This window comes from Carya illinoinensis, chromosome 13, assembly GCF_018687715.1.
Source record: "Carya illinoinensis cultivar Pawnee chromosome 13, C.illinoinensisPawnee_v1, whole genome shotgun sequence".
NCBI classification, from domain to species: Eukaryota; Viridiplantae; Streptophyta; class Magnoliopsida; order Fagales; family Juglandaceae; genus Carya; species Carya illinoinensis.
In genome coordinates this window covers 17,242,094-17,314,182 of record NC_056764.1, presented here as the reverse complement: position 1 = coordinate 17,314,182, position 72,089 = coordinate 17,242,094, and the positions used below count along the sequence as shown (strand labels likewise).

The 72,089-nt window shown below is 37.2% G+C and overlaps 2 protein-coding genes and 1 non-coding gene across 3 annotated transcripts; 2 read left to right on the top strand and 1 right to left on the bottom strand.

Annotated features, from left to right (window-relative positions):
- The first annotated feature begins 23,397 nt into the window (after positions 1 to 23,397).
- Positions 23,398 to 26,196, top strand: LOC122292365 (heavy metal-associated isoprenylated plant protein 3). The gene is made up of 5 exons (XM_043100686.1): positions 23,398 to 23,558; positions 23,674 to 23,863; positions 24,593 to 24,798; positions 25,194 to 25,281; positions 25,377 to 26,196. Exons 1-5 carry the CDS (start codon positions 23,550 to 23,552, stop codon positions 25,874 to 25,876), a joined length of 993 nt encoding a protein of 330 aa, XP_042956620.1. The 5' UTR covers positions 23,398 to 23,549; the 3' UTR covers positions 25,877 to 26,196.
- An 8,248-nt stretch (positions 26,197 to 34,444) lies between these two features.
- Positions 34,445 to 35,611, bottom strand: LOC122290999. Its single transcript, XM_043098654.1, has 2 exons — positions 35,131 to 35,611; positions 34,445 to 34,803 (listed from the first exon to the last, which is right to left on the bottom strand). Exons 1-2 carry the CDS (start codon positions 35,609 to 35,611, stop codon positions 34,445 to 34,447), a joined length of 840 nt encoding a protein of 279 aa, XP_042954588.1.
- A 23,690-nt stretch (positions 35,612 to 59,301) lies between these two features.
- Positions 59,302 to 59,409, top strand: LOC122293131. The gene has a single exon (XR_006237184.1). It is a non-coding gene; the product is annotated as a small nucleolar RNA R71 (small nucleolar RNA).
- Positions 59,410 to 72,089: the final 12,680 nt, after the last annotated feature.

Below are 72,089 nucleotides of genomic sequence, written 5' to 3'. Positions count from 1 at the left end.
AATCAATGCTCTCATCTGCTCCATTGTATACAGAGCCATTGCTATAAATACTAAAATCAAATCCAGCCTCCGCTCAGAGTCGAGCTCATCCTCAACCATCTGAATTCAATGGTTCATCCTGTTCATTGTATGTCAATTCTGACACAATTTCTACCATTCTGGAGGAAATAGTATTGGAACTACCACTGTGAGATTTCTCAATAAGTTAAACAACCAAATTGCACAGATATAAGGTATGCATGATTAATGATAAACATGAGATGCATGTAGAAAAAATCCTTATTTATCTCCTATCCAGATTACTCAACATTTTTCAAAAACTTTTGATGCACATTTTCTTTCAAAATACATTTTTTTCACTTCATCTTTTCAAAAACATAACATTTCAAGATTATTAAAGCCATCTTTAACCCAACATATGGTATCGTCATAGCTTCCCTATATGCATTGCAAGTTCCTGTCAGTGACCTTAGTACAACATATGGATTCTTTGAAACTACATCTTTGTCTACAGACCTCGTAACCCAATGCATTGGTATCATAACATTTCATTATAACATATCATCATAACATAACATAACATCATAATGTATCATCATAACGTATGCACCCACCAGCTTTAGGTGTCATAAATGACTTCATTTCGGCATTTTTTTAAAAGAATCCATTCAAATGCCGTTCACTGCTCTTTGTTAATCCAGGGGTTACCACTCTATTTTTAGTCACTTCAGAATAGACAAAGAAGTTCCATGAGGATAATTCCCTAGCCTAGCATTTGGAGTCATGAAAAAATTTATTTTCATACTATACTTGAAAGATGTATTTCATGACATGTGCATATGCAGTAAACTTCATATGAAAATGACATTTATATGCAATATCCTAAAATGGTGAGAATTTTGCATGTCATGTAAGTAACTAATCAAATACTCAATGATATATCATATCATGTTTCATACTCAAAAAGACATTTATAATATGAATATGGCATTTATACAAGAATCATAAATAAATTATCTAAAAGTTAGAAGCTAATTTACAAACTCTCCGAGTATTTCAGGAATTTGGTGTGGTTGTAATAAAATGCATTCTAAGTTAGAAATTGTAAACTAAGGAAGATGTTCATAATCAAAAAAGTTCAAACATGATATTTACAAAATTGCCCCTATATTTTCCAAAATTGCCACTTAGGCCCTAAACTTCACTATTTACATTTGCCCCCAAATTTCACCAAATTTCACAAACCTCGTATTTACCATGTTCTAAGTCCATATATGACCTTAGAATTGCAAGAATCAATCAACTACTATGCCAAATCCTTCCAACCCGTGGCATGCATTTGTGGGCCTTTTTGTGATTTCAAGCCTATAACCTCTTATGGATCATTGTGTGATCAAGTTTCATCAAGTAGAAAACCATAAATATGATCTTGGGAATATTTTTATCATTTAGATTCAAGTCACACAAGTTTATCCCAACAATTATGCATTGGTTAACACCAAATCATCATAAAACCTTCAAACTGTGTGTATGCATGATGTTTCTAGCTTCTCTTTGTCAATGTGAGATTTAAAACCTAAATGAATTATGCATTCTAAATCTCATCTTGATAATAAAAAATAAAAAATAAAAAATAAAAGAATTTCTAGATATTAAACACTCATGATTTTGAAACCTAGCCAAGATTTCTCAAGCTTTAACCAAGTGTAACCAATAACATGCTGATGGTCAACACAAAATATTGATTTATAAACCTATTATGACATGCTGTTTTCCTCGAATTTAAACCTCCAATCACTCATTCAAGAAATTATTAAAACTTTTAAGATTATATCAAGATATGTCATGGCTAAAATTTCATCCCAAAACAATTTATTCAAGAACAACTCCAAATCTTAACCAAATTGCATGTCTCCAAGTTAAACCTCATATAAACTCCATCAAATCCTCATTATCATACCATAATTCAAAGTCTAACATGTAATTATAACACCCAAAAAAAAAACATATGGTAGTATTACTCACCAAATTGTCGCTTTGATGCTTCAAAAATTAACTCACTCCAAGAACTCACTCTCCACCCACTCAGTTTCACACTTCTATCACATTAGGAGTATTTTGCTATCAAGAATACTAAGAGAATGTTTGAGGGAGGTGTGTGATGAATTGAGGGGTGAAGGGGGGTATTTATAGGACTCAATAGAGGGGTGAGAGGCAAGGAGGGGCATGGCTTGGCTAAAGGATGAGGGTTGTGAGTGGTGGATGTGGGCTGTGGAGTATTAAGTACAAAATTTCAGTTGTGTCATGGCTTGGTCATTTGAATAGTGGCCTAAAGTTTCATAATTACCACATGTAAAAGTGTTAGAAGATGTCCATAGGTGTAGGGGCTGAGTAGTTCCAGAAATTTGAAACAAAATTCACAAAGAAGGCTAGTGATGCCGACGGTTTTTTATTCTTCAAAGCTATCCCGTTTTGATCCCTCTCTTGTCCCATCCTCTTGGTTTGATTTGAAGGCATAATCACCACCATTGAGCAAATTTCTCAGGTGGATAAAGAGGTGTGAGTGGTGGTCACTTGATTGGGTTTGAGCAGAAAATGAAGGAAGGTGGTTTGGATGCACATGGGTTTCAGTCAAGGTGATCATCACCATCCCATTTGCCAATCAGTTTTGATGCTCGTGCAAGGGGACTGGTCAAACATAAAATTGAGGTTTTTAAGCACTTCCTAAGGGTGAAATGTATAGGTGGTGGCATGAGGGGTTGGCCGATTTTTGTGCAGAAAATCCCTGAAGAAGCAAGGGTACTCAGTAGGGACAAAACTTCAATTCCTAGGTGAAATAGTTGTGATTTTGGCTTGGCTTATGAATTTTGTTTGGCCAAATGTTAGGTTTGGTTATAGGTAAAATCATGAGGTTTGAATGGCACATAAATCTACTTGAAAAACTGGTGGAAGGGGCGTTTGTTTTGGTGGCTTGTCATGTGGGTTACTTGGTTTTGCACCATAGTGGGTTGTGGTGGCTTTGACATGCCTTAGCCTCCAGTGACATAAGTTGGGTTAGTTCTAACCTTCAAGTGTTGTCTATGAGTGATGCAAAACAAGTATAAAAGACAAAAGTTCAGATATAAAATTATGAAGGAAATAGTCTCAAGAAAACTATGCAAGTTATTCAAAAGGTCTGTGGTCCGTGACGACTTAAGCCTCTTAGGGTCCGTGAATACTTTGCAAGTCTCACCATATAAGTAATGCCTCCAGATCTTTAGGGAAAAAATTATGGCAACTAACTCTAAGTCGTGGGTGGGACAATTCTACTCATGGTTCTTTAATTGTCGGGAAGCATAGGTGACAACATGTTCATCTTGCATAAGCACGCACCCAAGTCTTGATTTTAGATGCGTCTTAGTATACCACATAAGGCATATGTGATTTCAACAGTATTAAAACTAGTGAGGATGTTAGCCTTTTCTTGAGCTCCAAAAAACTTTGCTCACATCTCTCCGTCTAGACATACTTGGCATTCATCTTAGTTAGGGCAGTGAGCGGTCCTGATAGTCTAGAGAAAGCCTCTACAAACCTTCGGTAGTAACCAGCTAGTCCTAGAAACTCTGGACCTCATCTACATTGGTAGGATGTTGCCAATTCACTACCGCTTTGATCACTGCTTTACTTGAAATCACCTGCCCTAAAAATTTCACTTCCTTAAGCCAAAATACACACTTGCTGAACTTGGCATATAACCTATGTTCCTTCAATCTTTTTAGCACTAAGTTGAGATGTTGCTTATGCTTCTCATCACTTCTAGAGGAGATCAATATGTTGTCAATGAAAATAACAACAAACCTATCTAGATAGGGTCTAGATACTCTGTTCATCATATCCATGAATGCAATAGGAGCATTGATCAGTCTAAATGGCATTACTAAGAACTCGTAGTACCTGTATCTCATTTGAAATGTCGTATTAGGGATATCTTGCTCCCTAATCTTAAGCTGATGGTATCATGTTCTTAAGTTTATTTTTGAAAATACCGATACTCCCTACAGTGATCTAATTAAGTCATCGATACATGGTAATGGATATTTATTCTTTATTGTTACTTTGTTCAATTCTCTAAAATCAATACACATCCTCATTGACAGGTCCTTGCTCTTTACGAACAATACTGGTGTACCCCATGGTGATGAATTAGGATGAATAAACCCTTTGTCCAAAAGCTCCTCTATCTAAACCTTCGACTCCTTTAATTCTAATGGAGCCATATAGTATGGCATGGTAGGTTCCAACTCTATAATTGTTTCCCTAATGGGGGTAATCCTAGTAAGTCGTCTGTGAAAACCTCAGGAAAATCCACAACTACAGATATCCCCTAAATCTTTTTATCACTACTGGAGTCTTCAACTATCAAAGCTAGATAGGCCAAAGCACCATTAGCAATGTAGTTTCTAGCTTGCAAAGCTGAGATTAAATAGGAAGCAGCCTTTACAGCTACTCCTATATATCGGATCCAACCAACTTCAAGTGAGTTGAACACAACCTCTCCTCCGGCACTCTATCTTGGCATAGTGTTTGGATAACTAGTTCATTCCTAATATCATATCAAACCTAGAGAGATTGAAGATAGCAAGTCCTGCTTTCATAATTCTTCCTTCTAGACTTAGAGGGAAATTCCTAATGACTTAGGTACACATGACTATACTTCCATCAGGAATTGTAACTACTATTGTTTAAGGTATTGATTCTATCAATAGGTTACACATTCGTGCAAATGCCATTGACACGAAAGCCTCATTGCACTAAAGTCAAATAAGGCACATGTCGTATATTCATATACCTTGCCCCTTCAGGCCAGCTGATTTTGCCCACCACCTTTGCTTTACACTAACTAGTTGGTTTTTTATGAAAACTTCACATAATAGTTGTCCTAGAGTCAAATACTCAAACCTCCTACCACATAAACAAGGCGCACTATGCCTTCACCTCAGCAATGCAATCAATCACTTCTCTTGCCACAACAGCGTGGTTGAGAAAATATATTGTCCACTTACAAAGCCGAGTGTTAGCAACACGCATGTGATTGAGCTAACACTCACACCACATCAACGCAGTTGAGAAAACCTCCTGCCCACATAGAAAGACGAGTGTTAGCAACGTGCATGCCAATAGGGCTAACACTCGCACCATAATAAGGCAGTTGAGAAAGCCTCTTGCCAATTTACAAAGCCAAGTGTTAGAAATGTGCATATGATTGGGGGTAACATTCACACCACAACAACGTGGTTGAGAAAACTGCCCACATACTTACAAAGCCATGTTAGCAATGTACATGTGATCGAGGCTAACACTCTAGCCAAAACCATTGCTCTATGTTACCTTCAGAAATGAGCACTTGAGCTCCATAATCACCTTGCGTAAGTTGCATTCAGGAATGAGTTGATGAGCTCGGCAACTGCCTAAGAAGCATCCAAAGGGTCGATGAGTACCCTGAACACTTAAGTGCAGGTTACAACAAACAAGCCCTAACACTAACACCAATGCAAAATCGCCTCAAAAAGGTAAGAAATCCATTAGCGCAAACGAAAACAAAAATGATTGTCAAGTACAAAATATGCGCTCTTTGCTAATAATAAACAATTACACACGATTATTAGTACACTCAATTATCAGGCAAAAACTCACACAAACAAACTTCTTATGGGCCCATCCTCAAAGGCCCTTACTATGAATTTTGCAACTTCTCCTCGAGCTCCACCCTCAGTGATCTTCATTGTATTTCGCAACAACAAAAAACTAGGGACAAATTCCCAGAACTTATTTTTCTATACTTTTTATAGACTTTATCTCTCACGGTTGACTTGAAGATTCCCAAGGCATTCTTGTTAAACAAATTGAACTTAAAAATTGCAGGTATCTATTGGATATAAAATGAACTGGGTCTAGCCCATTGTGAGTCTATCACCATGAAGAGAGAAGGTAAGTTGACTCAGACAAGTAAAAGGTGAAAACAACGTAAGGTAAGTAGGGGTGGTATTCCATGTTCTTGTCGTGTTAAGTTATTGATATTCAACTATATGGGTCAACTCAAACTCACCCGTTAAGTTAAATGGGTCAAACCTTCAAACCCTAACATAACTCATTTAGATAACAAGTCATGTTATATTACCCGTTTTGACCCGTTTAATAATTAATTAGAAATTGATCAATACAATACGACTTATTTCAATCTGTTTCATATAAATGGATCGAACTAATCCGTATAACTCATTATACCTAATTAACATAATTTCACATAAAAGTTAAAATCTATATTTATTAGTAGCCACAATATTTAAAAAATTAATAATAAAACTACCTACTAACAAAAAAAATATCAATATTTTTTAAACTTTAACATATAATAACACTAATATTACAAATCCAACAATAACAAATATGAGCACAGGTCCAAAATTACAATTCCAATAATAAAAATATAGACATATTGAGAAATACCAGTATTACAACCCAACAATACTAAAATTTTAATTTTGAAATAAAATTTAAATGGGTTATTGTGGATTGATTTCAAGTTAAGCGGGGTGATCAGTGTATTAGTCGTGTCTTAACGAGTTAATCCATTTTGAATCAAACTTATTCATAGCAAACTCAAACCCCATAATTTCATGTCGTGTTTATATTGGATTCACAGGCCGTGTCACATATTTCCAACCTTAAAGATAATTATGACTCAAATACTCCAAAAAAAGAAAAGGCCTCTATAAGAGGAGGGAATCTCCATAGACTTTCGATAGACTTCTCTACAAACAAAGACCCTTTAGATTTTCTCTGTCTAGGAGGAATGTGTCTTCTTCAACCTCCGTAAACCCTAATTTCCTTTATTGTATTAAGAGATATGTGAATCCATGAGAGATTGTACAATCATCAAGCATAGTGGATTTCACCCCAAACAACCTTTGGATGTAGGCATTTATGTTGAATTATGTAAATTTCTGTGTCTTTCTCTTTATTTATAATTCATAAGCTTTATTTGTTATTTATTTCATGGATGGGCATCGAACACCATATGAACACCCAAACAATCATTGTAGAGTATTCAACCATATTGTTGGGCTTTAGTCATACCGGAAAATTGCATCAACGTTGTAAAAGTTTATATGGCAAACAATAAGTCCAAAAAAAGACTATAAAATTTTCATCATGAAAAAAATAAATAAAGAACATTTAAAAAGTTTAGTAAAAGACACATAAAAAAGACCCTACAATAAGCTCAAGTTATGGCAAGGTAAACCTAATCCCGAATATTTGATTACAACGTGAATAGTCCAAGAATTCTGGTTTCTATCTCCACATTTAAGTGAAGAATCCTGGACTGATCAATATTAAAGTTACAAAATAATTGTGATTGATAAGTATACTAGTTTGGATGTGACTCACAGATTGGCACACATGATTATCTGCAACCAAAGAGGAATAAGGCTTGGGGGTTTGAGAGAATGCCTTGGATGCCTAAGTCAATAAAGATAATGGAGATCTCTCTTGCATTTCATTTAAATGGGCCTCATGGTCATACTTGGATGATATAAATAGAGCTCACGATGCTTCACGTTGTTATGTGATAACTATCTCACCCATTATTTGAAATTCAAGCCTTTAGGACATTGGGACTTAGCCTATCTTGAATAAGCAGATAGCTCTTTTCCTAAAGTTCTCGGGTGGTTGTTCCTTCAGTGCTAGCTAGTTTATGCTTAGAGTGGACTAAGCCTAGAATTAATTAGGTTATCAGGCTGTGCTACAGCCCAAGCCCATGATACAACCCAAGTACATCCTTGGAAGAGGATTAAATCCCTTCCAATTACCACTCGCAGCATGACGAGACTTGTAATAAGTTCCTTCGATGCTAGCTATTATATCTGAGTGGACTAGGTGATGTGAACCCCAATCGACTTTCTTTGAGATCCAACAATAATACTAGAAAAACAAGCCCAAGAAAGCCAAATTTAAGTATATGGATGGAGAATCTAGACCCGATGAGAACTCGTTCAAAGAACCTAGATTATATTTAAATTTAGACCCGTTAAAGAACCCGTCTCTAGAACCTAGATTACAAAGGAGGAACGCCACAAAAGTTTTGATTTACCTTTGATAAGTTCAAAAGTTCAAGAAGAACAAGAGGAGATAACTCAACTCTCAATGACAATTCCATATAGTCTGCCTCTCAAATGAGGCTACAAATGGTTTAAGTAGACAATCCCCAAAAACCCTAAGTAAACAATGCCTCGAGTACTGTAGTGTGAACAGTGCCACGCGCCGCGCTACAGTAACTTCTAAAACCCTAGTGAAACGTAAAATTATAACTTTTCAAATAAAACCCTTGGCCAAAATAGAAGGCCTTGCCAAAAAAAAACTCTAGTCCATTAGAAATAAGACATATGCGGGCCAAGCATTCTCAAGCCCACTTCTTCTAAACTAATAATAAAATACCTTTAAACAAATTGAAAGCCTTAACAACAATAGGCCCAATCTTTAAGTCATGTCTTCCATAGCTTGTATCAAGTGGAACAAAACTGGTTCTTCTTCCTTCAAGCCCATCTTGAGCGTTGGGCTCTTCCTAACTTCATCCCAAGTGGATTGCACCAATCCTTGCATTACTTCCTTGATCTTCTTGGCTCTTGATCTTGTAATTAGCCCATCTAGAACTTGCAAAGGATCTTTAAGGATAGCTCCACCTTGGTTTCCATCACTAGGTCTTAGATTAACTAGGTTATCGGGTTGTGCTGTGGCCCAAGCCCATGATACAACCCAACAGGCCCTCAGAAGAGGATTAAACCCCTTCCAGTTACCCCACAAAAGCTCATCACACACAGTATGATGGGACTTGTAATCAAGGCATTGCTTTGTTGTTTGGGTTTTTCATCATTTTAGGCCCCACTGTCAGGACGCTGCTTCACCTTCACGCCCTTACGTATATCCCACTTAACTATTACGATTATTTATCATTTTCAAGCATCCCCTTTTTCCATTTATTTGTCATTGGTACTCTCATCTCCTTTTTCTCCCTATACTATCTCTCAATCTCCCTTCCAAATCCATGGCTTTCTCTAAAGGTAACCCTTTGTCCTCTTCCCATGGAACCAGTTCTTCATGACCTCGCAACCCTCCTCGCTCAAAAGAGGCAACTGTTAACCCTACTGCTGGAGGTGGGGTCTGCTCTTCACTCAATTGTTTAGGGTCATCGATGGCCCTCCACCGTCTAGTTTCACGTATTGGACTCCACAAGGTATAGCTTCAACATCCTAAAATCGATGGTTTTGGGTTTGCATAACCAGCGTCGTGGGGCTGTCAACATGAGAGGTATGGTAGTTTTTGTTACCTTGTACTTGGCTATGTTCGTGATAGGGCTTTGTTTGCCCTTTGTACTACACGTTTGTGATGTGTTAGATGTCATGGGTCTTGCTCTAGCTCAACTTGCGCCTAATGCATGGCAAATTCTAATGGCCTGCTGTGTTCTCTGGCAGGACGTGTTGTAGCCCTCGGGTGATTACTAACCTCACCTCATGGCTCGTGATTTTCTTTCTCTGCACGATTTCAAAAGCTTGGAAGGGCTCACAAGAAATTGGTTCAATTCGCATGCAAATATTCCCATGCCAAGGATTGGCAAAGGAAATTTTTCTTCATATCTGAGGATGGTTAGGAGTTTCCTACTTATAAGCTTGCGAATCATGAGTTCCCAATTAGGGCTTCATGGTCCCCAGTTCCTAATGAGCATGGTTTTGAGATCATTCTTTCTACTCAAGAGGAGGCTTGCATCAAGTTGGTACAATCTTGGGTAGACCAAAACAATAATTCCACCTGGTCATACCATTTTAAACCCGTCTAATATCGATAGATTTTTTATGGTGCCTAGCAGGGCACATGTTTTGGGTCGTGAATTCTTGGGAGCCCCATCGCCTACGGGTGTATAGGAACTAATCAACCGGCCGACACCAATGGGAACTGAATACAAGAGTTAGGAACCAATTGAAACCTGGTGGAGAACCGGTAGGCAGGCGGTGGGAATTTGGTGAAACCAACATCGGTCGATTCAGTCCCAGTTTGAGCCAAGTTCAAACCACTGAACCGACCGATATAATATATATATTATATCATATTTTTTGTAGAATGACACCATTTCACTTACCATTTAGAAAAATAAAAATAAAATGAAACCAAATGGTGTCATTCGGAATTAGGGTTTGAATACCCTTGGCCTCTCCCCTCCCTCTTCTTCTCCCGATCTCATTTCTCTCTTCACTTTCTTACTCCTCACTTTCTCATTCCTCTCTCTCTCTCACGCAACAGGGCCAGCTCCCATCTCTCTCTCTTACACACATTGCACTTCCCATCTCTCTCTCTCTCACATCATGACTTGGACACAACAATGCGGCACCATTTTCTCTCTCAATGCACCACCGATAGGACACCAACAAACTGACCATATTTATTCCAAGACCGATATCACCAATTTGCTCCCCCTTCATTGGCTGGTCTTAGACATGTTTAAACATTATCGATTTGATTTCGATTTTGGACTAAAGCTGAACTGTAGTTATGGGATTTTACCCCTACCATCACCGCCAAAGGCAGGGGGCAAGAAAAAGGAGAAAGCTCATTTGGGAGTAAAGCCTTTGGATGAATCCAATTCTACCATAGGTAGGCCCTCACCACCACCTTTGGCAAGTGGTGGAGAGGACCCGAGTCACCCTTAAGTACCCTCAACCAACTCCTTTAACGAGCTCATGGCCCAAGTTGAGGTTGGTCTGGTGTTGGTGATAGAGGCTAAGTCTGCCTGGTCGCATAATGTCCCTTCTAAGGTAGCTGCACAGAATTCCCCGCACCTAGTAGTCCCAGAGGATGAACTTAAATTGTATGAGGGTGACGCCATTGCGATCTAAAACCCAGACTTCCTAAATGTGTCCCGTACCCTATCAAGCAGTTTTCCTCCTTCTTTAGATGGCTTTGGGGAGTCTTTTCAAGTTGAAGATGTTGAGGGCCCGTTGGCTTTGGCCACTATAGTTGTATCTAGCTCGCCTATCACCTCAACTGTCTTAGGCAAGATCACCTTGAGATTTCTTTTGTCTTTCCTATCCTATCCTCCATCAATGGAAGTAGGGTGTCGATACCTTCCTTGCCCTTTAGTGTCTCTCCCACAGAGCGTGGTGAACCCTCTCCAATCTTTCTGATGGACAACCCTCTTACCAGTTCTTCTTAGGAATCACCTACTTAGGAGGATGACGCAGTGATCCCTCCTGGTCAAAAATCAGGAACATGTACTCAAGTGAATACACGTACTCCACCTTATGTCTTCTCTATTCGACTATCCTTGTCTAGGACACTACTACCCCAAAGGCTTTGTTGGTGTGTCTTTTAGAGTCCCTGATTTTCATAACTTACTAGGCTCTCACCCAGGTGGTTCTTCTCGGCCTTCATGTTCACACTAAAAAAAGGCTTTTCATTCCACTATTCATAACCTTTGGAGCATCCTTTGTCTTAAAGTTCTTATTTTTCTTACCCTGTTGCCCTTGACTTGTTGGGTACTTAGGGAGTTGATTTACTGGTAGCTGCATTGTTTGAGGACCGCTTGGAGTTGGAGGAGGAGAACCAATCCATGCAATCTTTTATCAACAATGCTCACAGTGTTGTCATCACCAGACAAGCTGAAAAGTAAGGAATGGTTGAAGAATTATCTCGAGCTAAATCATGCTCTCGTAAACTTGAGGATGAGATTGCCTCCTTACGTAGTCAGGTTGATTCACTTAGATCAAAGGTGGTGAGCTCCTTAGAAGAAGCCAACTAGTACTGACGTGAAGAAGAGGCTAGTCGAGCTGAATGGGACAATTTGGTCACTCACCTCAATCAAATGGAGAGAGAGGTTGAGGAACTTAAGAAGGCGAAAGATGATTTTGCTGCTCTCCTACTAAACTCAGAAGAATGATGCTGGGAAGCAAATACCCGACTAAGTATGGCTCAAGGTGAGAAAGCCAAGGCGGAACAAGATCTAGCAGCAATGAAAAAAGAACTTAAGGAATATGATCACCATTACTTATAGTTGAACCAAATCTTGGAGTCCCACAAAAAACAGTTGTCCGGGTTAGAATCAAAGGTGACCAAGCTGAACATCGAGTTAGCTCGTTCTCAAAGTGAGACTGCTCTCATTCTTCCTCAACTGACCGTCGCCTACACCATTTAAGGCCGAGCTTGGAGTCTTGGGTTCAAGCTCGGAATCAAACAATTGAAAGAATTCCTACTTAATCATCCTAAGGCAAATCTAGCCAATTCCTCTACTTATCATGTTTTCGATTCCTTTGGGAAAGATACCACGTCAAATGCCTTTCCTTATCCTCGTTGTTCCTAAAAAAACTTTTTCTTTTTGTGTTTGGATGAGATACTAGTGAAAAATGTGTATATGTTGGATTAAAAATGTATATGTTCTGAAGAACTATCTTGATCTTAACAATGTATTTGTTGTTTTGATTGATGTTGTGCTGTGCTTTTGGTTCTGTAGTGTTTGGCTTCTCTTGATTTTTTTTTTTAATGCTTTTAGATTGGGTGTTTTTCCCTCGGGTGTTTTTGTAAGGTACTTGTTGCAATGAAGCGGGAAAGTGCCTCTTGTAATCTTAGCAATTGGTGTAGCTGTGCCCCCTAGGGGAGAATTGTCTCAACCGCGTAACCTTTGTGAAAAGAGTGTAGCGGGAAAGTGCCTCGACCACATAATTCTAGCGAGTGGTGTAGCAGGAGGGTGCATTGACCGTGTAACCTTGGCAAAAAGAGTGTAACGAGAGGATGCCTCTACTACATAACTCTGGCAATTGGTATAGCAAGAGGATGCATCGACCGTGTAAACTTGGCGAAGAGAGTGTAGTGGAAGGAAACATTGACCATGTAACTTTGGCAAGTGGTGTAATGGAAGAGTGTCTCGACCGCATAACTTTAGCGAAAAGAGTGTAGTGGGAGAGTACCTCGACTACATAACTCTAGTGAGTGGTATAGCGGCAAGGGTGCCTCAATTGGCGAAAAGAGTGTAGTGGGAGAGTACCTCGACCACGTAACTCTAGCAAGTGGTATAGTCAAAAGGGTGCCTCAATTACATAACCTTGGAGAAAAGAGTGTAGCGGGAGAGTGCGCAAAAAGAGTGTAGCAGGAGAGTGCCTCGATCACGTAACTCTGATTAGGGGTGTAGCGGGAGGGTGCCTTGGCTAGGTAACTCTAGCAACTGGTGCAGCGGAAGGGTTCCTCAGCCACGTAACTCTGGCGATTGGTAGCCAGGTGGCTACTAAGGCAATGAGAGAAAATAGGGTTCTATGCAATCAAAGTAATTTATTTATTGTACCGAAATTAATACACCTTAAGTTAAACGTAGTATCTTCTTAAGTACTCAATATTCTAGGGGCGGGGCAGCTAATGTCTTGCGGTGTCTTTGAGGCGATAAGCTCTAGGTGATGATTGGCTAACTTGATGTATGGCCCTTCCCATAGTGGCCCAAGCTTCCCTTCTTTTGCTATAGTTACACCTATTTCCTTTAGGATTAGGCCGCCCACCTTGAAGGACCTCGGTCTCACCCTTTTATTGAAATATTGTTCCATTTGCCTTTTGTGGGCTACCACTCTGACCTCTGCATTTGCTCTCTTCTCCAGCAAGTCAAGATTTTTTTCTAGCTTTATGTCATTTCTCTCGATGTCGAAACCTTTCCTCATGTGGTTAGGTAACCCCACTTCCACTGGTATCACTGCTTCACTTCCGTAGGCCAAGGCGAAAGGTGTTTTGCTGATTGATGTTTTCGCCGTCGTTCTCTTTGCCCACAAGATTCCAGAAAGTTCAAATGCCCAAGTCCTTTTCTTCTCACCTACCTTCTTCTTTAATATTCCTATAATGGTCCTGTTGGTTGCTTCAACTTGCCCGTTCGCTTGAGAGTGGCCTAGGGATAAGTATTTGACCTTGAACCTAAACTCAAAACACCACTTTCGGTAATGGTAGGAGTCAAACTATTTTTCGTTCTTGGAGATAATGCTTTGTAGTGTCTCCAATCTACATATTATTGTTTTCCACATGAAACTAGTGACTCTTTGGGTAGTCACCGTTGCCATTGCTTCAGCTTCGGCCCACTTGGTAAAGTAATCTACAGTCACTATGATGACTTTAGTGCCCCCCCTTGCTTGGGGGCATAGGATCAACCAGGTATATGACCCATTAAGCAAACAACGAAGGGGAGGTTATCGCCTTCAATTCTTCAAGAGGGCTATTTGGGACCGGTGTGTGTAGTTGGCATTGGGCACATCTTTTTACATATTCTCTTGCATTGTTTAGGGTGTTTAGCTAGTAGTATCCTACTCTCAAGATTTTCACGACGAGGGATCTCCCTCCCGAGTGATTTCCACATACTTCTTCGTGCACCTCTTTCATGACGTAGTCAACTTCTTCTTTCAATATGCATCCTAGTAATAATGGCGCTGAGAATCCTCGCTTGTGTAACGTTCCATCTATTATAGTGAATTAGGCGCCCTATTCCTGACCTTCCTTTCTTCCTCATGGGAGGTAAGGAGGTTTCTAGTCGCCAAATATCTGATTATGCCATCCGCCCATGCCAGGGTGTGCCTTCCTACCTCAATGATCTCGGCTCCTATAGCCGGTGTGTTGATTGCCAAGATGCTTACTTTCCAAGGCAAAGTTTCTTCCTTCTTTGCCGAGGCCGCTCACACTAAATGATTAGCTTTCTAGTTGTCAACCCGAGGGATTTGACCGGTGCAAAACTGCAAGTGCACAGTATCGTAGTTTTATAGTAAAGTAATAAGTAGAGTATCGTCCTTAGGGATTGGTACCTTACTCTTGCCAAATACCAAAATTATACTAATCTCAATTTTATCTAGAGGAATCGCTAAGGTTTTTGTACTTGCAAATAAATTTAGATCAACTCAAAGAGAAATAAGCAAAGAAAATAAAACTGACTTTCAAAGATCAAATTCAATGGGGAAGAAAACTTCTAGGAAATCAATTTCACCTAATTCTTCACTATGCTTTTCTCATCCAGCTAATTTAACTTAAACCTCTTTTGTCTATTAGCAAATCTCTAATTCGTCCAAAAGCCTCTTTCGATAGTCAATTGGAATTGACTCTTGGTTATCAATTCACACAAGAATATGCAAATTCAATAATCAAGAACGCAATAAGATCAATGATTTAATGACTACATAGGTTCATACAAGTCTTTCGATCTCTATACTTACCTATGCTGAAATATCCAAGATCTACCCTATGATTCCCTCTTTCGATAGCAAATCACAAGATTACTTATCATCTAATCAATGGCCAGTTAATTAGAAGCAATAAATTCAGAATAAATCAGATAAACAAAGAGAGAATTGCATTAAATTAGCATAGACAATCAAGCATAGTTCGGAAATAGGTTACATCATTTTCCTAGAATGAAGAAAATTTAGCTCATGCTAGAAATGGAATTCAACATAAACGAATTCACCATAATTGTTCTGAGAAGATGGGAAGAAGAAAATAAACACTGAAAAATCCTCCTTGCAGCCTCAACTCGTCGTCAAAAGCTCAGGGGAACGATTCAACGCTTTTCTCTCGTCCGTGCTCGTGTATGATTCCAACGTACGTGCAATAATTGGAATCCCGTCTCCAAACAAATGAATTGAATCCTTCTAGCTGTGTTTTTCTGTCCCAAAGAGTGTTCTCCAGTCAAAACTCGCGGCTCTAGAGTGAAAAATGGCTTTTATATGGTCCCACGGCGGAAAACCTAAAATCTGTCAAAATACGATGTTCGCTCGAGCGGGGTGTCGAGCGCGCGTCGAGCGTTCGACTCTGCCTGATTTCGCTCGAGCGGCCAAAAGCCTCCGCTCGAGCGAACTTGTAAAATCTGCAATATGAAATTTTGCAAGTCATCAGGATTCGCTTGATCTGGAAATATTGAAGGCGACTACACCCTTCCTACACCTGATGGAGGTATTTTATTAACTTTTCTACTTTTGCTAGATACTCCCCCATGAATTGGCCAACCACCACTTGTGAGTTTACCTTCATTTTGACTTCTTTCCCACCCAAGGTTTCTGCTATGGCCAACTTGGCGAGCATCGCTTCGTACTCAACTTCATTATTTATCACCTTGAAATTCTGTTGTATCATATGGTTTGTCTCAACCCCGTCACCCATTACCATGTACACTCCTACATTGCCCCCTGTTCGACCAGATGATCCATCCACTTACACTAGCCATGGCTTCCTAGTTGGAGCCTTTAGCATTTCTTCTTGGAAGTTTGTGAATTCTGCTACGAAGTCAGCCAGAACTTGTCCCTTAATAGCAATTATAGGAACATAACTGATGTCCTACTCCCTTAATTCTATGGACCACTTAACTAGTAGCCTTCCCGAGGTGTCAAGCCTTTGTAATACCTTCTGTAAGGGTGCCGAGGTAATAACTTTTATGGGTGGGCCTGAAAATAGGGCTACAGACACTGTGCAGCCATCACAATGATGAAAGCAATCAGTTCTATCTTCAGGTAGCTTGTTTATGCTCCCATTAGAGCTCTACTTATGTAATACATAGGCATTTGTTCCTTTCCTTCCTCCTTTACCAATACAGCGGATACAGCTTCTAGGGTCGCAACTAGATATAATGATAAGGGGTTCCCCTTGCTTGGTCTAGCTGAGTAATGGCGGTTGTGCCAAGTACTTCTTCAATCATAGAAAAGTTTCTTCACACTTAGAGTCCCAATCTTGGGCATTTTTCAAAACCTCGAAGAAAGGGAGGCACTTATCTATTGACTGGGACATGAATCTATTGAGACCCGCTATTTTTCCCACCAACTTCTATACCTCGTTTAGATTCGTGGGAGACTTTATTTTAATGATAATCCTTAGCTTCTCAGGATTGGCCCCAATGCCCTCTCTCCAACACCATGAATCCCAAAAACTTGCCCGATTGCACTCCAAATGACTTTTTTGGATTGAGCTTCATCCTGTACTGGAGTATTACTCTAAAGGCTTCCCTCAAATCCTCCATATGCTTCTCAAATTTTATGATTTTCACCTATAGATCGTCCACATAAACTTCCATATTTCAGCCTATTTGATGCTTGAACATCATTTTCACCAACCTCTGGTATGTAGCCCCGGCATTTTTCAGGCCAAAAGGCATGACTTTGTAGCAATATAATCCTTGATCAGTTATAAAGGTCGTCTTCTCTTGGTTGGCTTGCTCCATTTGATATGATTGTATCCTAAATAAGCGTCCATGAAGCTTAAAATTTTGTGTTCTACAGTTGCATCGACAATCAGGTCTATTCGTGGGGTAAGAAAACCATCCACACACATCAGCCACTTCCCATTGGACTTTATCACCAATACCATGTTCGACAACCAGTCAGGATATTATGTTTCTCTGATGATCCCACTGCCAACAGTTGGTCTACTTCTTCCACAATCTCCTTGTACTTCTCGGAGCTAAAATTCCTTCTCTTCTGCCTGACTAGCCTTATGCCTGAGTAAATGTTCAATCTGTGCTCTATAACCTCCTCACCAATTCTAGGAATGTCTTTATGACTACATGCAAGACTTCTTTGTGCTTGGTAAGGAGTTGTTTCAGTTTTTGCCTTTCATTACTTGCTATTCAAGTTCAAATCTTCATAGTGTTTTTTCTGGTTTGGTTTGATCGAGGGCAACAAGTACTCATCCACTTCTCCCTCCCTCATGGCATCTTCATCCTTTGTTTCTGCCTCGGTCATTAGTATTTCTAGTGGTAGAAGAGGGATCTTGGTGCCATTTTCTTGTTGTTCAACCATTTTTATTTTTGCTTCTCCTTGTCTGAGTTCCTAATGTAACACTCTCAAGCAAGTACCTGTTCACCATGAGCTTCGCCAATTCTCGCCTCCGTGGGGAACTTCATCTTCAGATGATATGTGGAGGTGATTGCTCTCAGGGCATTAACATAGGCCGACCAATAGCATTGTCTGCTAACCGGGTCCTCACCACGAGGAAACTTGTCATGATGGTGGCAATGTGCGGATCTGCTCCTACTGATAGTGGTAGCATGATGGAGCCCATGAGTTGCATCGCTTCCCCAATGAAACCTTTCAACGTACTCGATCCAGGGCACAATTGGTCTACTTTAATTCCCATTTTGGTAAATGCTTCCCAAAACAGAACATCAGAAGAGCTCCTATTATCAATTAATATCCTTCATGTGGTATAGTTTGCCACCAGTATTGTCACCACCAACACATCATCATGAAGGTAAACTACTCGTCTGCAATAATCATCACCAAAATAGATGGTGGGCAATACATGTATCCATGGTTGTTTTACCTATCTTTCCACACTATATATCTCATCGTCCTGGCCCACTGAACATATGCTTTCCTCCTAGAGGAAGTTGGGCCACCCCCGACGATCGTTCATATCTCTCCCAAGGGTGGATTTTTTCAATTTGTGTCCTGCCTAGGACACCAGTCTCGCAGTTCTTGTGATCTCCTTCCTCATTTTGGTGATCCCCTCCATCTTAGGCTCTCACTTCGTTGGGGCTTGCGCTCCTACTTCCTGTCACCCGAACACCGTAGTGGAGTAGTGTTCTGAGCAACAATGCACTCTAGCTTGCCATTGCCCCTTATCTCTTCAATTTTTTATTTTAGTGTGTGGCAATCTTCATTTCTTTGCCCGCTTGCATTGTGGTGCATGCAATACTTCTGGGCCTATTGCCCCTGATCCTCGCCATGTCTGGCCTCTTTGGCCTTAACCTGATTATGCACACTAGAATAGTGTACATGGTTGCTGTTGTGTCATCTTGTGTGAGAATCTTGTCTTCCTTCGTGTTGGCCTCTCCTATCCTTTTGTCCTCCTTCTCAATCTTTTTTTGAACCCCGCTCCGTCATCTACTCCTCCTTTCATTTTGATCTAGCAGTTAGGGCGAGTAGCATGTCCTCGACATTGACGAAATCGTCGGCTTTGTCCGTGAATTCTCATAGAGTGGAAGGTTTTCCTTGCCAACTCTGCCATAAAGGGGCTTCTCGGCCAAATACCCCGGAGTAGAGAAGCCAACATGATCTTTTCATTTTGGTCATCAGCTGTAATTCTTTTTCTACTGAACTGTGCCAAATATGCCTTCAAGCTCTTTTTTTCTCTTTGTTTCACAGGTCATTAGGTATGCTGCTGGTCTCCTTCACCTCCAACTAATCATAAACTAGGTTAAGAATTGTCTGCCAAGTTTCTCAAAAATTTCAATGGAACCTAGTTGCAGTAACCCGAACCATCCTGTAGCCATTTCCTTCAAAGTCAAAGGGAAGGCCTTACACACGATTTCATCGGGAAACCCATGAAATGTCATGTGAGCTTTGAAGGTCTCTAAACGTTCCACTGGGTCTTTGGATCCCATCGTATATGCCTATTGCAGGTACTTTGAATTTCAACGGCAAGGGTACTACCGTGATTTTATGCGATGTATGGTAGATTGGTGCTGGTCAGCAACTAATTGAACGATGATGATGTCCCTATCCTCTTGGCCATTTCCTCAAATTGTACAAGTCATGGTGTATCTTTTTCATCACTTCATTTTCATGGGGAGACTTGTTTGCTCCCACGCTATGTGCTTCCATCTCAATCCTATCAACCTGGCTTGGTGTTGTATCATCTCCTGATGGTCCATTCTTTGTTTTGAGGGTATCGTTCTCCTTCAGCAATGATTCTACTTCAACAATGAGTTTCCTCACTACTTCCTCCATCTCTACAATCCTCCATTCCATATTTCTCGACGACACCTCCTGGTCCCTGGTTGCTTGAGACCATGTGGTCAGGGGTTCAAATCCCTCAAATGGCACCAAGTGTTTTGGATGTGACTCATAGCTTTGTACACAGGATCACCTGCAACCAAAGAGGAATGAGGCTTGGGGGTTTAAGGAAATGCCTATGATGCCTAAGTCAGTAAAGATAATGGAGATCTCTCTAGCAATTCATTCAAATGGGTTTCATGGTCCTACCTGGATGATATAGTAGAGCTCACAATGCTTCATGTTGTTACACGATAATTATCTCACCCATTATTTGAAATTTAAGCCTTCAAGATATTGGGCCTACTACCCATTCAGATAGCCCTTTTCCGAAGTTCCCAGACGATTATTACTTCGGTGCTAGCTAATATATGCCTAGAGTGGACTAGGTCCTAGATTAACTAGGTTATCAGGCTATGCTAAGACCCATGCCCATGACATGACCTAATAGGCCCCCGGAAGAGGATTAAAGCCCTTCCAGTTACACCACAAAGTTTCATCATGCATAGGATGATGGGACTTGTAATAAGTTCCTTCAGTGCTAGCTATAATATTCTTGGAGTGGAATAGGCCTTGGATTAACTAGGTTATCGGGTTGTGCCTCGGGCCAAGCCCATGATACGACCCAGCAAGCCCTCAGAAGAGGATTAAACCCTTTCCAAATGAGGTTTAATACTCTATCTTGAAGATATATGGTATCACATGATAGGATAAGTTATTACGTGTGACATATTAAAGAGAATGATAGTTTAGGGAAACAGAATGACTATTAGTATATCAAAAGCAACGGAATTAGAAGCTTTCATACACATCAAATAATAACTAGGCCTTCTACCCACTCTATACGGCCGGGTAGCTACCCTTATTATACCCCATCCCTACTTGGGCAGAGAGGAAAAATTCACTCACCCCCCATCCGTGTCCACATCTTAGCCCCTTACCCTTCCATATTAAGGGGCTAAGATCTATCAAGAGGACATATTTTCCCACACATCCACCCATAATTAGGCCGAGATTTGAAATTTTAGCAAAAAAAAAAAAAAGTTCCAAATACTCAATGATCTACAAAAAATATATAACAAATCTACAAATCTCAAATGATTTCCAAAAATATTACACATAGATTCAAATATGCACACAAGTATGCCCATTCAAATTCTATAAAAATAACAAAAATAGACAAATAACTATTTTAGCCAATCACATCAGTGGAATGTGTAAAGGGTACACAAAAGTGACTATATGTGACATAACTCAATTACCCACCCTTCTATAGAAATTCTATTAAAATTTTTTTAAAAGAATTTTAAATTTATAGAAAATTCTACTCGCCAAATATATTCCTAGGTTTTTTCTCCAATAAAAAGATACAATATAACTAAATTGCCAAAAAGGGAAAATCAATCTACGGTCCTGATTTTCCCACCGAATCCTAATTTTCTTGGCTTCCTCAAGTCGATTAGAGAAATGACTTGAACCAATGTCCAATTTGGCAAAATTAAAAAAATAAAATAAATAGGGAAAAGTTTGCTTGGAGGAGTCCACCAAGAGCCAAAAATGAAGGAGACCTCCCACCTACGGATTTAGATATTGGAACTTCTATATTAATTTTATATAAAGCATAAAGAGAGGATCAAAGGAAAAGACCAAAGAAAGAGGTGTGAAGATCTTCTTTAATAATTTCAAAATAGAAGATCGGAGTGCCATAAATCCAAATATTAATAACAACTCCATCTAACAAATCTACTAGTTGGATTGCTAATGTAATGATCTCCTTCTTGTCTCGATGAAAAAATATGAGCCTCTCTCAAATCATTCGACCCATTACCTTTTATTTTTATTTATTCTGTTGGTATACAATTCAATTTCTGTAAGGCAATTTTTGTTATGAAATATGAAAAAAATACAAGTGAGGTATATAATAAAACATATAATATTTAAAAATATTTTAATTATTCAAATTACTAAATGAACAACAAAATTTAATATGAAATCTATTGTATATTTAAGAAAGATTTTATTTGAAAGTTGGTGTGCAAAGCATGATCTCTATTTAATTGACATTGATAAAATTTGATTTATTAGTAAAATTTAAAAGCAAATTTTTTTTATAAATTAAATCTTAGCATATCAATAAAGGAGATTGTTACTGAGACTGATATCTAATCGAAGAATCTGACCGCCCAGTGCAATACACTTTTTTTTATTATTTTCTTTTCTTTCAATATTTTTTATATATATTCAAATATTTTTTATATATTAGTAGTTGGGCAACGTCCAAGGGACGTTCGTCCAGTGTATAGAAATATTATTTTTATTAAGGAAAAAATTTTGAATAATAATGTAATATTTTTAGAAAAAAAATATATAAATTCTAACATCAAATAGTAAGATAGACTTAAATCAGTTTTAAAGCATTTAGAATTTATAAAAAAAAAAAAAAAAAAAAAAAAAAGAATCTTGAAACAAACATGTGCAGCACAGGAGATAAACTGTTAACAGTAAAGACACGTTTTCTTAATTTAATAAAGCAATTATTTTTAAAAAGTAACATAATTTTTATAAAGAAATAAAATACTAAGGTTTTTATAAGATATTATTATTTGATTTTAATGTTTCATAATGAATTTAAATTGATAAATAAATAATATTTTATTAGGATAATTGTATTCGTAAATGTAGTTGGTAAATATATTTAAACTTAATTATTTTACATTTCTCTTTGTTTATATAAGGAATGAATAAAAATTTTAAATCACATAAATAAATTGATATATAAATTATAATTTATATAAAAGATCATATATATATAATAGAATATAGAATATATATTTATATAATTTATATAGATATATATAATAGAATATATATATATATAGATATCTAATATACCTCATAAATAAATGATCATCAATGCATAGGTTACAGGATCATGCATGCTGCATGAATTTTAATAATTATGAATTTATTCATAAGTGATTGGGAAGAGAGATTAAAAAATTAAGAACTTTTAAAAAGAGAGAGCCACTTTAATTTATTCATGTAACTAACGGCGTTAATTTTAACGGTAAAACAACAAAAACCGTTAAACCAATAAAATTCCGTTAGATAGCCACTTTATATATATAAAGATATTCAAATATTTTTAAAAAATAAAAAAATATCAATTCATTAATAGTTATTTTCTTAATCATTAAATAAAAATAAAAATTAAAAAAATTTAATCGATTATCGATCACTTTTATTGATTGAACTATTTTTTTCATCAATAAAATAGACGGGTAGTTTAACCACAACTTTCATATAGAAGTACTGTACATATATAATTTTTTTTTTTTTTTTTTCCCTTCTTCTAAATGCTAAAATTAGAACCGAAACTCAATCAAACAGGGACACGCATAAAACATCCAAATGACGAGGCTTCCTTATCCCTTGAACGAGGCCGTACGCCCCAATCTACCCGGAAGTTTCTTTCCTCTCGCCAAAACGCTGTCAGAGCCGCAAACCCACACGGCGCAAGGTTTTGGCCATGTACATTGCACTCTACTTTAGTCCCACATATTTCACATGCATGCATACATACATGTAATAAAGTATAACATCATCATCATGATCGACCACGTTAGCACCACCTTCAGCGCACCACCCCACCCTACCCTACGCCCTTTACGCTCTTTTATCTGCTATAAATACGGAGCTTCCCTTCCTCAATCGCCTGCTCACTTTTGGCGAGAGCACTAACGACTCACAATGGGGAAGGTGAGCCGACTCGCTAAATGTTCCCGTTCCCGTTCCGGGTTATTTCTTTTTTTTCTTCAGTTTTGGGTTTTCTTTTGTTCTGTTCTGTGTATGCTAATGAGCCCATGCGTTGCAGAAGAAGAACAAGAACAGCAACCAGAAGACGAACGAGAACGTCAACGTCAACGAGAACAAGAAGAAGGACAATGATGAGGGAGAGAAAAAGAAGCAGGAGGCGAATCCAATTTCGCCGGCGGTGTTGAAGATCGACATGCATTGCGAGGGCTGCGCCTCGAAGATTATAAGATGCGTTCGCGGCTTTGAGGGTATTATATCTCTTCGTTTAAGTCGTACAATAAACTTGTTTCGTTTTCTAGTCAAAAAATTTTGTAAATTTTTTATTAATTTTTTTCTTTTTTTTCATGACGCTGGAAAGTAGATTCAACTTTCTGGGCCAAAAATAGTTTCATGTAGTTATTTGTTTCTCGGAATTTGTTCGTAAATTAGAAAGTGAACATATGAGTGGTTGGTTATTCTCTGCTCTGTATCTTCGTCCTCTTTGGGGTTTCCGTATACTTTCTCTGTCTCGTTTCTGAGATATTTCTCTGCATAATTTGAGAAGTTTCCTTACTCATTGGCATCTCTATTTTGCAATTTTTTCGAGTTTTGGATCCTTTTTTTCTTTGTACCCTGTGCCTGTTTTCCATGCCAGTAGTGAGTTCCTGATTCTACTTTTCTTTGTTTCTTTACGATACTAGAATTTTTTTTTTTCTCGGACAAAAATTCAGTTCCTTGTTGATTTGATTCTTCTCAGTAAGTTTCAATTTGTTTTATTACTGTTTATCTGCTGAATCCGGAAATAATGTTGCTGGTCTGCTTGCTTGTCCAGCCTGATTCTACTTTTCTTTGTTTCTTTACGATACTAGATTTTTTTTTTCTCGGACAAAAATTGAGTTCCTTGTTGATTTGATTCTTCTCAGCAAGTTTCAATTTGTTTTATTACTGTTTATCTTCTGAATCCGGAAATGATGTTGCTGGTCTGCTTGCTTGTCCAGGCGTGGAGGGTGCGAAAGCGGATATGGAGGCCAACAAACTTACGGTGGTCGGGAACGTGGACCCGACGGAACTCCGGGACAAGCTGGCTGAAAAGACCAAGAAGAAGGTGGATCTCCTCTCCCCGCAGCCCAAGAAGGACAACAAAGCCAACGACAAGTCCGACCAAAAACCAGAGAAGAAAGCTGACGATAAAAAACCCAAAGAGGTACTCTCCAGTCCACTGGTCCCCGTTAACGTGCTCCTGTTTTGTCGTTCTTTCCTTCTTTGCTTGTTTTTTTTTTTTTCCAAAGAAAGAAATCGAAAATAGTTAAAGAATTCGTACTACTGCTCAAACTTCTTGATGTCTGCGCCTATGTTTAACCATTACGTTGCGCACCTGGCGCATTTTATTTCAACTCTCCTGGGAGCTGCTGGTACAATTACGGTTTCAGGGGTTAATACGCTGCGCATTTTAGCACCTGCCCTCCGTGTTGTCTTCCAGATTTATTAAAGCGTCAGAGCCCGAAATTTGTGAACTTCCGACTTACGTTTTTGAGTCAACGTTGAACGTATTCTTTGCTTTTATTTTAATTTTTTTAATATGTATATATAATGGTACAGGCTCCGGTGACGACGGTGATGTTCAAGGTGGATCTGCACTGCCAGGGATGCATTGAGAAGATTCGAAAGACGGTTTCGAAGACCAAAGGTGGGGGGAAGCTAGTTTATCTTTTCTCTCAGCCCTTTTAATGAAAAAAAAGTGTTGTGTAGTGTTATTGAGAAGATACTTCTGTTGATTTGTAGGTTTCAAGGATATGGATATCGACACTAAGAAAGATCTGGTCACCGTAAAGGGCACCATGGATGCAAAGACTTTAGCTCAAAATTTGAAGGAGAAGCTGAAGAGGCAAGTGGAAATCGTGCCGCCCAAGAAGGAGAAAGAAGGCGGCGGAGAGGTTGGTGAGAAAAAGGATGGTAATGGAGGCGGCGGGGGCAAGAAGAAGGGTGGAGGAGGAGATGCTGGGCAAGAGGAAAATGCAGCTGGTATTGCAAAAGTGGAAGGGATTCAAGGGAACAGAATGGATCAGTTTATGGTACAACACCCCGGGTATGGTTTCGGATACGGGTATGGGAATTTTTATGGTCATGGATACCAGGGATATGGGCAGCCTGGGCCATATGGGCCATATGGGCAGCCTGGGTATGGCCATGGAAGCATGGTGGGAGAGCATTTGCATGCCCAGCATTTGCATGCCCCACAGATGTTCAGTGACGAAAACCCAAATGCCTGCTCTGTCATGTGAAAAAAGGAATTTTATCATATAGGTGTGGAGTTGAGATTTTACTACTTTGAAAAGGAAAGTGTAAATAAGACTGTAGAGAAGTAGTAAAAGATGTTGGGGATTTTGGGTGGGGGCTTTAAGGTTTGAAAGGAGAATATGGTTTAACCGTTGTTTTGTTGGACCGGTAGCTATCTAGAGCTTAGCTTTTGGGTTTAAATATATTAATCCCCAGTTCCTAGTTTGATACTGTTTAAATATTGACAATTTGTTTATGTTGAAGTGTTAGTTATCATATTGATCCCAATTACTAATGTTAAATTGTTTTGTTTGTCGTTTGCTTATCAAACTCTTGTCAATGTGGGTATGCGCGTCAGAAAGATGTGTGTGTCATATTCTGTAATTTGGAGGCAATCACTCTCTCCATTTGGTGAGACACTTATCTAAATCTCAGAGGGCTGCTTGCACTTGAAATTCAAGGGTTTATGTCAAAGATTGAAAAGATGGGTTAGCTGTGGGGTCTGTGTTTATGATGTCCAGCCCCATATTTTGGAAATGGACGTCTCTTTGGAGTTGGAGTCGCATTCAGCAATTCCATCGAGTCCCACATGCCACCTATTAAGAGTCCAATACAACATCATTGCATATGTGTGATCTGGAAGATTCTGAATTTCATATTGAATTTGGTTTTAGATTATTTCTGCACCCGCCTCTTGTATTTAACCAAGAGGTCCCCCTCAAAACACAAGTGGGATCCGTGGACTGCACTACTGACTAAACTTCAGCCCCCCTCGCCTTGATTTGGCCTCACGAGATATTCTATTTTGAAACGGATATGAATATTACACCCGTATCCGAGTAAATACAGTGTTCTTCACTCGTGTCGGACTTGTAAATAAAAGCGAAATGTATACTCTCCCCTCGAGCCCTTTTTCCTACAGACGTACAAATGCTTACACGCCATTGCCGACAAAGCCAAGGAAAACCAACAATGATTGATTGAACCCTAGATATGTACGAAGAAGATGCCTTTTTGGAGTTTTATAGAGGGACCCAGAAGTGAATTATATGGGAGAATTTAAATTCGACCCATAAACCAACCTGCGAAACGCGCCCAACATTTTTCTTTTTTTTTTTTATTTTTTATTTTTTTATCTTTTGTTTTTGTGTGTGTGTGTGTGTGTGTGTGTGTGTGTGTTAAGGGGTGGGTGCGGACGTCCTGTGTTAAGGGGTGGGTGCGGACGTCCTGTATGTTGTCCTGAAGCAGAGAGATTTTCCTACGGGTTGTCCCCCTGTAGGTAGTTTGTTCATAGTGGGTCTTTTGTCCCTTCCAAGGGCAAGGGTGGCGTTTCGTGGAAAGTATGTCCATAGTGGAGTTTAAAGGGCGCTTAGCCAAAGGGCATTTTTACCTGTTATCTGCGTGACTCCATAGTTAACAACCCCTTTCTTTTCCTCCCTCTCAGTTGCTACGGAACATCCCTGCAACTGTGGCTGTAATTAATGGCATAATGCTGGCCCCTTTCTATGCCATTGAACCGGGGATTAAAAAAAAAAATTGTTTGATTATATTATTTTCTAGAATAATTCTTCTCATCAGTCACTATTCATTATCCATACCTTACATCTTATGAAAAATATTCATACACCCTATTAAAAATACTCTTACATCCTATGAAAAGTTATAAATGTGGAGTGTGTGATGTAAATAGTGGTTAATTTGTAGCAAAATTCTATTTTCTTAGTGGTGGAGGTACGGGCAAAAAAAAACAGAAGAACCGATAAATCGAAATAGACCAAATCTGTGGGTTTGGTTGAGTATTAGGTTTGGTTCAGTCTATTATCGGGTTTTTTTTTTTAAAAATTGTCAAAATAGGTCCAATTTTGATTTTAATTTTTCTAACACCGAACTGATCGGTTCATATATATTTTAATTTTTTATATTCTATAAAATATTTTTATATGATTTTATATAATTTTTATGTATATTATATATAAAACAATTTTATATTATATGATAAATTACTAATTAATATAATATTAAATTTTAAAATCCTATATTAATAGTTGTACTAATACTATATCACTATATATTATAATATGCTATAATATATCACTATATTATATATACTATACAATACATCGAAAAAATTAGACTGAAACTGATAAAATTAAAATTACTAATTCAGATATATAACCAATGTGATATCGATTTTTTAAATTTTAAAATTGATATATACTGATTCGGTTCTAAAATATATTCAAAACTGAATGCGACCAATTACACCACCAATGAGAGGCGTACAATTTTTTTCTATAAGTTCCTTGTAACTTTGTTTGAATGGAAGCGTGATTACTTAAATTTTGAAAATTAAAAATAAAAATTAATATTTTTATAAAGTGGTACTATTATATTGGCTGGTTGTAAAAATAATAGTAAAAAATGTTACATTAATATCATTATTTATTTATAGCTTGATTATCTCAGGGTTTTCACTTTTTACGCATCAGTCTAGCCTGTTGAGAAATTCACATTTTAGTACCTAATGCCTATTACAAAAAAAAAGAAAAAGTTTCCTAATGCCAGAATGCCATGTGATCAAGAGTCCCCCAATGTTGACTGGCACCCACTTTCTAGGCAAATCTCTCTCTCTCTCTCTCTCTCTCTCTCTCTCTCTCTCTCTCTCTCTCTCATACATTTTTATTTTTTAGTTTTTCAAATTGACCTTTTTGCCTTTCTACATATATTTGGCTTTTAAACGATTTTGATAAATCTTTTCATTTTTTTCTTCGTTAAACAGGTTAATTCTTAAATTTTAATTTTTGAACTTTTAATTTTAATTCTGATCAATTCAATCCTTTCATTAATATACTGTTAGAAATGCGTCAAAACGTCGCACCAACACCAATAAATTACTGCCACATATAACCCAAAAATTTAAAAATATATTTAACACTATAATATATAAAACTAAAATTAATAAAAAAACATTAAATTGTGCCAGACATAAGTGTCGTGCCCGAGTGACCTGGGTGACCATCGATGTCAGGGATATAATCGGTCTGAATGTAGACAAATTTTGAAATTAAACTTATATGTATCAATTTTATATTTTTAAGAATCGATATCACACCAATTATTCTCTTAAATCAGTATTTTTGATTTTATCAATTTTGATCTGATTTTTCGATTTTAATCAAGTATTAATGTGTCATAAACAATTATTTATATAGTTATTTATATATAGACTTAAAGTGAATTACCAAATACCAACAGTATTAATACTAGATCATAAAACGTAATTATTATACTAATATATATTAGTATTATTAATATATTATGTATTTATCAAAAAGAATATGCTGAGAATTTATTAGACCACAAAATGTAATTAATATATATTATATATTAATAAAATATAATCAAATAAATTTTTATGTTTAAAATTAAAATTAAAATTTATATTATAAATTATAATATAAAATTATGTCATATATAATTATATATAAAAAATACTTTATATAGTATTAAAAATTAATTTTATATTATATATATATACGAATCAGTCCAGTCTAATCTAATTCAATGCCAAAAAATTTAAAATTTGAGCCATACTGGTTTTAATTAATTTTTAAAGTGGGTCCATTCCCAGATCGAAAATAATAAAAACAAAAATGATTATATTTTATTTCTTTCAAATAAAAAATTCGCAGTATTTCTAAATCTCCAAGAATTAACAAAAAAGGTAAAAAATATAATATTTTAAGAAATCTCATTTTCTTTATATTAAACATGATTATAAAGTTGTATAAAATATACTATACATAATGTCACAAATTTTGAGTGAAAGGGATTTAAACAAACGAAATGACTAATTAAAATTTATTAAGTATTTATTATATTTTTTCTAAAAAATTCTTATAAACAATAATAAATATTGCAAAAGTCACTTCATATGTGTCTCTCTTTTACATTAAGTTAGTAGTATCGCTGATGAAAAAACGAAGGCAACTCGACTTACTCGACTCATATCATTTTGTATGTAATATTTTTGGAAAATACTATTCCTACGAGATGTCCACTGTTTTATCTTTTTTTTTTTATTAACTTAATAATTAAAGAATTTTTTTTGTAATAATGAATTTATGTTTATTTGAAAAGAAATATTTAAGGGAGTTTTAAAACATTCGTAGAAAAAACAAAAAATATTACACACTCAGTGGCCACTCTCGGTACATGTAGCATTATCCATTAATTTTATAGTAAATATATCTAATTTTATAATAAGAATATTTTTAAGTATTTAAAAAAGTAACAGGAGATCATGCTACAAATTATTATCAATATATTATATCTTATAAATTATAAGATATAATATAAATAATCTATTTATATCAAAATAAAATATATTTAATAAATAAATAAATTGTTCGTAAATATATATAAATACAGAAAGATGATAAACACGGACCATATGCTAATTTTATTGAAGTTAATCATTTACAACCTTTATAGCTATGTCTTACGTCTTTTCAATATTCTTTCACTACTCATGACGAAAAGAAGAATCTTGTGGCCACTTCATAGTCTATAAACCGAGACATGTAATCATGAGGATCACATAGCTAAGGCGTTCGTTCGTGTGATTAAAGTGTTGAAGCACGCAGACCTTCCATTATCTACTCCATCATGACCCTAAAGATTGACAACGTGTGAATCATCATCAGCGTCATGTTGATTCGGGGGCTGTCATGCATGCATACATGTGATGCACATTGTGATGATGATGATGATGATACCATGCATGCATCCTGAACATAGTACAAACAAGTAGTCTTCCCAAAAGGGGGTGGGAAAAAGGTTCTCACGACAAAAACAACTAAAATTACTTTATATTCTCAGTCCAATTGTTTTTGGCAATTAAGAAAATCATAGAGTACTGGGGGTGGTACTGTTGGCTTTGCAACTCTCCCAAATTTCCTGCCCCGTGAATGGGAAAGTGACGCGTGTCACTGAAGAGCGGAAAATACAGAGAATACACGGATATTCTGCACCCATGCCTCAACCCCTCGTGAGAGACCAACCTCATTATAAGAACAACTATTGTAATATATAGATTAAAAGTATTTTCAGTGCATTTTAAAAGTTAAAGTTCAGTGTTATTGGGCTTCCTTTTGTATAATATTCACCAACAAAAAGTATATGTAAATTGAGATTCCAAATCCATGTGAACAAAAGAGGCTTTTTTTTCCCTCCCCCTTTGTTTTTTTGAAGTCCTTTCCCTTTAGACGTGATGATTGCATGAGTTCATCCACATGTGAGAGGGAGGACACGTCGAAAAGAGTATTAAAGTAAAAGGGAGGATTTTTTTTTTTTTTTTCCCCCCCGTAGAGAAGTCATTTTCCAATTGCATTTAGAAATATCAACACTCAATTAATGTTTGAAATAAAATATTAATTCCACAAATTGAATTTAAAAAAAAAATAGCAAAAATTAAAATATCTTGTCACAATACGTTGGATTTATTATAATATAAAAATATCAAATATATCACACTAAATTACGTTAACTTATATATTTATTTTACAAACTTAATATTTTTTTATGCATAACTTTTTTATTAATAAATTGGCAAATTTATCAATAAACAATTTATATGTTAGTAGATCTAATACAACTTAACAAGTGTATTAAAGCATTCCTCTCGAAAGAAAAAGTGTCCCTCATTCTCTCCATCTTCTATCTTCTTGTTCTACCTTAACTCTTCTGCTCTTCCTCTCTATTCTATTTCTGGTACTGCTTTATTTATAGGTTTATCTATTAGTGTTTTTAACATCTTCTCTTGACCAGTTCAATCTATACTTGATCTACTGCTTTCCAACGACTGATTGTCTACACGCGTTCCCCCATGCAACTCTTCGGCCTTCAATCTACTAGCTGAGTGTGGAGTAGCTTGTGCATGACCACCACATACTGTCACGTTAAAACACATTCGATGCCTACACATGCCATATCAGTAGTTTCTTCATCCCAAATCTATTTGATCTTACTCAACCTATCTCACTATCACTTGCACATGGCGGCCTCCACGCACCATTACAGGCGCACATAAAAAAATCCAGTGACTAACAATTCAAGCCAATTGATAGCGTCTATCCTACTTTATTTTCGCTTTTCTTAATCAAGTATTTTGAAGATGAGGACATCAGTCTCTTCTATAAACATTTCAAACCAACAAATTGCAATGCACCACCAATAATCACTCCCTCTAGCAATGGCGTCACAATTCATACAATGAATAGTAAAAAACTGTCTTTTAAGACAATACCTCCTTTGCAGGAACCAATTTCTTGATTCCAAAACTATTCAATTTATTTTCCTCATTTACACTATACTTATTGTAATGGGTTGTTTGTAGAAAAATCTCACATCTTTCTCATATATCCTATCTTTTTATGTTAAATAAAATGCTTGTTGTTGGTGAAATTACACAATAATGTAATAAAAATTACAATAAAGTTAAAATATAAACGAGGCCAGTTTGGACTGAGGCACGTAAATCTCGCTTTCTTTAAGGAGATTCAAGCCCTCTGCGGTGTACAAAGTCTCAAATTAACCGGTGCAGTAGAACTTCTCTTGACTTGACTCCTCCAGGATACAACAGCCCAACTGATCGTCGTATAGCCCGAACCAACTCTGCACAAGTGGTTGAGCTCAAAGCTTCACCAGAAAAACACCTTTCTTTTATCTGAAAATATACTCAACAAATATTTACGTACAACCCTCTATTTTATTTTATTGTATATCAAGATAATACTACTTTCAAAAGCCTCTCCGTAGACTAGGTGGACGCTCCCATTATATAGAAATCAGTTAGCATGTAAAAAAAAAAAAGGTAGCCATTTGTACATACGGCATATGGGCAATAAAGAAGGAAAAACAATAAAAACGTTGGTCATTATCAAAGATCCGTAAACAGAACGTTGGCCAAATAGCTATAGTTATTACCCCCATTAACCCATACCAACGGTAAGTAAAATAGGTCAAATAAATAGCTCCTCAATAAAGTTGAAAATAAGGAAAGAAACGTACAAAGCCATAAACTCAATTTTACCTGCAATTATCCCTAAGTGTACTAAAAAGACCAACTATGAGGTATTAACACCAACGTTCGGATAATAAGATAACGGCAGCAAAGAAATTACTTTCACAGATAACGATTTATATTTATTAAAAAAAACTGGGCTATTGAAAGAAATGATAAATAACCAGTAATGACTCTTAAGAAAACGTTATTAATAAATATTATTTAAAAAAAAAACCAACATTCCCCCACTATTTTTTTTTTAAAAAAAAAAAATATATATATATATATAAGAGATATTTCCAGACGAAGAAGGATTATTATGCATCATGAAGGTGTGCTTTGCATTGAACCCTCACTTAGTAAAATAACAACCTCTATTCCAGAGTCAGTAGTGGTCTCAGACTTGAACTATGACTGCTTGAGGGAAATAAAGAATTATTATTTACACATAATAACTCAGGTGTTAACATGAGCTTTATTTGCCAGCACATTACGGCCTTGTGCTAATCCCAGTTTCATGAGTGTATTTGAGAATAAACCCGATTCTCATAGAGAGCGGCCCCACTCTCACACTCACATAGGTGAAATCTGTCAAGGGTGCTCCTATAATTCTTACACCCTACTCATAAGAGCTACAGAATTTCATTAAGAGTTTATTTAAAAACTCATCCTCCACAACATTACAGGATAAATACACTCGCATCATAGGAATGAGAAATAAAATAAATAGTACATTTTTTACGACCATCATATGATTCGTTTTTCCCATTGAATCCAGTTCTCAGGATCTCTGGTCCCCAGGTTGGGTATCCTCATACATGGCTCTTGAATTATGGGTTTTAATCTCATTTCCCTTGATGTATTCCAGATCAATTTTTCTTGTCAAAGCTTTCTATAGTGGATCCACTTTAATAACACCATCAATAAAAAAAATCTCACAGTATTGTGTTTTTCCTCTAAAGATCTGGATTTAACGTTATAATAATGGTTTTGTACTCTACCAACTGTAGTAGTACTATTGCAACAAATTGATATGGTTGAATCTGATTTTTCCCATAAAAGAATAAATCTCTCAACTAATTTGCTTCTTTATTGAAGCCAAAATAGTTAAACTCCATAGTTGACATGGGAAAAAAAATACGGCAGCCAAAACATGCAATGAATCTCTTAAATTTTAAAATGGCTTAAACAGAAACAAAATAGCCAAAACAGTTCAACCATAAATACCATATACGTTTTAAACAAATCCAATAAGGATAATAGATGTACCCACACAAATATTAAACCGTTTGAATAAGTTGAATCTAAATGCACAAAAACGTATAACACCAAAAAAAAAAAATAATAAGAATCGGCTTTATTCAAAAAGCTTAAAATAAACTGAAGAACAACGTACAAGCCAAAATTCTTTAGAAAAAATTTTAAAAACTTGACAGGCCCCCACTAATTTTTGGATTTAAAAACAGATTTTTTTCATATAAAAAAAATATATATAAAGAGAAACGTTCTATACTTTATTCTCAATACTCAATTTAAATATTCCATCACAAGCATAGCCTTTGCCCACAAAAACTCTATTTTTTGTAATCACATATTGATCAGATTCCATAATTTGTTTGAAGCCCGCTTTGTTGAGTAAAAAACTCGACATCAAATTCTTCCTCATGGACGGTGTATAGAGTACATCTTTGAGCATCAATATACGTCCCGAGGTGAATTTCAGCTTGACCTCACCACTCCCAATGACCTTGATTTTACTTGAATCACCAAGCATGATAGTCTTCTCTTCTTCAAAGGGAGTAAAATTTTTGAACCAATCTTTATCGTAGTAGACATGCCTATTGGCACCAGAAACTGCCCACCACCCTTCAACAAATTCAACCACGTTAATGTCTGTAATCATTGCTACAAACGGCTCCTCAGTTACGTTAACTTGAGGATTATTTTATCGCTTCCGAAACTTGCAAATTCGAGCAAAATGCCCACTTTTGCCACAGACAAAACAAGCTTGATTTTGTGAAGGGGGTCCTTGGTTCTTATCATATTGGCTTTGAAAGCCCTTTTTGTGAGGTCTACCAAATTTTTTCAAATCTTTTCTTTGTGGCTTCAAATAACTATTCCTCATATTTTGACTCTTGGGCAAGCTATCATTTTTAGAAATTAAATTTACTTTTGTCATGAAATCTTCATTACCATTTTGAAACACCAATGCATCTTGGCCTTTAGCTTCCTCTTCTATGCGAATACGTGTGATTAATGTCTCTAAGGAAGTCTCATTTTGTTTATGGCGCATCGACTTTTGAAACTCTCTCCACGAAGGTGGTAGCTTATCGATGATGCCACAAACAATTAGATTGTCTCCAATCTTGATACCTTCAGATCTAACTTCTGCTACAACCATTTGAAAATCTTGAGCTTGCTCTGTGACGGACTTTTCATCAATCATTTGATATCGAAAGAAGCGACTTGCCGCATATTTCTTCACTCTGGCTTCTTCCGTATCATATTTACTCTGTAAAGCTTTCCAAATTTTCTTTGCAGAAGTGTAAGTAGTATTGTAGTAATCATAAAATTGATCAGCAAGACAATTTAAAAGATAGCATCGACAACTATACTCATCTTTGGTATATTTTTCAATCTTTTCTTCGTGAGCTTTCACTTGTACTTCAGTCATGTTCTCGGTGGTGATCTTTCTAGGATTCTTTGCAGTGAGAACATAAGAGACATTCAGAAGGCTTAGATAGAAGAGCACTTTGCACTTCCATCTCTTGAAATTGGCTCCTTTGAAGCGGAAGGGCTTGTTAAGATCTCCAATACTTTCCGTGGATTTTTCAGTTGTAGGCTCTATGTTTGATTCTCTTTAAAATTGTTGGTGAAATTACACAATAATGTAATAAAAATTAAAATAAAGTTAAAATATAAACGAAGCCAGTTTGGACTGAGGTACGAAAATCTCACTTTCTTTAAGGAGATTCAAGCCCTTTGCAGTGTACAAAGTCTCAAATTAACCGGTGCAGCAGAACTTCTCTTGACTTGACTCCTCCAGGATACAATAGCCCAACTGATCGTCGTATAGCCCGAACCAACTCTGCACAAGTGGTTGAGCTCAAAGCTCCACTAGAAAAATACTTTTCTTTTATCTGAAAATACACTCAACAAATATTTACGTACAATCCTCTATTTTATTTTATTGTATATCAAGATAATACTACTTTCAAAAGCCTCTCCGTAGACTAGGTGGACGCTCCCAATATATAGAAAGCAGTTAGCATGTAAAAAAAAAAGGTAGCCGTTTGTACATATGGCATATGGGCAATAAAGAAGGAAAAACAATAAAAACGTTGGCCATTATCAAAGATCCGTAAAAAGAACGTCGGCCAAATAGCTATAGTTATTACCCCCATTAACACATACCAACGGTAAGTAAAATAGGCCAAATAAATAGCTCCTCAATAAAGCTGAAAATAATGAAAGAAACGTACAAAGCCATAAACTCAATTTTACCTGCCGTTATCCCTAAGTGTACTAAAAAGACCAGCTATGAGGTATTAACACCAACGTTCGAATAATAAGATAACGGCAATAAAGAAATTACTTTCACAGATAACGATTTATATTTATTAAAGAAAATTAGGCTATTGAAAGAAATGATAAATAACCAGTAATGACTCTTAAGAAAACGTTATTAATAAATATTATTTAAAAAAAAAAAACCAACACTTGTTCTAGAAAAAATAATTATCTAATACAACTTATATACCATATCTATTTTTTAGTAAAAAGAAATTTACAAATTAATATCTCATATCAGATGACGGTCTTATCGATTTGTATGTCTTTTCTTTTTTCTTTTTATAATCTTGGTAGACTAAACATTATTTATACGCGGTATACATAACTCTGTATCTAGATATATGTATATGTAATTATGTACGCAAAATGGGGTTTGTAGATCAGGAGAATGCACAGTGTTTGTAATGATTGCTAGAGTAGGGCTGAAGACAGAAACTCCTCGAACTGTGAAGATGTATGCCGATCGACTTTAATGTCTGGAAGAGTGTTCTCACGTAAAAGCATACTATGTGTATGACTTGGATGATTAATTCCTGCTGTGTATGAAGGAATCTGGGACCTTAATTTTTGGGATTAGCACTTGTGGCGTTGTCTGCTGGTTTGAGATGATGTCAATGTATACGTGTTCCTATCCTGTGTTAGGTTCTTGAGAAAATAATTATAATCTTAAATCTATTAGGGTGAATGTGAATGTCAACAATCATCATATATAAATAATTCAGATCCACGTCACCCTATTCTAGTAGTTTTTATTATTTGATGCCTAGTAGTTTTTAAGAATATTAAGGAAAAGAATGTCAAAAATTAATAAAAGAAAACTGAAGCCTTTTTTAAAATAATGACAATTATCAGATGCTTTCAAGTAATTGTTCTTTTTTTTTTTTTTTTCTCCCACAAAACTAATAAGAAATTTTGAATAATTATAAGTAACAGAGCCGATGATCAATCTAATAGCTCAGTAAAACAAATACTGAAGAATCAAAACATCTCATCTAAATAATTTGATTAATCTGATTTGGTTATACAAATAAAATAATCTCATCTCATATAATTATTATAATTATTTTAAATCTTATATAAAATATAATAAATAATTTAAAATTTTAAAATAAAAATAAAAATAATACTTATTTTTAATAATATTTTATTTAATTTTTAAATTTTTATTTTACCTTATCTTATCTCTATAATTAAGCAAAAGAAAGATAAAGATAAGATAATAAACAGAAAAAATTAAAAAAGAAACACGAATGCCCATCAGCAATTATAACTTTTGACTAGACTGCAATTATAACTCAGGTTGCCTTCTGGTCAAAATTTAGGTCATGTCTGTGATTTTTTTGGCAGATTCATTTATATATTGACGGGTGTGTGGGATTGTTTGTAAAATAAATGAGTAATTTTAAATAAAAATTTAAAATTAAATAAAATATTATTAAAATATAATTTTTTAATATTATTATTAAAATAAAATTTAAAAAATTAAATTATTTATTATATTTTATATAATATTTTAAAAAAATTGTAATGATTAGTGTCTCTCAATGATACACAGAATATTAGATAATCAACAAGTGGTTGAAGTACAGGGGCTTTTATTTTGGTCTTTTGGAAAAGCAAAAAGCCATGAAAGGAGGTTTAAGGCAATTTCCATTCACCATGGGCACTTTTTTCTTTTCCCATCATAGCAGAGAGCAAGAAAGTCATGGCCTTTTTTCTGGCATCTGACTTATAGATTGCAGAAACCCCCTGCGTAAGTTTCAGCCAGGGCGCTTTTCTTGAACCAAATTATTATTATTACTGTTTTTTGTTGGACTAAATTTAGTAGTTTTTGTGTGTTGCCATTATGATAAGAAAGTTGAATGCGTATTGCCATGGCTCATGAGTTTTTCAGCTCAAAGTTACAGTTCTGATATTTTATTTTATATTTTTTTTATTGTTTAAAAAAGTGATTATTAGTGAAGTATAGTATTTTTTCTTATTTTTAAAAAATATTTAGAAATATTTATTGGATATAGGATTAATTTCCAAGAAGCAAATCATGGGAACTATTTAAGCATTTTTAACCCCTTTTTTAAAAATTTATCATTGTTATTACAACCAAGGTTCTGAAACTGATTTAAATGGCACAGAACAAAGCAAAACATTATAATTAAGGACATCCTAAACATGCTCAAATTGGTGGACCAAATCAAGAGGAGACCCAAAGAGCACAAGAAGCATAGTCGACATACTGATAAATATATAAATACATCCATCGTAGTTTTCAATAGAAGTCAAACGTCTCCCATGACTTCTATTGTAGAAGAAATACTTCTATGGGTGTGACAGCCATCACACCAAAACCAAGCTTTGACACACTTGTAATAGATAGCTTCCTGATGACAGCAGGCTCATGCCACGATGACAGGGGAAAAATGCTCTGCGCATGGACCAGAAAGTAATGCTATAATTAGAAAATATTTAAATATTATATAATTATTTAAAAAAAGAGCGAGATTAATTATTAAAAAATTAATTTTTAAATCTTATATTTTTTCATTTTTTATAATAATAATTATGTAATATTTACAGACTCATGCTTAACAATTATTTCTCTTTTGATTATAACAAAGGTACGAAAGAGGGTAAGAAATCTTGAATATATGCTATCAATACTCTTGATGAGAAGTTAATAAATTGGTTTGGTTTCAATTTTCTTCAATTCACAGACGTTATTAAAAGGGGTCATAATTAACATATAATTTTAAGGTATGGAAGTTTCAAGTGCTATTTTTTGAAAAAGTGAGATCACCATTAAAAAAAAATTAATTTTTTTTAAATGAGTCTTAAATTCTTCTAAAATTTATACACTTTAAAACTATATAAATCATTTTCGTTAAAATAATTAATAGGATAGTTCGTAAAGTTATGAACTATTTTGATTTAATTGTTGCAATGGGCCAAGGCGGCCCATCCATTAGGAGTCTTAAGCAATTGCCTAAAAGTCCTTGATGGAACAAACCTCCCTAAAACATTGTTTTTTTTAAATACTCAATTAAAAAAGATATTTAAAAAAATATTAACTCAATGAGTGAACATCAAAAGTATGAAATATATATTATGTCATTATTAATTTTAAAAGTATATATACATAATAATTATTTCACATATTCTCCTTCTAAGAATACACTTTTTATTATTTTAATATATAATGTGAAAACTATTAATAGCAAGATTTAATTTTTAGTGTTTATAAAAAGTCTTTGTCTAATCCTTTAAAGAGGCAATGCCCCATTTTTTCCCAAATGTGTATGTTGTTTATATAAAACTTTATTGATACTAATGATTATAATTGCTTCTAAGAGTCTAAAGCAAGCCTTGTAAAACTAAATTTGATATCTTTTTAAATCGAAAATTTTCTAATAAGTCGATTATTAGTTAAAATGTGATATAAAATCTTAATTAGTAATTTTAATTTGCAATATGATAGGAAATATTTAAAATAAATTTGTAATGTAAAATATAAAATTAAAATAATTTTATATTTAAAAAATAGCAATGTTACATACAGTCATTTTTCTGTACTCTTTGCGCACTCCATTGATATAATTAGCTGCATCAAATTATTTTTAATATTCAACTAATCACATCAATAAAATGTATAGAAGAATACGTAAAAGTGACTGTACATAAAATTTTTAATTAAAAAAAATATATCTCAAAATTTTAACTTTATGCCCTCGAAACTTTTGAGCTGGCCCTGGTAATGAGTGCCGCAAGAAGAGCTATTGGAGCGGGTGCATTATTTTTCTTTCAAAGAAAAAGATTGAAATGGATGTTCCAAATTTCATCTATACTTTGAGATTGAAAAAAAGAAGTTATTTTCTTATGCAATGTTTATTATTAATTAAGACTGTTGTGAGGAGCTCGTTGCCAAATTTCACTTCCTATTCCTTGAACAAAGAGTATGTTAACTCTTGTTATCAAGAAAAACAATAAAGATGGGGCCTCCGATCATGAATTGGGTTAAGCTGATTGAATTGCTGGCAGTCTCGAGAGATGGCGCGTAAGACTCCTATTTTTCCTTGGCTTTCCTCTTACTTAGAATTACATCAAATCAAAAATGCATTAACACCATTGAATATTGTTCTTCACCAGATCATGTTTTCGGATAGCTATTATTTTACATGCATTTGAAAACCATGCTTACTTGTCAATCTTCAGAGATAAACTACTCTAGACAATGTAGACATAGGTAGGAGTTTGAAGGAAGATTCAAAGGCATAAAGATGCTAATGCATTGGAGATAACACGTCATGTCCGATTTGGAACATGCATGAATGGAGTCCAAACAAATCCAGAGTAGTGACGGGGGTGATTCGATTGGTGAAAAGATTATTGTTATGGACGTATTTCACAGCTTTTTCTACACGATCACCTGTAATAAAAAAAGAGTGTGACTTGAAGGTTCGAGGGAACGCCTCCTATGCTTAAATCAGTGAGAATAATGTAGATCTCTCTTTAGCCCAATGAATCATATAGATTTCATTGTCATAACAAGACAGTATAAATAGAGCCCATGATGTTTCTATTGCTATGTGATAACTATTTCATTTGTTATTTGAAATTCAAGTATTAGGATATTGGGATTTAGCTTACTCCGAATAAACCAATGGCTCCTCTTCCCAACGGCCTCATACAACTATTCTTTTGGTGTTACCCTTATATGCTTGAAATGGGCTAGGCCCTTAATTGATTGGTTATTGAGCTGAGCTACAGCTCAAGCCCATGATACAACTCGGCAGGCCCTGTAGAGGATTAAACCCCTTCTAGTTACCTTGCAAAGTCTCACCACGCTCAACATTATGGGAATTGTAATCATGGCATCGCTTTGTTGTCTAGGTTTTTTGTCTTTTCATACTCTCTTTTAGAGCGGTGTTTCAACTATGCGCCCTTTTGCGCATCCCACTTACCGTCACGGGTATTTTAGCCTTCAGGCACTCTTTTCCCACTTCTCCTCTTTTGGTTCTCTTCTCTCCTCTCTCGAGCACTTTACTTCTTTGCATTTTCTTTTAAACTTATTTGTCAATCCATGGCTTCCTCTAAAAACAATCCTTTGTCTTCATCTCGTGGGTCTAGCTCTTCACAACCCCATGATTCTCTTACTGACATTGCGGGGGCAGTTGCTAACCCTACTACTGAGGGGGAATTTACCCCTTGTTTGATTTTCGAGGACCATCGATGGTCCTCAACCATTTCTCATTGCGAACTGGACTCCGCTAGGGATAACTTTAATATCTCAAACTCAAGTGGCTTTGTGGCTGTTGACGTGAGAGGTATGGCCGTTTATGTTGCCTTATATATGGCTATGTTCGCGACGTGCTAGACGTCTTGGGGCTTGCTCCGGCCCAAATTGTGTCTATCGCTTGGCAGATTCTAATGGCTTGTTGCATTCTTTGGAGGTGAGTGTTGGAGCCCACGAGTGATTAATACCCTGACTTCACGGCTCATGAGTTCCTTTCCTTACACAGGTTCAAATGTTTGGAAAGGAATCATTGCAGTTTTAGGGCTCACAATAAATTGGTCCAGTCAGAGTGCAAATATTCCCACGCCAAGGATTGGCAGAGGAAATTTTTCTTTGTATCAGGTGATGGTTGGGAGTTCCCAATAGATAAGGCATCAAACCAAAAGTTCCTTATTAGAGCTTCATGGTCCCTGATTCCTGATGAATGTTTGAGATTCTCCTTTCTGCCTTAGAGGAGGCTCGCATCCAGTTGATACAAGCTTTAGTAGATCAAAACAACAACCCCACATGGTCATATGTCATTTTGGCCCCCTCTAATAGTGGCAAGTTCTTGATGGTGCCTAGTAAGGCATGAGTTTTCAGTTGCGAATTTCTAGGCGCTTAGCTATCGGCGGATGGTTTGGAAAGAGGCCCATTGCCATTGGTAGGGGGAAAGAAAAAGAAAAAGGTCTGTTTGGTAGTGGCACCATCGGACGAGTCTAGTTTCATAAGGAGTGGGCTCTCACCACGACCTTTGGCAAGCGGCGAAGAGGACCCAGATCACCCCCAATTACCCCCAACTAACTCCCTCGACTAGTTTTTGGCCTAGACTGAGGCTGATCTCAAGTTGGTGATAGAGGCTAAGTCTGTCTTGTCGTCTAATGTTCCTCCTAAAGTGGCTCCATGAGCAGATGACTACATTAACTTGGGTGAGGATGATGATATTGTGACCTTGAATCCAAAGTTACTGAATGTTCCCCCCACTGTGCCTAGTAGCTTCCCTCCTTTTGAAGCCTTTAGGGAGTCCCTACGCATTGAAGATGTTGAAGACCCATCGACGAGGGTTGCTATTGTTGTCTCTAGCTTGCCACTCGCCTCGACTATTTCAAATGGGATCACTCTTGAGATTCCTTTTGTTTTTCCAACCCTATCGCCTACTAGTGGAAGTAGGGTGTCAATCCCTTTCTTGCCTTATAGTATCTCCCCTGTTGGGGGTGGCGAGTCGTCTCAGACTTTCCCAATAGACAACCCTCTCGCGATCCTTCTTGAGTATCACTTGCTCGGGAAGTTGACGCAGTGCTTCCCCTGGATCAACAGGTAGGAACACCCCCTCAAGTGAACACCAGTACTCCACCTCAATGATTGCCCGTAGCTTCTCAGGATTTTCCTCGATACCTTTATCCGACACTATGAACCCCAGAAAATTTTCCAATTGTACTCTAAATGTGCACTTCGTCGGATTAAGCTTCATCTTGTATTGGTGTAACACTTCGAAGGCTTCTTTTAGATCCTTCATATGTTTCCTAAACTCCATGATTTTCATCAGCAGGTCGTCCACATAAACTTCCATGCTTCGACCTATTTGGTATTTGAACATCCTATTTACCTTTGGTACATTGCTCTTGCATTTTTCAGGTCAAAAGGAATGACCTTGTAGTAGTACAATCCTCGATCTGTTATGAAAGGAGTTTTTTCTTTGTCGGTCTGATTCATCCGAATTTGGTTGTATCCTGAGTATTTGTCCATGAAAGTCAACACTTTGTGTCCTGCCGTGGCATCGAAAATCAAGTCTATTCGTGGGAGAGGAAAGCTATCCTTTGGACAAAACTTGTTAAGGTCCATAAAGTTTACGCTCATGTGCCACTTCCTGTTGGACTTTTTCACCAACACCACGTTTAACAACCATTCAGGGTATTGAGTCTCTTTGATGAATTTGGCTGCCAATAGTTGGTCTACCTCTTCCACAATTGACTTATATTTCTCGGAGTTGAAATTCCTTTTCTTCTACCTGGTTGGTCGAGGACTGACGTTTAATTGTGCTCTATGACTTATTTGCCAATTCCCGGCATGTTTTTGCAACTCCACGTGAAGACATCCTTGTGCTCAATAAGGAGTTAATGTAGATGTCACTGTTCATTATTCATCATTTTGGTTCCGATCTTCACATCATTCTCTAGTTGGCTAGATTGAGGTTGATAAGCTCCAAAGGGTGCCTGCTTCCCCTTGCCTAAGAGTGTCTTCGTCCCTCATTTTTGCCTCGATCATTAGTACTTCTGGCGGCGGCAGAGGGATCACGACCATGCCTTCTTGTGATTTGACCACTCGTCTGTCTTTCTTCTCGTTTGAGCTCCTAAACTTAGCACTCTCAGGCAAGCACCTGTTCACCATGGACTTTACAAATTCTCGATTTCGTGGGGAACTTCATTTTCAGATGATGGGTGGAGGTGATTGCCATTAACGTGTTTAATGTGGGTCAACCAAAGAAGAGTGTGGCTTGGGGGTTCAAGGGAATGTCTCTGATGCCTATGTCAGTAAGAATAATGGAGATATCTTTTTAGCCCAATGAATCAGATAGATTTTATTGTCATACCTGTGTAGTATAAATACCACAATGTTTTTGTTGTATGTGATAACAAACCGATAGGCGCTCCTCTTCCCCAATGCCCTCATATGGTATTCTTTTGGTGTTACTCGTATATGCTTGAAATGGGCTAGGCCCTTAATTGATTGGGTTATTGGGCTAAGCTGTAGCGTAGGCCTATGATACAACCCGACAGGCCTTGTAGAGGATTAAATCCCTTCCAAGTACGAACAACATAACATGAAGATTATGATGATTCAAGCATGTATTTGCAGTCTATGTACAAGTTCAATCAATCTAAAATGCTAGGTCCTAAGATTTTTCCCCCTAGCAGTAAAAATCTCGCGTGTTTAGAATTTGACTTAGGACATGTTTGGACATTATGAGAACTTTCAAAATTCTCAAAATTTCTCGTAATTTCATTCCTAGACATCATTAAAATACAAAAAACTTTTCAATATCAAATTTTCAACTTTCATTTCATCATTACCTAACAATTATTCAAACATAAAAATTAATACAACTTTTACTAATTGTAAATAAAAAAAATATATTTGCAATTACCTTCAAATAATTAATTTTTAGTTTTATAATATTTTTATTTAACTTTTTTCTCTATTCTTTCCCAAAGTCTAATAAAATATCTTCACTTAAACTATTTCATTGTTATTAAAAAATTCTAAACATATCCTAGTGTCATTTGTTCAACCTCACATATTAATTAGCTTCTTTTCTTCTAAAAAAAAGATTATCAATTTATCAGTATGCAGATAGTATCACCCATTTCATTTGCTTTATATTGAGCTTAGCTTTAGTACTACTACGTTTTCTTGTGCCGCAGCAGAGAGCGTGTACGTACTCGAGAGAAAGCAAATGAACCCCCTTGTGGTCCGTGCTGGAAATTGGGAGATCGAGCTTTCTGTATAAAAATTAGGTTTTATGAGAATATTCAGCTGCTTTATACCCTTTTAACTTTCCAATTGTTTGAGTGAGATTTTCCCCATTATTTTCCGTGTGGATGCGCATCTATATATATAGGGATCTGACTTTCAAAGATTTTTGTGACACTAATGTACTGACTTTCCCCTTCTTTGTTATTGCTTTGACAATGATTACTCACTCGACTTCTTTTTTCTTTTTTAACTTTTGGAAAGTATTGAGTTACTCACTACACTTACAGTGCGGCTTTGCTGGCACTGATACCTGAGGAGGAAGAAAAGACATATGCCTTAGATAAAACAAAAAATAAAGAAAGAAAAGCATTATGTTCAAAGATAGGTTGGCAAATTAGGAGGAGGGGAAAAGGGGGCTCTTCCCTCGCTATGGGCTTTTTTGGAAAAGAGATAGGAAGTTTCGGAGAAAGGGGATGAGAGAATATTGTAGTAGTACTGCTCAAGTAATAATGGACTTACTTTCGAAGGACTTTTATTTTATGGAGAGAAGGGAAAAAAGGAAAGTAGTTTGTAATGAAAAAGTATATGCCGGATCGAGGTTCATGCATGGTACCTTTCAAAATAGTCGACCAAGCTTCCTGGAAGATCACTGGCAATAGTCATGTTATTACCCAAGTCTAAATTTTAATTAAAAGTTGAGGTTTCGATTAAAGTCAAAATTAATGAAGATATTAATTAATATTAGATAATTTATTTAAAAGTTAAAATAGTATCCTTGAGCTCTCTTCTTTTTCTTTCCTAATAAATTATTTACAGAGAAATGCTAGAATGATAATTTATATAAGTTATTTTTACAAGTTTTTATAATTTGATATGATAATTAAATCGAGCTGAGTATATATAAATTATGAATGACCTGGTCTATAAAGTTTGTGCTAATTTGAAACCCAAGCGCTGTCAATTAAAAGAAAATGAAATGGAACTACCTCAAAGAAGCCTTATTTTATTTTATTTTATTTTATTTTATTTTAAATTTTAAATTTTTATTTTAAATAAACTGGTCACTACATAAGCACACATTGTCGATACTTGGGGAATAAGAAGAAATAAAATTTCTATAAATAATAGTAAGATGGCCTATGAATAATACTATAATAGTGAGATCATTTGAGTTAATTTCTACCTTCAAAATAACAACATTATATATATATATATATATATACAAATTTACACACTGATGTACAAAATTTTGGTGATGTACATGGTCAATTAAAGTCTGACTGTTAATATTTCATCAATTTGAATGCTAAAATCTTAACCCAAAGTGTAAGTTCTCAATTCTTAATAGTTCAGGGTATAGTTTGAAAAAAGGGTAATAGGCTTGGAGTACAAAATGTAGTTTTTCATAAAAGAAAATAAATAAATAAAAAGAAGTTGTTTGATTGTGTTCTTTTCGTTGAAGTTTTTGTGTTTTCTCTTTAAACATGTAGAGGTTAATATGAAAATCTTTTTTATTTGCCTCTTAGTTCTACGACAATATCAATGGTAATGATACATACAGTTATAAAATGCGGCAAGTGTCATATTGCCATTTTAAAAAAGAGTAAAATTTATTATTAAAAGATTAATATTTTTTTTCATATATATCCTGTATTTATTTATTTATTTTTAAAATTATTATGTAATATTTACACACTCACGACTATAATTATCATTTCTGATAATAAATATCTCAGCAACACCATTTCTAACACAGCACCCTAAACTCATGGTGGTAAGCCCACAGGCCACTGGTGCTCAGGTATTGAGTTCGCCTTTCCAAAATTAGATTTTTAAATTTTTTGGGAATCAATGTGGTTAGGGATTGATTAAGAATGGTTTCATGTTAAATTTATAGGATGAGTGGGCCCTAATTTATTAAGAATGGGAAGAAAGGTTTTAACTTAGCTTATTGGCCAAGTAATATATTTAAAACCCATCGGTATTTAGTAGATGATTTAGGGTCCTTTACAAGGCTAGAACCAAATTTTATATAGTTGGATGAGACAATTCTCAGCGGGCTATAGGCCCGTGGATATTAGAAGACCCATTAGGATGTTTAATACAGAAATTGGCCCTCCTAGATTGGATGCAGTATTGGACGCATGGGCTCATTATTTTGTGCAAGCCCATCTCTGTCATTGTCTGTCCCTCAAAGTTCCTAGCCCCCCCCCCCTTCGGCTTTTCTCATCTCTCATGTCGTGTATGAAACCAGGCTTCAGCCCAAGCATACCTTCTCCCCTCCCTCTCTCAAGCGCACTCTCAGTTTTCTGCGCACCACCGTAAGCAAGCCAGCCCTTTTTTTTTTTTTTTTTTTTCAGACCACGCTGGAAGCTCAGCCATAAGTAACGACAGCTCTCTCTCTCTCTCTCTCTCTCTCTCTCTCTCTCATGTCCTCTATTTTATGCACAAGAAGCCCATCCATGCGCTCCCAGCCTTTCATGCCATTAAAGCAGCTGTGCTCTTTCCTATTGCCCCGTCCAACTCACTATAAGTGAAAACTTTGCACCGAAAACCCTTGTTCCTCTCTCTCTCTCTCTCTCTCTCTCTCTCTCTCTCTCTCTCCCCAATTCTACATTGCCCTGAGAAAACGCACAGCTAGCCATGCACGCTCACAGCCAGCCTCCAAAACATCAAACGAATGTCGGAAAACCACTGTAAGCCTATGTCCCTCTCCACTGCCCAACACTCTCTCTCCTCTATTCCTCTCTCTAACTCAATACCCCTCTCAAGCTCTCTCTCGGTCTCAGACCAACTAGCCAGCTTTGACAGTGTTGGAAGTGGAGGGTCTAATATTGGCCAGCCCAAATCACATACTAAAACTCACAATTACCTACTATTCTTGGAGAGCATATATGTGGATAAACCGCCTGGTTTCCTGGTTAATAGGGTCGATAATGTGATATCTCATTTTTACGTGTATTTTCACTGAATGAGTATTTTTAATTTAATTAATATAGTAGTTCTTTTATTTTAAATTGTTGCCCAGATGACTAACACAAGAGGGGGGTGAATTGAGTTGTATTTAAAAAAAAATAATTATAAATCAAATATACAATATAAAATATAAACAAAATACGAAACAGTAATAAATATAAAGAGTAAGGGTAAGAGAGAAGCAAACTCAATATGTTAACGAGGTTCTGCCCCACTGCCTACGTTCTCGCCTCAAGCTATTCCTTGAGGATCCCAAAATTCACTATTCAACTTCATTTAGGTGGAGATAGAAACCTATTACACATTTGAACAACACCGCTACAAAGGATCCGTGTAGAACAACCTCTACACTTGTAATCACCTTACACGTGGTGATTCAACTATTTCCTATGTAGAACACGTTCTACACGCACAAGGATTATACACACCCTTTTACTGATACAATAGCTGATAGTGGATAGGTTATCAGAAAACACTCATCAATGAGTGAAATAAGAACAATACATCGCAAACTATATCTCTCAAAATGAACAAAGATTAAGGCTCAATACTTAGAGAAGAGAGAATGAAAGCTTTGAATAAATATTGTATGCTCTGGATGTTGTAAATGTGAAGCTCTCAAATGATCTATTTATAGGCATATGAGACTTCATATTCAAATTAAAAAAGATTCACATGTCAAAAACAACATCATTTACTTTTTCAAAAAATTCAAATAAAATGTTCTTCTTTTTCAATTGTGAAAGACAATATCATTCATTTTTCAAAAACTTCAAACCTAATTTTTTACTTTTGACATATGACAAAAGGAGCATACTTTATTTTTCAAAAAATTCAAACCTAATCTTTTACTTTTTGACATATGACAAAAGGAGCACACCTTACTTTTCAAATATTTCAAACAAAATCATCTACCTTTTGCATAAGTCAAAACAACATCAATCACTTTTGAAAATATTCAAATAAAACATGCACATGTGAAAGATGACAATCAATCATCTTTAATATTTTCAAAGTTCAACCCTTTAATCAAGGTATGCACATGTGAAAGATGACAATCAATCATCTTTCAAAATTTTCAAATTTAATTTTCAAAATATTCATGCACATGTGGAAAATGTATTTTAATGCTTTATGATAAAATATTAATTTTGAACCTTAATTCTAATTTCGAATTTTAAGAGATTTACAACATTACTCTATCACTTTAATGTGAACTTATTCCCTTCTTGCTCATACTTGTTTTCTTGATGTACTTGACTCCATTGTATAGACAACTTGAGCTTGAGACTCCTTTATTATTTGAATTCATTTGTTATCATCAAAATCCATGTGTAGATATATAATTACACAAAACTTGAAACCTTGGGTTCAACAATCTCCCCTTTTTAATGATGACAAATACTTGATAGAACCTGAAACTTGTATTAATACTTAAGCTCCCCCTGAGAATGTGCGTTAGTTTTTCAAGCAAAAGTATAAATATAATTCCAAGTATATATAATAAGTTTAGCAATTCAAACAATGTTAATGTTCTAGTTTAAAACTTCTCCCCCTTTTGGCATCATTAAAAATGATCCGCAACAAGTAAATGTACTGAAGAAATTGGTACGTTAGTAGAAACTGTAGATAGTTGAATAAAAAAATGGATCCGTCTGTGACCTGACAAGTGTGGCTGGAGATTTGAAAAAATCGCCTGATGTTGTTGACAAACAAGATTGAAGGCTCCGAGTTTCTAAAAAATGTCATTTTCACGATCGGAAAAAAAATCACATTGTTCTTTGACTTGGATGATAGCTCGTCTGGTTTTTTATGCTATCTCTATAAAATCAGTCTTAAAGTTCATCCAATCTGCATCAAGTTTTCTTCTTATCTCTATAACTCATCTGCATTCTTTTAACATTCTCGTTTTAAGCCTTTTATTCTATTCTCAATTGCTCATTCTTCTAACATTTATCTAGATCCATCCATAATGCATCCTGCACCTCAACCTCCTGTCCTTTCTGCAGCTGCCATTGGTGCCATGTTGCAACAAGAAAATAATAATCTGACTAATAGGTCAGATTCTGATGCTATCTATGACTTGGTGAGTCTTGGGACTCACTACTCTTCCTCTATTGTTGCTTTTTCCCAGCGGCTACAAGCCAGAAATCATGAAGTTGAAAAGCTCAAATAACAAATTATTGTACTTCAACGAATTGTTCAAGAGTCTCACACAAGGGAAGGAATCATTCGGCAAAAGAATAAACAGTTGAAATCTTTATTAGATTTTTCGTTCCGCTTGCCAGTTCCCATGGATAAGAATGACATGATATTGTATGAAGAGAATGAGCGTCTCAAACATGAGGCTAAGAATCTCAAATTTATGTAAAAGTATTTAAAAAATCTATCTCTATGTTTATTGACTCTGGTCTATCTTTTAAGAGATATTCATAGCATGCATCATATCTATTTATCTTTTGATCATACATAATCTATCTTCTGGCAAAGGTTTTGTGAAAATATCTGCTAACTGATCCTGTGTGTTTGTGAACTCTAGTACTATATCACCTTTCTGCACATGATCTCGAAGAAAATGATATCTTATTTCAATATGTTTAGTTCTAGAATGTTGTATTGGGTTCTTTGAAAGATTTATAACACTTGTATTATCACATTTGATTGGAATGTGATTATACATGAGTTTAAAATTTTCAAGTTGTTGCTTCATGTAGAGAACTTGAGCACAACAACTACCTGCAGCAACATATTCTGCTTCAGCAGTAGATAGTGCAACAGAATTTTGTTTTTTACTAAACCAGGAAACTAGTGCATGACCTAAGAAATGACATGCTCCACTAGTGCTTTTTCGATCTATTTTACAACCAGCATAATCTACATCTGTGTAGCTGATTAGATTGAAAGATGTGTGCTTATGGTACCATAACCCTAAGTTAATTGTACCACTAAGATATCTAAGAATGTGCTTAACTGCAATTAAATGTGATTCTTTTGGAGATGATTGAAAGCGTGCACATAAGCATACACTAAACATAATATCTGGTCTACTGGCTGTTAAATATGATAAGCTACCAATCATATCTCGATATATTTTTGAGTCAACTGACTTACCGGATTCATCTTTATCAAGTTTAGTTGATGGGCTCATTGGTATTCCAATTTCCTTAGCACTTTCCATCCCAAACTTTTTCAGTAATTCCTTAATATATTTTGATTGATTGATGAATGTCTCACTTTTTGCTTGCTTAATTTGCAATCCGAGAAAGAATGTAAGTTCTCCCATCATGCTCATCTCAAATTCTTCCTGCATAGTCTTAGCAAAAACTTGACACATATTTTCATTAGTAGCACCGAATATTATATCATCAACATAAATCTGAATCAAAAGAATATCATCATTTTCATATTTAATGAAAAGAGTTGTGTCAATTTTTCCTCTTGAAAAACCTTTTTCAATCAAGAAACTACTGAGTCTCTTGTACCAAGCTCAAGGAGTGTGTTTAAGTTCATATAGTGTTTTTGTGAGTTTGCAAATATGATTTGGGGAAATATGATTTTCAAAACTTGAACGTTGCTCAACATATACCTCTTCATTTATAAAACTATTTAAGAAATCACTTTTAACATCCATTTGAAAAAATTTGAAATCTTTATAACAAGCATATGCAAGTAGCATTCGAATAGCTTCTAATCTTGCAACTGGTGCATATGTCTCATCATAATCGATTCCTTCTTCTTAATTAAAACTTTGGGCTACAAGTCGAACCTTATTTCTAGTAATGACTCCGGACTCATCTTTCTTGTTTCTAAAAACCCATTTTGTTTCAATAATAGTATGATTTTTCGGTCTAGGAACAAGTGTCCAAACATCATTTTTTTCAAATTGATTCAACTCTTCTTGCATAGTTAGAATCCAAGATTCATCAAGAAGTGCGTCATCAATATTTTTGGGTTCAATTTGAGATAGAAAAGCAGTATGATTGCAAATATTTGTAAGAGATGATCGAGTACTTACACCTCGTGAAGGTTCTCCCAAAATTTGTTCCACTGGATGATCTTTCACAAATTTTCACTGTTTGGTTGCATCTTATATTAAATTTTGATGATCTTTCCTGATGGTTCCATGTTGAACTTCTTCTATTGTGTTTTCTTTGTTGAGATTTGTGACGCCCCCAAATCCCCACGCACAGACACGGGGAAGTCGAGACGTCCGGATGATGACATCACGAGTCACCACCCTAACGACGTGTGTCAAGTGTGTGTATAAGCAACAAATGTACACGAAGAAACACGCAGCGAAAAGCAAGGTCAATAACTAAGTATCAGAATTTTTTCTTAATCTAATACAAAACTGTTTCAAACATACAAAATAAAATATTACAAAACACAAATATTGTTTTTAAACCAAACAACAAAGCTTAAACTTTAACTTCAGTACCCTGGCGGAGTCGCATCCTCGGGCTCGGCCTCCTCCTCTTCCTCAAACTCTGCATCAAAATCTACGATACCACAAATGGTGCCGCAGGTAAGTAAAATCCAAACACCACTAGATAAAAACATATAAAACTCAAACAATATGCATGAAAGGATGCCAATGCTCAAAACCCATAAAATCATATTTTTCCACACAAGCCAAAAATCTCATTTGGCCCAAAAACATATCCTTTCCAAATATCACGCCAAAAGTCACATTTGGCCTATAACCAACTTAATCCATTAACCAATTAATCCGTATGCACCATGACCTCTCCTAGGGGTCATCTGCATACCTTGGCTCCTATGCCACACCACAGGTAACGACTACGCGTGTGACACCTAAACGAGCGATGCCCAGTTCCGCGCCCTGCGTGTTCATAGCCAAGCATCCTCTAGCCCTCGCCAGCGAAGGGCCACGGAGTCGGTGCGTAGAGCGATGCCCGGTTCCGCACCCGGCGCGTTCGTAGCCAAGCATCCTCTAGCCCCTGCTCCCATCGTGGCCCAGCGACAACTCAAGGGACGTCACTCAGTTTATTACACTCCCGAGTGATCAGAGGAGCTCCATCGAGATAATACCCCATCCCGGCTTGGGGTCGTGATACACACACACCTGAAAATCCACATACGCCAATAAAACAAGATTTTTTCAAATTAAATAAAACGCACGTGCATGCACCATGTAAATGCGATTTCAATGCACAAAACAACCAACCAACCATAAATCAATAAATCAAGCAACTCCGTCCTCCATCCATCCGACCCCCGAACTCCTCGGACTCAGTCTGGAATCAGCCAACCAACAGATAATAATTTATTGTATGAGCAAAATATATTTAAATCTAAAAGTAGGGTTTAAAAAATACTTACAGCGCTATATGGTATTTTTAGAAACTCGCGGCGTTGCAAATGGTGGAAGAAAAGCAATGTAATAGTGAAATTTCACTGTGGCCGTGGGTTGTAAAATACCCACTTTTGAACGGGGACAAACCAAAGCTCGGGATTGATAAGGAATGGTTTAGGGATGTTTATGAAGCTAGTGGAAGTGGAGTTTGGCCGTGGGTGGCGGCGAAAATGGTGGTTGAAGGGCTGAAATACCCAAATCGGAAACTAGCTCTTGGGAGCTGTTCCGGCGATAGTTAGAGGCTGGAAATGGGTGGGTTAGGACTGCAAGGAGTCGATGATGAGGTGGTGAAGAGGTGGTGGCCGGAGGTGGAGCTACGGCGGCAGATTGGGGCTAAAACCGTGTGGCTTGATGGTGGTTTTCAGGCTAAACGGCTGATTACGCCCAAAGAATAACGCGGTAGTTGTAGCACAGCTTTGGGGTGTCGATTCCACAGGGAGACAAATTAAAAGAATAGCAAGAGTAACAAAGAAATTAAAGAAAAATATTAAATAAGTAATAGAGAACAAAGATTAATTTTAAATGTAAATTAAAGTGAAGCAAAGTGATTAACAGAAAAAGTACTCAAATTTGACAAACAGTAGAGCGTCGGGAATTCCTTGCACAAATCTGGTATTTTAATTATTCTTAATTCATCGGATAACTCAATTAGGAACTCAATTCTCCCAATTCCCAATCGAAAGGTATAGATTTATAAACCAGACTTAAATCAAATGTAACCCTTTGAAAAAACATTCACCACTTTTAAAAAACGTGAATTACTACCCCTATTGATAAAATGCAATGACGACAATATACTCAGGAAGCGATATTGCAGCAAAAAACTAAATCAATATAGATAAATAATTGATCCAAACATAATCAAACAACTAATCCGTTCAATAGAAAAAGCATGACTGAATCCATAAACACAATAAATTCTATGATTATTCGAAGAAGAAAACATCAATGATGAATTGAGAATGATAAAACAAAAGAGTTTTAGCAATTGAAAATCAAATACATGAATTAACAATAAATTAGAAATACCATCTAATGTGCAAGTTCATCCCTAACCCTACTTGATAATTTAGTTACCCATAAATATAATGGACAACAAAAATCTCCAGAGAAAACTGAAAAGAACGGTGGCCATGGAAGTGATTTTCTCCTCTCTTCAGATCTGCCTCTTGTGCCTCTTCCTCCCCTTCCATTTTGTGCTAATGATATGCTTATATAGGGTAGGAAAGAAACCCTAATGTCCTCTTAATTTCCGTATAAAAAAATTGCCTAAATTTTAGGACTTATCTTGGTAGCCACGTATGGCTTTCAGGAGTTCGAATTTGGAAATCCTTATTAGAGGTAAAGTTATAGCCCTTTAAGATATCTTTTTAATGCATCAAGAATCGTATCAATCCGATATATGAGTAAAAAGATACAATTATAAGACTAAAAGTATGTCTAGACTGTCCCTAGCAAATTTCGGACTTGGACTTCTTGTGGTCTCATTTTATGATTTTTTTTCTTTTTCTTTTGTTCCAAATTGCTCTAAAACCCCATGAATGTCCTCCTTTGAATTTGACTGGGCTTGACTTGCTCTTTTATAAACTCTGAAATTAGACATAAAAAAAAAACTGCTTAGGAGTATCCCAACGTAAATAGAAATTCAATTTAAGAATACACATTAATTCCTATGATTTCTATCCACATTTTAGCATTTTAGTCCAATAATAGGATATATAGAGTGCACTTTCGCACACTCATCACACCCCCCAACTTACTCATTGCTGAGTGCCTAGCAATTTTCATGTCAAAACAACGAAAGAGACCAAAGAAAATCACACATAAAGGCCATCAAGTCACACTTTCCAGATTCACATATCAAAACAATTTAAGGAATCCAATAACCCATCAAGATCAATCCACCTATAGCAATCCACAGAGTGTGTGTGTTCTCCAAGCCATAACCATCGTACCACTAACCTTGACACATGCAACATCAAGAACATCTATAGCAAAAGGTTCAACTCTATAACTCACTGGTATAATAGTGTTTCGTGTAAAGGCTCTCTCTATGGAGTTGACAATGGGTGTATACACACTCTCATGAAAAATTAGGCAATTATGTACAAGCAACAAGCAAACATTGATCTTATGATAGGAACACTAACAAATGAGACTTCCATCAATCTTTCCAACAGCTTACTTAGGATCAGAATGGTCAACATAAAAGATTGTAATGTGGCTTGGTTTTGGGGTTATATATAAAAAAAAAAAGAATGAAAGGGATTCACAAACCTCCAAGTACATACAAAGGAAATTTTATTAAATATCTCAATAGACCACACTTCTCACTTGATATACTCTCCAACTTTTCAGATCATCAAATAATAATGCTTTCCCTTCTTCTTCCTCTTTTTTTTTTCTCAACAATTTGATGGACAAACACATGCCACTTTTGTATTCTTTCCATCTCTACCAACTTCTTTCTTCTTTCTTTTTTCTTTTTTCTTTTTTGGAGCTCACTCAATTGAACACTTTGCAACTTGTACTCTTCTCTTTTTTTCCATCGTCTTCTTCTTCTTCTTCTTTTTAATTGAAAATGATAAAATTAAAGAAAGAAAATACAAATTCCATACCTAGTATACGCTTGGAAGTAAAAAGGGTAAGAAAATCTGTGTATAGGTTATACTCCAATGTGGAGAGGCATGGATCATATGGGCATATGAAAAGAAAAAGCTACAAGTGTTTTATTGGCTCAAAGTTGGCTACTAGGGGTCTATGATGGAAAGGATAGCTTGAAAGGCTCAAACGTTGATCCTAAGTTGACCTTCGTCATATCCCAAGTATATCCACCATTGTACAGCAAACCATGTAATAATATTCTCAAAAGAAGTGCCCAATTCAACAGATCAATGAACGCTTATCACAATTTACTGTATTTGTATGCTCTCAATCCTCTCCAAACTCACATGAATACTTAAGCAAAAGAGTTCTTTAGCTACATGTGTCAAACCACCATCTTACCACAAAACTTGGATAAGTGCATTAAGGGTTCTGTGAATGCTTCAGCAAAAATGATTATGGTGGGTTTGGTGAATTTACAAAGATGGCTATGAATGAGAATGAGTACACATGTGAAAATGATGCACGTGTGATGCAAATTAAAAAAAAAATTGACACATGAAAATATGCCACAGAGTTCCAACAAGCATTTTAAATACTGAATTTGCACCACCACCCCCAACTTAAATGAAACATTGTCCTCAATGTTTAAGAATCAAAATAGAATGGGAAGTAACTGAAAATGGTAGAATACACCTGATGAGTGACGTGGGTAGCTCACTAAACACCAAAGATGGTAATCTGAAATGATGAAATGAAACTATCCTGTAATCAAAAACAAAGAAAACAACAGCAAACAAAAAGGAAAAGAAAGAAAATAAGAAAAAACAAAAACAAAACAAAGCAAAACAAAATAAATAAAGAAACACATACCTTGGTGGTGTGGTCAAGGTTGATAGACTGGATCCACAAGTGGAATGTCTTCCACTTCCGGAACTTGCCTATCAATTAATATTTTAAGGCGTTGACCATTTACTTTAAAGATCCGACCATCCTTAGGATCCTCTATTTCTACCACCCCATTTACAAGAATATTTTTCACTAGAAATGGGTCAGTCCACCTAAATCGAAGTTTTCCTTTGTGCTTGTGAGATCCAAAATCATATAAGCATATTTGGTCATTAGGTTTAAACTCTTCCTAAGAATATTTTTATCATGAAACGTTTTCATTTTAACCTTATAGACTTTAGACTTAGGCAAAGATTTCAATTTAACTCTTGGTGCTTTCATATTTACAGGAATCTGTTTTCCACATTTCTTAGGCAACTCCTTAAATTTTTGTTGCCAAACCTGTGTGCCATAATCCTGAGTTTCATAAAAAACAGCACAAATATCAATAAAATCAGATGAATCACTAACAGATGTATTAAACTCAGAATTCACAAGGGAATATTCAAGGGGATCAAAATCATGAGTTGTGTGAACTCCTTTGTCTATGAGTGCATAAATCATATACGTTTGGTGGCACTCGTCATCTATTGGCTGCTTCTCAATATGGAAAATGTTGACCTCCATGGTCATGTTTCCAAAAGATAACTTCATCAACCCATTTCTGCAATTTATAAGTGCATTAGCCGTAGCAAGGAAAAGTCTACCTAATATGAGAGGAACTTTAAAGTTAGACTCAACAACTGATTGAGTGTCCAAAATTAAGAAATCAACAGGATAATAAAACTTGTCAATTTGGATCAAAACATTCTCAACTATCCCTCTCGGTTTCTTAACTGAACGATCAGCCAACTGAAGCACGATAGAAGTAGGCTTAATTTCACCCAAACCAAGCTGCAAATAAATGGAATAAGGCATCAAATTAACACTAGCTCCTATATCTAGCAAGGCTTGCCCAAACTTATGATTCCCAATATTACATACAATGGTTGGACAACCAGGATCCTTGTACTTAAGAGGAATTCGCTGCTCAATTAGAGCACTAACTTGCTCTGTCAGAAATGCTGTCTTCTTAACATGGTGCTTCCTCTTAACTGTACACAAATCTTTAAGAACTTTTGCATAAGTGGGAACTTGTTTAATAACATGCAAAAGAGGAAAGTTAATCTTTACTTGCCTGAGGTTCTCCAAGATTTCATTACTAGGATCCAAAGTTCGCATACCACATTTTAAAGCTTGAGGAAATGGTACCTTAACTGGACTCTTGATTATCTCGGCATCCTTGGGGAAATCGGTGCTATCATTGCTTTGTTCCTCTTCAACATCATCTTGCTTATCAGTTGTTGGGATGTGTAAGGACTTACCACTTCTTGTCATAATGGCATTGACTTCTTTTAAATTTTTTTGTGCCATATGCTGACCTTGGGGTGCGGATTGAGCTTGAGAAGGAAACTTGCCACGCTCATTCACACTCAAGAAGCTCATTATCTTGGATATATGACTCTTTATCTCTTTGTTTTCTTCAACAACCTGCATAATCAAAGATTCAAACTTTTGATTAGTTTTACTCCGTGCCTCAATAAAAGCATGCAAAGTGTCTTCTAAAGGACTCCTAGAAGATGAAGGTGCATGATATGGTGCAGGATATGATCTAGGGGGTTGTGCAGACGGCTGGTTTTCAGACTTCTAGCTAAAATTGGGGTGATTACACCACCCAGGATTGTAGGTCTCAGAGAAAGGTGCAACAGGCTTCATGTACATACCTAAGGCATTACATTGTTCCTCATACATCCCTCTCATCTCAGCAAATGTGGGACACTCTTGGGCAAGGTGATCTACCCCACCACACACAAAACATCGTCCAAAAGACTCTGCATGATTAGCCACGTGTGTTGGCTTTAAGTCTTTATTCTTCAACACCTCTAGCTCCCTAGTGAGCATCTCAACCTTAGCCTTTAGGTTATCTTCTTCCCTGAGATGGTAAATTCCACCACCATTTAGGTTTCCTGCAGGTCGTGACCTATTTGTGCTCTCAGTAGCACTAGGTCCAGTCCAAGTGTGAGCTTTTTCAGCAAGCTCATTGAGGTATTCTATGGCCTCATCAGGATCTTTCTGTAAAAACTCACCATTACACATCATCTCTACAAATTGACGCTCTCTAGGTGTAAGTCCCTCCTAAAAATAGCTCACTAAGCGCCAATTCTCATACCCATGGTGAGGACACATACTCAATAGCTCCTTAAATCTCTCCCAAGATTGATACAAAGTCTCACTGTCCTTTTGTACAAAGGTGGAGATTTGCCTTTTTAAAGCATTGGTCTTATGTTGGGGAAAGTATTTATTAAAGAAGACCTGAGTCATCTCATTCCATGACCCAATAGATCGTGGTCTCAATGAGTATAGCCAACTCTTAGCTCTATCCTTCAAAGAGAGAGGAAAGAACTTAAGTCTCACAATGTCATCAGTTACATTTTGACTATGAAAAGTCGCAACTACTTCCTCAAACTCCCTAATATGCACATATGAATTTTCATTTTCCAAGCCATGAAAAGTAGGGAGTAATTGTATCATCCCGATTTTAAAATCTAATTGGCGAATATTAGTTGGAAACATGATGCATGATGGTGTGGCTGTGCGTGTAGGGTGGAGGTACTCCTGAAGGGTTCTAGTAAGTTGATTTTCGTGTTCACTCATTTTCTCAGAATTGGAAGAATTATCAAACAAATGATCAGAAAAATAAAACTCAGACTCTAACACAGGTCTACAAGCAAACCGACCCAAAGCGTCTCTATACCTGTGCATGCAAATTAGAGAAAATACAACACTAAAAAAAACTACAAAAAGAAAAAGAAAATAAAAAAAAATGCAGCAAGCTAAAAGAAGGAACGAAGTTACCGCCTTTACAAACTGTTGGAAAGGAAAACTATCTCACAATTCTTCTACCATCTCGCCGGCAACGGCGCCAAAATTTGATTACGCCCAAAGAATAACGCGGTAGTTGTAGCACAGCTTTGGGGTGTCGATTCCACAGGGAGACAAATTAAAAGAATAGCAAGAGGAACAAAGAAACTAAAGAAAAATATTAAATAAGTAATAGAGAACAAAGATTAATTTTAAATGTAAATTAAAGTGAGGCAAAGTGATTAACAGAAAAAGTACTCAAATTTGACAAACAGTAGAGCGTCGGGAATCCCTTGCACAAATCTGGTATTTTAATTATTCTTAATTCATTGGATAACTCAATTAGGAACTCAATTCCCGCAATTCCCAATCGGAAGGTATAGATTTATAAACCAGACTTAAATCAAATGTAACCCTTTGAAAAAACATTCACCACTTTTAAGAAACGTGAATTACTCTCCTTATTGATAAAATGCAATGACGACAATATACTCAGGAAGCAATATTGCAGCAAAAAACTAAATCAATATAGATAAATAATTGATCTAAACATAATCAAACAACTAATCCATTCAATAGAAAAAGCATGACTAAATCCATAAATACAATAAATTCTATGATTATTCGGAGAAGAAAACATCAACGATGAATTGAGAATGATAAAACAAAAGAGTTTTAGCAATTGAAAATCAAATACATGAATTAACAATAAATTAGAAATATCATCTAATGTGCAAGTTCATCCCTAACCCTACTTGAGAATTTAGTTACTCATAAATATAATGGACAACAAAAATCTCCAGAGAAAACTGAAGCGAACGGTGGCCATGGAAGTGATTTTCTCCTCTCTTCAGATCTGCCTCTTGTGCCTCTTCCTCCCCCTCCATTTCATGCTAATGATATGCTTATATAGGGTAGGAAAGAAACCCTAATGTCCTCTTAATTTCCGCGTAAAAAAATCGCCTAAATTTTAGGACTTATCTTGGCAGCCACGTACGGCCTTCAGGAGTTCGAATTTGGAAATCCTTATTAGAGACAAAGTTATAGCCCTTTAAGATATCTTTCTAATGCATCAAGAATCGTATCAATCAGTTATGTGAGTAAAAAGATACAATTAAAAGACTAAAAGTATGTCCAGACTGTCCCTAGCAAATTTCGGACTTGGACTTCTTGTGGTCTCATTTTGTGATTTTTTTTCCTTTTTCTTTTCTTCCAAATTGCTCTCAAACCCCATGAATGTCCTCCTTTGAATTTGATTGGGCTTGACTTGCTCTTTTATAAACTCTAAAATCAGACATAAAAAAAAAAACTGCTTAGGAGTATCCCAACGTAAATAGAAATTCAATTTAAGAATATACATTAATTCCTATGATTTCTATCCACATTTTAGCATTTTAGTCCAATAATAGGGTATATAAAGTGCACTTTCGCACACTCATCAATGGCGGCACGGTTGGGGATGAAAGTTGGTGGGGTGGTTCACCGGAGGAAGTGGAAGAAAACGGTGGTGGTGGTGTGGCTCACGGCGGTCCTGGGTGGCTGGACGAAATGGCGTGAGGGAGAGGAGAGAGAGTGTGTCGCGTGGGAGAGAGAACCAGGGAGGAGAGAAAAGAAAGAAAAAAAAAGAAAGAAAAAGAAGGAAAAAGAGAAAGAAGAAAAAAAGAAAAGAGAAAAAGAAAAGAGAAAAAGGAAAAGATGATGGAAAAGAAATGAAGTCCAGTCCTCACTCCGGAAACCAAAACAGATCCGCCGAAAACGATTTAAAAACCGTAAAACGACCAAATAAATAAAACACAACATCAAATAAATTAAAAACCAATTTAAAACGCAATAATTTAAAATAAATAACCAATATATTAATTAAATTAAAAACAACCCTGCAGTGAAAATACACTTAAAAGCGGGTCGTCACATCCTCCCCCCTTAAAAACAAATTTCGTCCTCGAAATTTGCAAGATCAAACACCAACTTAAAACAAGCCACATAATATCACATAAACCACCTGTGACCAAGATTAAGATACGTACATTCATTACTCAAACAAGTATGGGTACTGCTCCCTCATGTCCGCTACTCGCTCTCAAGAGAAATCTTGAGCTAACGGATCTCCCCATGCCACCTTAACCATCGTCTTGGACCTCAATTGTTGCTCCTTCCAATCCATGATCTGTGACGGAACAACCTCATAAGTAAGGTCCGGTTGCAACTGAATACTCTCTGGGTCGACAAAGCATGACTCTTGTTGTCCAAAGCTCTTCTTTAGGGACGATACATGGAAGACATCATGAATATCTCCAAAATATTCTGGCAAAGCAACTCTATAGGCGACGGACCCTACCTTCTCCAGAATCTGAAAAGGGTCGACATACCTCGGATCCAGTTTCCTCTTCTTACCAAAACACTTTACTCTTCTCATGGGAGAGACTTTGAGATAAATCCATTCACCTTCTTCAAAAGATAACTCTCTTCTCCTGGTATCAGCGTAGCTTTTCTGGTGACTCTGAGCTGCCGCCATTTTATCCCTGATGATCCGAACTTGGCTTTGCATCTCTTGAATTATTTCGGGTGCAATAATCTTACTCTCCCTGATTTCATCCCAACACAAGGGCGATCTGCACTTCCTCCCATAAAGAGCTTCATAGGGAGCCATCTGAATGGTCGCATGGAAGCTATTATTATATGCAAACTCTATGAGTGGCAAATGGTTTTCCCAACTCCCTTGAAATTCCATGACACATGCTCGCAACATGTTTTCAAGGGTCTGAATGGTGCGCTCTGATTGGCCATCTGTCTGTGGGTGATATGCAGTACTGAACTTCAACTTAGTACCCAAATCTGCCTGCAAACTCTTCCAGAACTGAGATGTGAACCTTGGGTCTCGATCCGACACTATACTCTTCGGTATGTCGGGCAGCCACACTATCTCTTTCACGTACAAGCGTGTCAACTTTGTGACGACCCCAAATCCCCACGCCCGAACACGGGGAAATCGAGACGTCCGGATGGTGACAACCCAGGGTCACCATCCTATCGTCGGGTGCCAAGTGTGTGCAAAGGCAACATATGTGCACGAAGAAACACGCAGCGGATAACGAAAGTAATAACTAAGTACCAGAATTTTTCTTAACGTAATACAATCTGTTTAAAACATACATAGGTAAAATATTACAAAAACACAAATACAGTTTTAAACCAAATATAAAGCACAACATCAGCAACCCGGCGGAGCTGCATCCTCGGGCTCAGCCTCCTCCTCTTCGTCCTCCAACTTTGCACCAAAAGCTATGGAACCAAAAATGGTACCGCAGGTAAGTAAAACCCAAACACTACCAGATAAAACCACATAGAACTCAAACAAAATGCATGAAACATGCCCAATGCACAAAGCCCATAAAACATGATTTTTCCACACACGCCAAAAACCCATTTGGCCCAAAAACACATCCTTTCTGAAAAACACGCCAAAAGTCACATTTGGCCTTTATCCGACTCAAACCATTATCCATATTAACCGTATGCACCATGACCTCCCCTAGGGGTCATCCGCACACCCTAGCTCGAGTGCCACACCGCAGAGTACCACCACGCATGTGACACCTAACGAGCGATGCCCAGTTCCGTGCCCCGCACGTTCGTAGCCAAGCATCCTCTAGCCCTCACCAGCGAAGGACCACGGAGTCGGTGCGTAGAGCGATGCCCGGTTTCGCGCCCGGTGTGTTCGTAGCCAAGCAACCCCTAGCCCCTGCTCCCGTCGTCTAGCGACAACTCAGGGGACATCACTCAGTTTATTCCGCTCCCGAGTGACCAGAGGAGCTCCACCGGGATAATACCCCATCCCGGCTTGGGGTCGTGATACACACGCACCCGTAAGACCACTCACGCCAATAAACAGGCTTTTCACACTTAAACAAGAACACAGGTGCATGCACCATGTAATGCCATAACAATGCACAAAAATAACCAACCAACGTAAATCAATAAAACAAGTAACTCCGTCCTCCATCCATCCGACCCCCGAACTCCTCGGACTCAGTCCGGAATCAATCAACCAACAGATAAAATAAATTGAATGAGCAATATATATTTAAATTTGAAAATAGGGTTCAGAAAATACTTACAGTGCTATATGGTATTTTTAGAAAGCTTGCGGCGTTGCAAACGGCGGAAGAAAAGCAACGTAACAGTGTAATTTACACTGTTGCCGTGGGTAATAAATTACCCATTTTTGAACGGGGACAAACCAAGGCACGAAATTGATAGGGAATGGTCTTGAGATATTTATGAAGATAAAGGAAATGAGTTTTGGCCGTGGGTGGTGGTGGAAATGGCGGTCGAAGGCCAAAAAGGGGCTGAACGGAGTTAAGCTTGTGGGAGCTGCTCCGGCAACGGATCGATGCTGGAAATGAGTGGTTTAGGTCGGCAAGAGGTAGGGGAAGAAGCTGTGAAAAGATGGTGGCCGGAGGTGGTGCGACGGCGCCGGAATCGGTGAAAAACCGTATGGCTTGGAGGAGCTCGTGGTGGCTAACGGTGGCTCAGATGGAGGTGAAACTTGGTGGGGATGTTCACCGGTGAGAGGGGAAGAAAACTGGGTGGGTGGTGTAGGCCACGCCGCCGGCGAGTGGCGGTTCTGGGCTGCGAAAGCAACCGGCGACAGGGGCAAAAACAGAGCAGGTGCAGCGACTTCCGGCGGCTCTTGAAAGCTAACGGCTGGTCCGATGGCTCTGAAAATTGGTGGGGATGATCTCTGGTGGAAGGGGAAGAGAATGGTGGTGACGGTGCACCAAACGGTGTCCGGACGGCGGAGAACTGGCCGGTCAAAGTGGCGGCGACGGGAATGAGAAAAAGGGGCAGCTATGCGTACGTGGGAGAGAAAAGAGAAGAAAGAAGAAGAAAAGAAAGAAAAAGAAAGAAAAAGAAGGAGAAAGAAAAGGAAAAAGGGAAAAAGAAAAAGAGGAAAGAAAAGAAATGAGGTCCAATCCTCACTCCAGAGACCAAAAACCGATCCGCCGAAAACGATATTAAAAACCGTAAAACGACTAAAATAAATTAAACACATCAAATAAATTAAAACCAATTTAAAATACATTAATTTAAAATAAATAAACCAATATATTAATTAAATTAAAAACAACCCTTCAGTGAAAATACACGTAAAAACGGGTCATCACATCCTCCCCCCCTTAAAAACAAATTTCGTCCTCGAAATTTGCAAGATCAACCACCAGCGCCAAAAAGATACAGGATACAACTCTGAATATAATTGAGAGATACATATCATCGACAACTCCCAATAAATCCAATGGTTATTATCTTCACACCATAAATTACTAATATCCACGACGTCTCTGCTTTACCTTCTAAACTTTCATCCCATTCCAACCTTGGTAACTTAATAGCCACTTCCAAAGTTAACCATCCATAAACCAAATTGCACGATCAAAAGATTAATCTCCCATTAAAACTTCGAATCACTACTAATCCTTCAAAATCAACACAAATTATTGAACTTCTAAGAATCTCCAAAAATCATGCTTTCGCGCGCACTCTGATAACTCACCAACATACATAAAGGCTATATCCTCAAAAATTAATATCATGAAGTACAAGCTCAATCCACTCCTAACCACAAGAAAACGTTTACCACATTTTCATAGAAAATCATATGCTTCCAAAAACCACAAATCTCCACTCATTCCTCAGTTGGCCATCGCTGCCCTAAATGAAAACCAACATTCCGCAAAAATACATCCATTGATTGATGATGGAAACCAGTACTAATCAACCTCCAGGCCCCAATTTGCAAACACATAACATCATCCCAAAATACACCTGTCTCTTCTAAAGATAAGGAACATCTCCAAAAAGCCTAAATCCTTCCCAGCCAACCAACGAGAGCGCCTATAACCTCTATCCGATATCCCACACTTCAAGCTCATTTCCTATATTTTGAATAACATCTAATCTTGCAATAACTAACTCACCATAAACTACCATTGACTTCACCTAGACATAATCGAAACGCTCTTGGTAACTCACCCACCTACTTGTACTCTCAAAAACTCTAGTTTTAGCACAACTAATTTCTTCATAGCACTTCACAAATAAATCTCAAGACAGGCCATACTGTTTAAATCTTCAATCCATCAAAAACTATTGAACAACACTCATGGATCCTACTGCTTTATTACTTCATACACCACACATGGTGACCTAATGATCTCTTTCAAGTTAAATAACCATATCCCCAATTCTCCCAATTGAATACTTGATCTCCAAAAAAAAGTATAGCCTCACCAATTTAAATTCCTATGACTTCAAGTCGCAATTAATTCTCAAGATGAATACAACAGTCGTTTCAAACCATCATTCCAATGGGTAACCCGATTCGACTGTACATTCCGTTCAACTTACCAAACGACTCAGAGCCAAAATCTCTTAAATTTAATATTATCACACAGATTCCTCTTCAACTCCTACCAAGCCAAAAATTGCTGAAACTAGGACCAGCACTCCCCGAAATCCATATGCACTTACCATTACTACTCATCGATCTCATGCACTCTTAGCCAACACCAAAAATCATTCAAACGTACAAGTGATCCATTATCACATTTCCATCACCTAGACTTATATCCTCAACTCAACAAGAATCATTCCTAAATCTACTCAACTTATATCCTTAAATCAGCAACTAGCCATTGCTTAAAGTTTGGTACCGAGAATGACCTTAAACTTGTTAAGAATCCATTCCCAAAAGTCTACGGATTGTATAGCCTCAAATTCAATCGTATTCAATACCAACACAAAATCTAATATTTCCAACACCCTGATGGACCTATATCTTTCGAATCAATAGAATCATTTCCTAAAATATGCCACTACAACCTCGGGTTAACAATAATTATTTTCTAAACTAGCTCGATATCTTCAATCCTCGAAGAAATACACGAAATAGACCATTACCGCTAATCCTCAAAGAAATCTACTCTAGAAAAATTTTCATATCAATAACTCAACTCTAATCAACCCCATTTTAATGGTTACAAACTAATCACTCACAGAGTAGATCAAGCTACAGCACTAAGTCTGTAAAACTAAGAACTCAAATCCAATTATAAATCAGTCCTTCAATTCTGCAATTCTAAAACCTTAAATCATACAAGAATCATCTTCCGGAACATCTAAGATCAAAGAACTTACATCCCATAAAAGAAAAATCGACTCTCAAATCCTTTAAATTCTAAAACATTAATAGATAATAAATCATTTTTTTAAAATTCTCAAGATTGGTAGCTTTAATAAAAAACATTCACCTTAAAAGCTTGTAAAATCTAAAGCCCCAATTGTCACCAAATTATTCATCCGAATCACGAAATCTAAAACTCGAAATTTAATTATTCCCCCCCCCCCAAAGCTTGTCGAACCTAACACCTTAACTACCATAAACTTATTTTCCTAAAATCTATAAGGCCCCAAACTTTAAAACTTTAATGAAATTTCATAAAATCTATCCTTGAAATTTGTTGAACTTACAAACTACTACACTATAGACCATTTCATAAACTCCTCGGAACTAAAGAACTCAATTATTCTACTTCCCTAAAAGATGACCCAGATCATGCCATGACTCTAGCATTCTAAGTCTCCGTAACCTCGCCTCCAACAGTACCAAGAGTCACTGCATACATTCGAGCCCGAGCTAAATGCCTCTGGTTAGTTCTACCACTGCGATGAGCTCCACGACTTTCTTGAACTCGACTAGGGCACTCACAAGCAAAATGCCCCGTCTGACTGCATTCAAAACATTGATTACTACCCAGACGACACTCACCCTCATGAGCTTTATTACATTTGCCACAAACTGGAACTCGGCCTCCCATACGCACTCCCGAGGCTGTTTATGGTCGAGTCCCGGCCTGCTGAACAAACTTCTGAGGCGAACCCGAATTACTTCCTTCACCAGTAAAACTCCGCCTCTTTTGTCCTGAAGGGGAGCCCATATTCAGATTATTCTCTCGCTCTACAAGAGTGACCACATCCACTAAATCCTGAAAAGTGGATATCCGGTGGCTGACCACCATTCGGCGTATATCAAAACGTAGACCCTCCTGGAAACGCTCTACCTGCATCTCCTCCGAGGCGATGAGGTGGGGAGCAAATCGTCCAAGTTCTATAAATTTTCGGGCGTACTGTTCCACTGTCATGTCCCCCCCCCCCCCATTGGACCAAATCTGAGAACTCTCTCGCCTTTTGCTTCCTTACCGATGCGGGAAAGAAGCGGTCATTAAACTCCTTCTTGAAGCGCTGCCAGGTTACAGCGGCAAAAGACCCCAATCCTTAAACAAAATTCCCTTAAACACATCCTTAAAGTTCGCTGAACCTACACTCTCCTATCCTATAGCCTCGTTACATAAATTCTACAAAACCTTGACCTCAATCATCTTAAGCGACTTAAAGCTAATCTCTCTCCTCATTGCTACGTAAGTTCCTGCCTTACAAAGATTGCCTAAACCATGACATTCCCTTCAGACCTCAACATCATACAAGCAAACCACATCGCTAAAAATTCAAGCCTACTACACTAAATGTTCTGGCCTAATAATAGTATCCTCGATTATACCGTCTTCCTGCCACAACACAACATTTGACCCCCTTTAAGAAAAACAAATAAAACCAACAACATAAAACCAAAAACCCAAACCAAACCACATAACAAGAAAACATAAAAAAGAAACCAGCATGCAATAACACAACTAAATAAATACATACAAGCAAACGAGCCCAAACAAATAAAACAATTAAAACATATCAAACAGCAACTTTACTTAAAATAAATTTTAAAACACAACTTTAAAAACATTCTGGTACTACTTACGGAACATGTGGTTTTACCCAGAGCCAAACTGCTCAGATACCACCTGTGACGACCCCAAATCCCCACGCCCGAACATGGGGAAATCGAGACGTCCGGACGGTGACAACCCGGGGTCACTATCCTATCATCGGGTGCCAAGTGTGTGCAAAGGCAACATATGTGCACGAAGAAACACGCAGCGGATAACGAAAGTCATAACTAAGTACCAGAATTTTTCTTAACGTAATACAAACTGTTTAAAACATACATAGGTAAAATATTACAAAAACACAAATACAGTTTTAAACCAAATATAAAGCATAGCATCAGCAACCCGGCGGAGCCGCATCCTCGGGCTCAGCCTCCTCCTCTTCGTCCTCCAACTCTGCACCAAAAGCTACGGAACCAAAAATGGTACCGCAGGTAAGTAAAACCCAAACACTACCAGATAAAACCACATAGAACTCAAACAAAATGCATGAAACATGCCCAATGCACAAAGCCCATAAAACATGATTTTTCCACACACGCCAAAAACCCATTTGGCCCAAAAACACATCCTTTCTGAAAAACACGCCAAAAGTCACATTTGGCCTTTATCCGACTCAAACCATTATCCATATTAACCGTATGCACCATGACCTCCCCTAGGGGTCATCCGCACACCCTAGCTCCAGTGCCACACCGCAGAGTACCACCACGCATGTGACACCTAACGAGCGATGCCCAGTTCCGTGCCCCACACGTTCGTAGCCAAGCATCCTCTAGCCCTCACCAGCGAAGGACCACGGAGTCGGTGCGTAGAGCGATGCTCGGTTCCGCGCCCGGCGCGTTCGTAGCCAAGCAACCCCTAGCCCCCGCTCCCGTCGTCTAGCGACAACTCAGGGGACATCACTCAGTTTATTCCGCTCCCGAGTGACCAGAGGAGCTCCACCGGGATAATACCCCATCCCGGCTTGGGGTCGTGATACACACGCACCCGTAAGACCACTCACGCCAATAAACAGGCTTTTCACACTTAAACAAGAACACAGGTGCATGCACCATGTAATGCCATAACAATGCACAAAAATAACCAACCAACGTAAATCAATAAAACAAGTAACTCCGTCCTCCATCCATCCGACCCCCGAACTCCTCGGACTCAGTCCGGAATCAACCAACCAACAGATAAAATAAATTGAATGAGCAATATATATTTAAATCTGAAAATAGGGTTCAGAAAATACTTACAGTGCTATATGGTATTTTTAGAAAGCTTGCGGCGTTGCAAACGGCGGAAGAAAAGCAACGTAACAGTGTAATTTACACTGTTGCCGTGGGTAATAAATTACCCATTTTTGAACGGGGACAAACCAAGGCATGAAATTGATAGGGAATGGTCTTGAGATATTTATGAAGCTAAAGGAAATGAGTTTTGGCCGTGGGTGGTGGTGGAAATGGCGGTCGAAGGCCAAAAAGGGGCTGAACGGAGTTGAGCTCGTGGGAGCTGCTCCGGCAACGGATCGATGCTGGAAATGAGTGGTTTAGGTCGACAAGAGGTAGGGGAAGAAGCTGTGAAAAGATGGTGGCCGGAGGTGGTGCGACGGCGCTGGAATCGGTGAAAAACTGTATGGCTTGGAGGAGCTCGTGGTGGCTAATGGTGGCTCGGATGGAGGTGAAACTTGGTGGGGATGTTCACCGGTGAGAGGGGAAGAAAACTGGGTGGGTGGTGTAGGCCACGCCGCCGGCGAGCGGCGGTCTGGGCTGCGAAAGCAACCGGCGACAGGGGCAAAAACAGAGCAGGTGCAGCGACTTCCGGCGGCTCTTGAAAGCTAACGGCTGGTCCGATGGCTCTGAAAATTGGTGGGGATGATCTCTGGTGGAAGGGGAAGAGAATGGTGGTGACGGTGCACCAAACGGTGGCCGGACGGCGGAGAACTGGCCGGTCAAAGTGGCGGCGACGGGAATGAGAAAAAGGGGCAGCTATGTGTACGTGGGAGAGAAAGGAGAAGAAAGAAGAAGAAAAGAAAGAAAAAGAAAGAAAAAGAAGGAAAAAGAAAAGGAAAAAGGGAAAAAGAAAAAGAGGAAAGAAAAGAAATGAGGTCCAATCCTCACTCCAGAGACCAAAAACCGATCCGCCAAAAACGATATTAAAAACCGTAAAACGACTAAAATAAATTAAACACATCAAATAAATTAAACCAATTTAAAATACATTAATTTAAAATAAATAAACCAATATATTAATTAAATTAAAAACAACCCTTCAGTGAAAATACACGTAAAAACGGGTTATCACAAACTTCCCCAAGGAATCGGTGTTTTTAACAGGCAAGAAATGAGCACTCTTTGTTAACCGGTCAACAATCACCCAAACAGAATTTTTCCCACTAGGCGTCCTCGGCAAGCCCACTACAAAGTCCATTGTGATGTCATCCCATTTCCACTCAGGAATAGGGAGGGGTTGGAGCATACCTGCAGGTCTTTGATGCTCGGCCTTGACTTGACGGTAGGTGTGATATTTCTCAACATACAAGGCAATATCCCTCTTCGTTCCATCCCACCAATAATTTTTCTTCAAGTCTCGGTACATCTTTGTACTGCCGGGATGAACTGAATAAGGGGCCGCATGAGCTTTGGCCATGATCCGCTCCTTGAATTCTGAATCTTTGGGGATCACCCTACGATCTCGGAACCGAAGAATTCCATCTTTATCCATACTATAGTGCAACGGCCCTCGAGATTTTCTAACTCTTTTCCTGATATCCAGCAGCTTTGGATCCTTCCTTTGAAGATTCTTCAATTCCTCAAAATCAGATACCCGAATATCAAGAACTGAAGATAAAATCTCTTCTTGCTATGAACTTTCAATAAGGAGTCTTCTCATCTCACAAAGCGAAGAATCCAATTCTGACAGCTCGGCTTCATCTTCCAAGTGCGATTTTCGGCTCAAAGCATCAGCAACTATATTTGTCTTCCCCGGATGATACTTGATCTCGCACTGGTAGTCACTGATTAACTCCAGCCATCGCCTCTGTCTCATGTTCAGATTCTTCTAGGAAAACAAGTGCTTCAAGCTCTTATGATCAGTGTATACTTCACAAGCTTCCCCATACAAAAAGTGTCGCCAGATCTTGAGAGCAAAAACAATCGCAGCCAATTGTAAATTGTGCGTCGGATAATTCTGCTCATGGTCCTTTAGCTGACGAGATGCATAAGCAACAACCCGTCCTTCCTGCATAAGGACACAACCCAAA

What these genes read in the sequence shown, in the direction of transcription:
- LOC122292365 (XM_043100686.1), top strand. An exon ending in ATGCGTTCGCGGCTTTGAGG is followed by an intron (nt 23,864 to 24,592) that starts GTATTATATCTC and finishes TTGCTTGTCCAG; the next exon opens with GCGTGGAGGGTGCGAAAGCG. An exon ending in ACGATAAAAAACCCAAAGAG is followed by an intron (nt 24,799 to 25,193) that starts GTACTCTCCAGT and finishes ATAATGGTACAG; the next exon opens with GCTCCGGTGACGACGGTGAT.
- LOC122290999 (XM_043098654.1), bottom strand. Translation starts at nt 35,611, where the DNA reads ATGACTGAAGTACAAGTGAAAGCTCACGAAGAAAAGATTGAAAAATAT. An exon ending in TGCATTGGTGTTTCAAAATG is followed by an intron (nt 34,804 to 35,130) that starts GTAATGAAGATT and finishes AATTTGTTGAAG; the next exon opens with GGTGGTGGGCAGTTTCTGGT.